This window comes from Melospiza georgiana, chromosome 5 (assembly GCF_028018845.1).
Source record: "Melospiza georgiana isolate bMelGeo1 chromosome 5, bMelGeo1.pri, whole genome shotgun sequence".
In the NCBI taxonomy this organism is placed as follows: domain Eukaryota; kingdom Metazoa; phylum Chordata; class Aves; order Passeriformes; family Passerellidae; genus Melospiza; species Melospiza georgiana.
This window is the reverse complement of record NC_080434.1, coordinates 28,666,629-28,738,717: the sequence shown is the minus strand read 5'-3', so window position 1 is coordinate 28,738,717 and position 72,089 is coordinate 28,666,629. Positions and strand designations below refer to the sequence as shown.

Below are 72,089 nucleotides of genomic sequence, written 5' to 3'. Positions count from 1 at the left end.
AAGATGATGCTACACAGAGACCTGAACACTTCAGGGCTAAGAAAATATACAGTTTTGTGTGCCTATCATCATGGGATGAAACCACAGCAGAAAGAGACAAGAAATTCCATTTTGAAATAGCCTCATGAGGTCTTTCTGTTTAACCAGGTCTTTATTCACCAGAGTTAGCCTGGATCACTATAATCTCTTCATTAGCAAGTTTTCCAAGGCTCTCTGTTTCAAGTGCTGTACTTACACCTAGGTAGCACATCCCCACTACTATTTTAATAGCAGCAGAAACAACAAAAAAACCATTCTGCTTCTGCTTAATTCATCCTTCGGTTTATGTCCCTTTGTGTTCTCTGAAATGGAATACTTTTGTCAGTGACCTTGGTGAACAGGCATGGAAAAGTGCACATTTCATCAATGCTGAAGAGAAGAGGGGATTGTTCAGTTCTCTATGATAACCTTGTGGACCGGAATAATAGGAGTGAGATTAAAGTGTGCACTCAGCAGTTCAGAACAAAACTGCTGCCCTTTTATACAGCCCACCAGCTGTACTGCCAATCTGATATGGCCACAAACAGGCATGAATGTGCTCTAGAGTCATCTCCCTGCAAGAACTGTTTTCAAGACTTTGCACACTGGTGAGGTCTGGAACTCCAAATTGCTCAAGTCATCCTCTTTTTTTGTTCCTCTTTCCCCCTAGCTCTGTTATTCAACAAGTTTGCTTTTCACCAGTCAGAGGCTACAGTCTCCAAATGCCAGATATGAGAGGAAGACTTCCTATTGCCTGGTCAATTATATACACTCTTTTTTTCCATAGTCTTTCATACATCAGAGATTATATAGGTCTGCTAGAACTATGTGCTCTTCTACCACCTCTGATTTCTTTTTACTATAACCTCATCCAAAATAGGCAAAATACTCCCTTAGAGGCTGGGTCATATCTAGAATCTTCTTAATCTACATCCTGCCATGCTACACAGTGTTCTTGTGTTTCTCCTATGGTCTTGTAATGTATGCAACGAAAGGGGGGGGGTTTGGTTGTTATTACACACAGCCCAATAAATTTTGGGCAGACTCACTATATTTGTGCTTTCTAATCTCCAACACAGAGATTTCTCTTGGCTTCTGTATTCTTTATCCATTCATCATTAATTTACTTAACATTGTTGCTGAGCTATTCAGGAGGGTAGTTCAGTAGCTTTCTGCATCAGGCTCTGTTTCTCCTTTTTCTTAAAAATTATCTTTCAAATTTGGGCTGGGGGGAGTGTGTTTGTGGATTTGGGTTTTTTAAATTTCAAATTTAACTCATATTCTGTGTTCTCTTTTCTTCTTTTCCCCAAGGGTGTCAGAATAATAAAAATGCACCCCCATAGTTATTCCATCACAATCTGCAAACTTCTCCAACATTTAAGAAAATTGTCTGGTTCAACCTCCTTGCTGCAAATTTATCCCAGTGTTAAAGAAAAGGGTACTGCTGGTAACTCATGAAATAGAAGTCTTCCTTCTGAGCCAGTACTAAATCAAACAACCTGTAAAGTGTTATAAATATTGTGCCATGAGCTAAAGGTGCAGGGAGGCACAGACATTCAGGCAAAATATGCAACTGAATCCAGATCATTACAAAAGAATAGAAAAAGATCCTTCTGTAACTTCTCACAGCAGGAATAGTATTAACACCAGAATCTGCCAAATTCAACCATGCAAATTTACATTCTGTCTAACTGGCTTCCCGTTGCAGTTTTAGTTGGATTAGCTCATTCTTTCTTCCTCTGGCCACGCAGATTTCCTTGCTCTGTTCACCTCCTCTTTAAGAAAACCCAAAGTAATCTTTGTGCACATAATTAACACAATGATACTTAATATCATCACAGACATTTCTCTACATCAATGTGCTGTAAAGGCCAATACAAAACCACAGTCCTTGCCATGGTACAAACTGAAAATACAGTGGGACCAAATGAGACCATTTGCCCTTTATTTCAGAAGGCAGCCCTCAATTCATTTCAGTTTTCACAGAAGCAGAAAAGTTTGATCCAACCACCTCTTTACAGCAAAACAGGAAGCAAGGTAACTGTTGATTACAGCCTTCCTTTCAAGAAAAAAGGCTAAGCTTTTCAAGGACAGTCTTAGCACTCTAGACAAAATATACCTTCTACCTTATCTTAGAAGATATTTGGACACCTGAAATGAGATCACTAGAAAGCATGTTCACAGCTGAAAGTTTGCCCGTTGAAATGCACCTTGAGCCCAGGCCTCAGATCTGCAGTTACAAAACTTGCTCGGGCAAGGAAACACCAGAAAAAAGGCCAAAAGCCCTGCAACTGTTACACCAATAGCTGTTTGCTGACTGTGAGCGTCCCAAGGTTTTTCTACGAAGACCAGGACAGAGCAGCAGGACAGCTGCCTGGCTAGGTGTGGAGAAAATAGCCTTTCCACAGCTTCCCAGGGCCAGCCACCTACACAGGAGGACAACCCCATGGCTGAGCAGATTCTCTGTACCTGTGCTGGTGAGGAGCCATAAGGTTGTCAGGAAAATTTCCTGAAAGCCTGGAAAAGGAAATTTGCTCTTTGAGCTTTGCCTGAAACCTACAAGAAAGCATCTGAAGAAAGCAGAAGGAAAAATTATCTTAAATAATTATGGCATTTGTGTAACATTTTTATAAACAAGGGAGCTGAAGTGTCTTCACAAAACATTAGAGCAGTGACTTCAGTGTTTCCTTGTTGGTATGAACTGAGCAGTGATTGCACATTAGTGAGAAATGACATCAGCTATTACAGGAAAGTTTTCTACTGCTTATGCACAAGTTTTTTAATTGTTAATGATGCACTGCCTGATGTGAAGTGATTTTTAAAGGGGACAGATAAAACCATCTTTTCTGTAAAAAAAGGAAAGACATTTACTATATAGGCAAAACCCCCAGACATTATTCCTATACTACTACTGGTTGTAAAAGCCATTTAAATAATGTTCTCCAAGACCAGTTCATTGTTAAAATTATAAACCCGGAAGAGCAAGTCACTTGCCAGTAAAATAATATTTCTTTTTCTTTCAATTAAAAAAGTATTTAAAAGCTTGGCTTAAAGAGTATGTTTTTCTCCATGGCCACCAATGACTCATGATATCAAAATATTTCTCATGTAGCTCATTATTACACAGCTGAAAAGGAAATAATGAATTGCCTCTTCCTGGTTTTTTTAATACAGCAATGAAACCATACTAATCATATTTGTAAACATAAAAAATATAATACAATCTGACATCTGGCTTGGCTGAGGCACCCTCATTCCCAGATACTTTTTGCTTAAGGAAAGGCCTAATTGGTTGCAGTTTTTAAGTTCTGTAGTTGCCAGAAACTCATGCTGGAAGTCTCAGTTGTGCGGGCACTTGCTTGCTTACTCTCCAACATGCCCACAAAAGCAAGACTTACAATCCAAAATTGTGTGCAAGCTAAATGTCCCATTTTTCCAGGCAGCTGTAGCAGATGGGTGTGAAAAGGATAAAAAGGGAAGATTCTGCTAAGATTCAATGCTGTATGATCAACCCATCCAGAAACAGAGCACAGCAGCATTCTGAAAGGCTGACTGACTCAGGAAGGGCTTGCTAAAAAGCCTGTTGGATCATACCCTGTGTCATTGCTTTACACCACAAAATACACAAACACCTTCATGTAAGTGCACCCTGCATTTACAAAGCTTAGCCTAATGGTACAAAATATTGTACCACAGAATTAAGATGAAAGAAGAATCCTTCATTAAGACTAAAAGGGAAGCAAAAACTCCAATGCTCAAACAACAAACACCACTGCAGTCATAACTGATGCAGTTGCATGGGGAAAATTAGCATAGAGCATATGGAAAAAAGTCAAATATTTGTTTTGAGGATGATCAGCTTATGGAGGTCCAGAAGGGAAATTTAGAATCATTTTGTTCAGAAGTTGGTATTTTCATCTAATTGCTTTCCCAACTAGGTCCATGTTTAGAAAAGAATTCTACATTCAAGCAGCATCATCTCAGTATATATTATATTATGTTGCAAGAATCAAAGATGAACACCTGCACTTTCCCCTCACTGGAAGTTAGCTATTCATTTGTTGTCTGAAAATTTGTGCTTATCTTTAGTGCAGAGGAATAAAATTGAGAAATAATTCCCGAGACTCTCGCCAGGAGGCTTCCCTTACCTCTTCTGGCCAGAAGGGGAAGCTAGCGCTATGCGGCTGAGTCACACAGCCCGGATGGACTGAACACACGGGAATTCAGGTCACCATCACCATCGAAAATCTGCCCTGTTTGGCCACGGCAGAGTTTAACCACCTGGGAAACTTAAACATACTGAAAATTTACTGAGAGTGCATCCAGGAGGCTTCAGAGTGTAAAATCCAAAAGCCTCTCTGCAAGCATGTGTCCCATCTCGGTTTGGAAAATGACTCACAGAACACCAGCAGCAAGTGGCTGTAACCCGGTTGAGGAGCCCCTTACAGCGAGTTTCTGACTTCCCAGCAGGATTTTGCTGCTGCCCTGTCTCTGGTCACTGCAGCAAGTCAGGGATCTCTGGGTAACATAAGACTTACATAGAAATGTAATCTTATTTCCCCACCTAAACCAGAAACAAAATACAAGGCATACATTTTAACTAAAATTCTGCTACTGTGTTAAGACACCTGCTCACAGTATCAGTGTAGGAAACAAACAGAAAACTTTATCGCACACATATGAATAGTTGCCTTGTTGTATTAATATTAAAGGTTTTTTATTGTTTAGAATGAAGACAAGAAATCTGCAGTACTCACAGCTCAGATGGTTTGTGATTATCAGCATCCTTCATCCTTTTCAGAGAAGATTCAACTGAATTTTAGTATGGAAGGGGATAGACTGAGAGTTTTGGGTTTTTTCTGATCAGCTATTCCATTTCAGTTTCTCAGCATTGAAAACTCAGTTTCTTTATTTGACTTAAGCTAATCTATCAGACATGTTAGATGTCTCTTTCCACAGGGCTGTAGAAACAGCAGCAGACAGATGCCAAAAACTGTAAGTAGGTCTGTCCAAAATTTCTAGTTTTGTATCTATCTGCATGTCTCTAGTCTGGCCTAGACTCAGGCTTTCTGCCATTTCTGGAAAGAAACTTCCAGGAATACTTCATTTCTAGGAACTTCCAGGAATGCTCTCTCTTGCTCAGCCAGAGGCAGACTATTCAAATTGTCAGTGGATGAAACATTTAAAAAATGGATGTAGGAAGTCTTGAAGACAAGTCTGGGTTATACACACACACACACACAAACACCATCCCTTGTCCCTGTTTGCCATTTATTCCAAGAGAACATATCCCTGGTGCTACCTTCTTCTCATGAAGCAAGACAGATACTAAAACAGATGCTGAGTATGTCAATGAGTGTGCAGTCACCAACAGTGGAGGTCTGACAGAAGGCCTAACAAGCCCATTAGTTTTTTAAAATAATCTAAAAGGATGGATTAAGCAAAAAATTGATAGTGTTGCATTAAAAGTATTCTAGGAGGCCTCCCATGTTGCAGTCTCTCCCCATCACCATCCCTTTCTGCTGCTAACTTCTTGTATGGACTTATTCTAAAAAAGACAGAATGAGTGGAGACTGAAAGGATTAAAACAGCAGTTACTTGCAAAATTAGATGTTTCTTGAAGGGAAGAGATATGGATTTTGTCTTCTTGTATTTTATACCGAACTCTGAAGAAGCTATAAAGAATTTTCTGCTAGCATCAAAAAAATGCAAGAAAATTACAGCTCAAGTCAGAGCTCTCAGCTCTTACTCCATGTTTCAGAATCACATGTCAATGACATTTCACCTTCCCAGTGCTCCTGTTCCAGTGAAGGAAAAGTATGCAGTCATTGAAATCCATACTTCCTTTAGGTGGTGTTCTGGAAAAACAACATTTCGTATTTTAAAGCCTCATGATCTACCCATCTAGTTGTGGGAAGCATAAAAATTCTGATATCATTTCCTTAGAGTGCATCCATTCTTGTAACTAAGTCTATGAAAAGAATAAAGGTGGCATCAACAGTCTGTTTTAATGACAGTGTTTGTATCATTTCCAATTACACAAGTAACACTTCTCCAAAGTCATTAGTGCCCTGCCATTATAGCTGTCACTGCTTCTTCAGTCTTGCTGCTCTGAGAGCAAAGACTCTGTGGGTTCCTGTTAGGAATACTGATAAGCTTCAGGAAAAGCTCTTTTCCAGATGGTCTTGTATGAGGCATTCATACTCCAGCACTCTCAATGATGGTTAAATGCTCGTACAGAACACAATCCTGAGCAGAAGTGAGGTTTGTTACTAGGATAGCTGTGCAAATCAATGCATTTTTTAGCTGCAACTCATCCTTAACTACACAGGCATGTGGAACAAGGAGAAGAGAGGAAAATAGTTTTGCCAGCTTTATATTAAACCACTATGTCTCAGTAGGCAGGAAAATATGTTTGGGTGACAAAGGCATCCTCAACATCTCTGACAGAATTCAGCTCTTCAAAGTTCAGACCAAGCCCTAAACACAGCGCACAGCAGGAAAGCATCAAGAAGACCTTTGCTATGTCTAGTATGCATTTTTCTAACCTGACATGGACCATCTCCAATGACCAACTCTCCAAAACCTATCCAGATAACTTGTTAGTGTTTAATATCTTAACTGACACAAATCTCTTCTCCCTGCCCCTAGTATTAGACTCAATTCTCTGCAAAGCAGAGAAAAGGAATTTAACTCTTCTTCCCCAGAGTGGCTACCTACACATGCTTCAAAACTCCAGGTTTGACCTTTTCACAGTTAATTTTAAAGCACATTTTATTTACCATGATGTTTTAGAACAAAACTTAGTGAGCAGGCAGTTTCCTTGCTTGATTCTGCCACCATGCCTACAAACACTCCTGCATTAGTTACTGATGACTGCAGTGCCTCAGAGGCTCAGACAGCAGGGCAGCAAGTAATTCAGCAAAGGTTACTTCTGCAAACCCTTTGTATTCTTCTTCCAGAAAAGCTGACCAAATACCTAATGCCAGTTATCTAACCACATACTTTCTTAATGAATGCATTCTAAATAACGAAGACCACATTTTAAAGTCTGACCTGTGAAAGAAAACTCTTTTTGTTCCTTGTGATCTAAGAAAAAGATGACAGCACATCCATTTTTTTCCATTGAAATAAAACAAAATTTAAAAAAAACCCACCCAACTTTTGCCTCCTCACTTTCAGGCAATTTTTAAAACAGTAACTCTTGGATAAATGTTTTAACTCTTATTTAAAAAAGAACAGTGAATACTTAGCAAACAAGCAAATAACAGTTTTAAGAGTTTTAGTGTTAAAAGGTATAAGAGTAACAGTCAAATAAAGAAGGGGCAAGAACAAAAATAATAGCTTAATCTAAGGGGGTAATTTTTGTTAATTAGTTTAACTAATCTCTTCTGAGCACTAATCTGGACATTCCACATGACCAATTTCCAGAAGACATAAAATTTAAAATTTTTAGCTCAATTATGTAAGAGTCCTGAGATTAGGCCAACTTTTTCATAGAATCATTGCTCATTCTCACAACAGCCTTATGAAAGCATCATGAAATGAAGAATGCCTCGGGATTCCCAGGAAAACAGGATGGAAATCCACTGTATTTCTGGTGGAGTGACAATCACTAAAGGCAAGTGCAAAAGACAATAAAAAACACACAGACATAATACCTAACTATAAAGCAAACCCATTTTATAGAAAAGCAAATTTTAACCAAATAGTAGAAGAAACATTCTAACTACAAAAGTGATTAATATGTGGAACAGGGTATGTAGGGAAACTGCAAAATGCCTTCTAAATTAAACTTTAGTCCTAGACAAAGCCCATACACCACTGAAAGGATGCACTATGCAGCCAGCCCCTCATCTGACCAGCATTTACTGCACTTCTGCATGTGCAGAACATGTACAAGGCTCAAATACGCTTCTAATGCAGCATTCCTGAAAGAATTTCTCACATATCTTTATGCACCCAAAGTGATGTTTTAGTTTTTCAAAGTTATTTTCCCTCCCCTCATAGCCCTCCAGCTTTTAGATTGATCCTTTCAGAGGCTGAAATTCATAATTCATCTGAAGAACACAGCATCTGTTCCATTGTGAGATCTCTCCCTGTGGCTGGGTCAGCTTTAGCCAGAGGGAAACCACATGGAGCAAGTCCCTCCAGATTTTTCCCTTTCCTCCCATAAAACTACAGAAGAATAATTCATTTCAGGGAGGTGGAAGGGAAGAAAGTGAAGCAGATCCCTGTACTCCTCCTCTGCAGGTATGAGGACTTAAATTTCTCACCTGTTTTCATCCAGCTTTCCAGAAAAACAAAACACAAAAACCCAACCAAAACTATTCCTTAAAAGTAGGAATATTATCTTACAGGATGTGCCTTCTCTAAAAAAGGGATATTCAAATTATTTACAATTCTATAATTTGTACTTGAGTAACAAACCTGCAATACCAGGTTAACCATCTCAGACTTGTACTGTGGAAGTTATATTTCTAAAAAATCCACAAAAAATAAACAGGATACTTGAAAAATGCCCAACAACAGAAATTAAAATACCCCCACACAACTGCTTGTTTTTCCAGGTGTACACTAAGTATCTTCTCATGGTATCACATGAAGTTATACTCTACTTTTTTCAGTAACCAGCCCTTTTACTGTGCTCTCCAAACTTCTGTAAGCATGGAGGAAGAAAGGTTGTGGAGGGAGGGAGCAGGCACAAGTACTGAGAGGTAGAAACTTCACAAGGAGCTTCTGCATTTGGAAAACTAAAACCAGACACGGGCCCATAAATTTGAAAAGATGGAAATTAAGAGTGCCTAATTATTACATATGCCCTAGGAGGATATCATCAGTCTATTGTTACATTCCATGGTGTCCTTTTGGAGGAAATGAGGCCAGCTTTCACAGACATACTAGCCGTCCCTTAGAAGTACACTGCATTCCATCTCTGACAATTGCATATTTAATTTGCTACCACTCAGGTTTTTACTGCTTACTGTCATCAGAAACTTCTGATGACCAGAGAAACCTTGACCCTGCTTCCAGTGGTGCAGGTCCAGCCTCGTTCCTGTGCAAACACCAAAACCTTCACATGTGCAGGCTTTCACCCACAAGTGCTGCAGATAGAACATTTGTGTCTCAGATGGAATTTAGAGAAAAAGAGTTGGATGTGTAAGGCAACATCTGGTACCAGCCATTCATCCCACATGTGGAAGCCAGTCACAACCACGTTTTCCAAACTTGTGTGGCACTGAAAGGTTCCCAGATGGAGATGTTACTTGGCTTAGGCTTTCAGCTACACTCAGTCCCTTACAAGGGCTGTTTCCTGTCTATGTGCTGGGCAACGTCACATTTTTCAGGCATTTCAGATACAGTTGTAGAGAATGAATTTTGACTGGGCTTCTTGTATATCCCACCTGTGTCAGGCCATGGTAATTCTCAACACAAGGAGACACAGTAATGTTTTACAAAACACAAGGGGTGACCAGAATATGGACAAAAAAGAGGAAAGCCCACATATTCTTTGTATTATTTTATCCACCTTACTATCAAAGGAACAACAGTGCAAGAGCACCCAGACAATTCTGAAACAACAGTGAAATAAACACCAAATACAACAAGAACACTCATAAGTGTGGTCAGGATCCTTTCCCCCATTTTATCCAACAAAATGCTCACATTCAAGACCAACCTCCATATTCACTCAGCTGCAAAGTTCCAGGTCTGACCATGCTTGGGATTGTTCCCTGTAGTGGCACTGCCACACCCCTGTCACCCACCCACTGCTGCTGGCACAGAAATGGGCAGTTCCTGTACTTCCTCAGGTGATGGTTAGAAAACCTGGCTGTGAACCTTCCCTTACCACTGTACACACATGGATCTTTTTCCAGTGCTTCTGGGGATTGCGCACAGTATGGATTCATCTGGGGCTCGATGGTGCCAACAGATCCTGTGAGGGAATGGATGGCCCCTCACTCAAAGTACACACTGCCAAATCAGGGTCCCCAAACTTGAGGCTCCCACCTTGAGGTGACAGATCAGACTGCTGTACGTGCCGTTGCCAACATTAAGACATCCCAGTGCTTTCCTTTTTGAAAATGGTAAATTCCTAGAGAGTTCAGTGGTTTAATATTTTGATTGTAAGCTGCTTTCTATCAGTGTAAGATCAAATTCAACCAAAGATCTACCACTTTATCTGTTCAAACTTGCTTCTGTGACCTGGAGAAATCACAGGGACACCTGAGGCAATGATGTGATTCCTGAAAGACCAAGAGCAACACAGTGGGTCAGAAAATGGAATGGCCCCAGTGCCCAGAGTGTATTCTGAATTAGAGCCATATCAAACATTAGCAGTAGGGGTACAAAGAAACCCCACACTGCAATTAAAAGCTACCCCATGAAAGGCTGTTTACAGAACTGCTCTCTTAGCACAAGATAAAAACCCAGTTCTTGAAGTTTTGAGTCTCCAGTGCATGCAGATCAAGGTAGCTTCTTTCTGTGCTGCTTGAGAAAACAGCATGGCCCAAATCCAGCATACAGAGGGATCAAGCTGTGTTTGAGAGGTTTGAAAAGCGTTTGTAGTCAAACCATTGGCTGAATCATGTTCAAAATGAAGCCATGCTTGGATCCAGTTTCTAAATAGTGCTGTTGCCAACACTATGGCCTATGGTGATTTTGACTTGAGGAGACTGGTCCACAAACTTGGAGAAATATCTGATGGGACAGCAGCCATCTTTCAGTCTCCACATGTATATCTGAAAACACTCAGGATTACCAATCCCTAAAGTATCAACAGAAGGCAGAAGTGAAGGGCTCAGAGATGAGACAGACCCTGCTCTCCTGCCAAGAACCAAGTGCACCAAAAAAACAGTGAAGTGTTACTGCAGCACTGCACACATCCAGTCTCATTCTCCTGCTTTTTCTAATCTCTGCTCAGTAATCTAAAGGAACAGCAGACCGAGAAGTTCAAAGTTATATTAGGAGAAAGGGGAAGGCAAAGTTATACACACCATTTTTCTTTATAGAAAAGAATGTTTTTACATGTTACAGGGACATTGGGGAAAGCTGCAACAGGAAAATCAGAATCTGTTTTACAAAAGCAAACTGTGCTCTCCCAGCACATCTCAGCAAGTGACCACTCCACATAAAGCAAACTCTGAGCAAAGCAAGCCTCTAATATAACTATTGCTCATATTTACTGTAGTACACAACTGTAAGTCACAGGTCTTTATCACTGCTATGAGATATCTTAACTCCTGTCTACAATCTGGAGCAAGTGACAGTGTTTACTTCTTCAAAATTAAACTACAGCAGCCTCCTCTGAGCTTTAAAGATTTAGAGTCTCAGATGATCTGGCAGGATCATGAAGAGAACATACAGAACATTCAATTTATGCCTTAGCGGCAGGATAAAAAGGGGAAATTACAAGCCAAGTCTTAAAAAAAATGATAAATCTGCACACATTAGAATAAAAAAATCTTAACATTCCTTAAAGATGATTGAATCAAATTCCAGACTTTTGGACTGTTTGTAAAATTTGGGGGTTTGTTTGACATTACTTTTGACTACTTCAGTTGCACAAGATCAATTAACAGCATACACTGAGGATCATTTTTAACTGCAAGGCATTCATCAGACCTGCACAAAAGCTGTACCCATCTTGTCCATTCCCTGCAGCAGACCCACTCAGCTCTGTAACCACATCAAGCCCAGTGGATGTAAGCATTGTCAATTTTACTGGAGCCACTTCTGTGTTTGCAGCAGGCTTTGATCAGGAGGCTGCCTCTCCATCACACCTGCCTCATGAAAACAGTTCACCACACAGCCCAGGGGACACAGCCCTCCCAACTGAAGGGACTGCAGGTGGGGTGAATGAAAGAGGAGCCACCTGTCAGACACCTCAATTAAACTGAACAAAAGTGGGGAACCAGAGCCCTCTGCCTCAGCAGCTCCCAGCACATGAAGACATACAGACACATGACCCACAGGGGCAGCACCTCCTGGAGATGACAAAAAGCAATTTGCAGAGTTCAAAAAAACAAGGAAAGTTATCAAGAATATCGAAGTCAGTGAGGGGTGCTTAAGGAGCAGAGAGGAGAGAACATCCCCTGAAGGACAACATGGCACGGGTTTCTCTCTTCACTGAGTTAAGCCAAGGACAGAGAGGGCCAGAGGAAAATACAAGCCATTTTCCCTTCCCTCCTGCACAGAATCACAAATGTATTGAAGAAAATGAACTGTGAGATGATGCATGTAAAAATGTACTGCTCCACCACTGCTGGTGATGGTGGAGTTATGTTGTATATCTAGGCAAGCATCCAGAAAAAGGTGACTGCCAGTTCATGGCCATGAATCACAAATCTCAGGAGCACACTAAGAGGCTACAGTGTGCTTCACAGAACAAAACATCAGCATTTACTAAAGAGAGCACCAAAACACAGCTAACTTCCAAAGTGTCCATCAAAGACACCTTGTTCCACCTTAGAGTGGGACAAGGCAAAGGAAAAGTCAGGGAGATAGGCACAGCAAGAAAGGTCCATATCAATTTCAGACACTTCTACACTGATTTGTTCTCTTCAAATAATGATACTCACACCTGTATTGCTTAGAGGCTAAAAAAGACAAGTGTAGTTGTCTTAAGACAATAAAGGACAATAGGTACAGTAGCAAGAGCAGTGACTTAGCAGCAAATGGCTTTAGCAAAGTAGACAGCAATACCAGGTGTCTGGTATTAGCAAGCATTAAAAGATCAGGCCCATGATTACGATACAGGATATGATAAAACATTAATTATTTTTTCCATACCTTCCTAAACCCATACAGGTAAGCATGACTACCTCTCTTAGCCTTCAACAAATCTTTTAAGAGTTCACCAGATCCTCCTAAATGATTAAAAAGTCATCTCCATTCTGGGAGAATTATTTGATTTCCAGCACTCAAAAGCCGAAGCAGAGATTTTGAAACACATTCAGCTCCATGGAATTATTTGCTTTTCCTCAATACAAATATCACTGTCTTTTCAGTTTCTCCTAACAGAGACTTGTCTTGGCTTTTAAGTAGTGTCTTCTGTGTTTAACTCTTGTTCAGGAGATTAAATGGAGGAAACTATGAGGAAATAAAACCAAATAAGCAACAGGAACTTACCTGGTTACAGAGCTGACACTGTAGGCTCTGTCCGTGTTTTTAGTTCTCAATGTTCTCTGTTTTGTGAGAGGTCACCAAGAAACTCTTTTTCCTTTCATTCTTGTCATTTGCCTTTAAAAGCTTTCTGACTCCAACTATCCAAAGCAGGGCAAATCAGAAGGAAGACTTCTTCAAAATGATCCAAAAGTTTTCACAGCAGCCTGAAGCCAGCAGTTGCTTCTTCCCAGGTGAGTTCTGTCCTACCTCCTGTGTTTCTGGCTGTTAATCTGTTGTGGTTTAGCCCCAGCTGGTAACTAATCACCACTCACTGGCTGCTCCTTCACTCACCCCAGGTGGGATGGAGGAGAAAATTGAAAGGGTGAAAGTAAGAAACACTTGTGGGTTGAGATAAAGACAATTTAATAAGCAAAGCAAAAGTTGCACACACAAGCAAAGCAAAACAAGGAATTCATTCACCACTTCCCATGAGCAGGCAGGTTGTTCAGCCATCTCCAGGAAATCCAGGCACCATCACACATAACTGTAATGTGGGAAGACAACTCCATCACTCCAAACACCCTCCTTTCTTCCTTCCTTCCTTCTTCCCATTTTACATGCTGAGCATGACTCCATATGTCACAGGATGTATGCTGGGTCAGCTGGGGTTGGCTGCCCCTGCTGGGTTCCCTCCCAACTCCTTGTGCACCCCCAGTCTCTTCACAGGTGGGGTGGGAGGCAGAAAAAGCCTTGGATCTGTGCAAACCCTGCTCAGCAGTAAGGAAAACATCCCTGTGTTATCAACACTGTCTCCAGCACAAATCCAAACCAGCCCCATTCCAGTACTGTGAAAAGAAATTAACCCAGACAAAAGCACCTGAGAGTCTCAGGTGCTACTCCAATCCAATCATCTCATTTAATGAAGTGCAGCTGAGACATTCTGTGCCCTCATACGAAGGTACACTTTTTCCTTGCACCTAATATCCCCACACCACAAGCAAAAAGCTGGAGAACAGATAATGAAAGTATTATGTACCCAGCACTTCAACAGTGTTATAGAAAAACTAACAACAGAAAGGACTCAGAAAAACTGGGATCCTGCATGTCCCACTTAATTCAGATTAGTGCTGAAAGTTTCTGAAGCACTGCAGAGCTACTATTTTCTAATTTCAATCCCTATTTAGGGAAAACAGAGAGGCATTACAGCCCAAAACATAAAAGACAGCAACATTCAAAGCAGTCACAACATAAAACTGTCTTTTCTTACTCCAACGCTTTTTCAAAGTTTATCAAAACTTGCACAGGATCATCCAAATAGGAAAACATCCAAGTAGAAACACTCCTTAAGACCGGCATGATGGATGGTTACAGCACTAATTAAAAAAGAAGTCACTACCTCACAGCTGCATTCCATAAAAAGCAATGAAACTGTTGGGAACAGCTGGGAGTTTATGTAGCAGGGGCTGAAGATATCAAAAACAAAGGCAGTGCCTGAGCAGCAAACAGCATTCTTCCACTTTTTGGTCATCTCTAAATTTTATATATTTTTAAGACTTACATTTGTGCTATGACCACTTCTTTATGAAAAAGATATGTCAAACTGAATCTGAAAAGAAACCAAAAAACCTGTTATTTTCTTGGTATGTAAAAGCAGCAGGTTCCTCTCAATAGGGAACTTGTACATTATGGATTTTTCCCCTGAGCAAGCAGAGAACTTTTAATTTTTTAATTTAAAAAAAATGTATATACTGAGCCAAGCTGTGGAATTAACTTTAAGAAAACCACCAAAAAAAGAAAAAAGGAAAAAAGAAGAGAAAAAGGTGGCATTGACTCATACTCCAAAAAGGGCTACCACTCAGTTAGTCATTACAGAGACAGACAGATGCATTCTGTGTCTGGCTGAACACACACTGAGCTCTGCTGCTCAGCCTCCCCTTGCTCCTGAGTTTAGCAGGGCTACTAACCTGTACTAATCATTACATCTAAGCTCAGCACATCTTCATTTCTAGTTGTTCCTCCTCCAAGACCACACCTTTATCTGGCTTGTTAAGAGTCTGCTAAGAAGTGGACAAGACAAGGTTTTAATCAAATGTAAGCAGTAACAACAGGTTTTATTCAAAATTTCCAGTAAAGAGGACCCACTAGTTTTGGAATAAAAGTACTTGAAAGTACTACAGCTTACATGAATATAAAAGAGCAAAGAGAAGAAAATAAACCAAGCAGAAAAAAAATTAAAAATATATATATATTTTTTAAAGTTTGAAATAGACCCCCACAGGGATACTGAACTTCTCCAGACAATTGACAGTTACTAGGTTTGGCAAAACAAGATTCTCTCACAAAATTAAAAGCCTACTTTTGTTACATAAACTGTATAAAACTGCTCAATAGTTAAAGAGCACTCTGTACAAATTTGTCTTGAAATACATAGAGCTACAGCCTTCAAAGGCAGTAATTAATAATTTTGTCCTCTTCATGGGTAAAAGAAGCTGCACAATTGCTTTGGGGGAAAAAGAAGAGGCAAAAATAGTCAGAACTAACAAGATGAAGCCACTATGAAAACAAAATGCACAACAAAATTCAGACCTCAGTTTAAACTAACACGCTATGTTTACAATATATTCTACATTTCAGCTGTCATTTTCCCCTCCCACTCCCACCTCCCCCCATTCAAATATTCCTAATTCCTTTATGGTCTAAATCTAATTAATTTCTAAACTTTCAAATACACCGTACATACATTTAGCAAAAGAACATACCTAACATTCTTACAGCAGTATGGTCAGGACACAATTTCAGAGATAGCACACAGTTATTGAGATTAAACCTTATGCTTTCTTTTACTTTGAAAGAGAACAGCAGCCATCAGTGTAGTGTTTCCAAGAAGTACTGAAGAGAGGCTGCAAGAAGCAGACTTGGCCAACATCCACTCTCAGCTCCAGAGGACGTGGGGGGAACCAGTGAGTGCTGAATGTAAGGAAGGAGAACCTTAAGAGTGACGGCTGCAGGAAAATCCTTCGGGAACTCTGTCCAGCACACTGAGTTTGGCTTTGGCTCTGTTGTCTCTCTTGTACTAAGCCCTGTAAATCAACTCCACAACAGTACATTACAATGTAAACTAAAATTCTTTATACCAACAGTATGTCAAAGGGGTTTATTTATCTTTGTTTTCTGAACCCAGCAGTTGGTCACAGAAGTCAAGTGTTTTCATGGCTCTTTTTCAGCTGTTGCCAGCTGAGGGGGGAAAAAAAATAAAAACGTGTGTCTGACTCATACATCTTTCAAGTACATGCAAGGCTCAACTGTTTCCAAAATGCAGGAGCTTGGGACCTTTTAAGACACTGAAGAAATAGGATTATGAGGAGAGCCCATCTGAGTAAGTACTTTATCCAGCCACTGAAGGGGACCATGGAGATGTATCTCTATCCAGCATGGAGTGCTCGTTACATCCTGGCGATGATATTCAGCTCCCCAGCCCTGGAAATAGAATCATAAGTGGGGAAAGAAAAAACAAATCACTTTATAATATAATACTAAATATATGAAAAGTGTACTTCCTACCAAAATAGCTTTCAACAGTCATTATCAGCAGGGTGGCACAGCACCCGTAGCACCCACCAACTATTATCACTTTTCAACAAACAAATCAGAAGCTAAAAAAATTATAGATGTGGAAAAGTATCATTTCAGATCTCTTGGAATGGAAATCTTTTAAGACAAAATCTGTAGCAGTGCAGAATTTCCCCATACATCACTGCCAGCTGCCTGAGGTCCCTATAAAGCCTCTGAAGAGGGGGATATTCAAATCTTCTCTGCCAAGACTGAAAATAGAACAAATTGGGTGGAAATGCTGCCAAACAGATCAAAAAATTAAAAGATGAGGTGATAAGACTGATGTGGAAATGGGGGTGAGGCATATGTCTGACAAGAACCAAAGTATCATTCTCAGGATGGGGATGATAAACTGAGCAGTAAGTCAGAAGCATTCCTCCTTGGAGAAAGAGGCCATAGTCATCCCCCATCAAGCTGTTTCTCTACTTAAGACAGGTTTTGTTTCAGCTCATACCTGATTCTGTTACAGTAATTACCAAAGATATGAAGAGATATTTAAAAGCATTCAAAATTTGTATTTTGTAAGTGAACCATTTTTGGGGCAGGTCTGAAGAGAAGACGACATCTGCAGGTACAGTTTGCTCTGCTCTGTATTAGTTTAATCACTAATGAAGGGATCTCCCAGCTCCCAGCACAGCTGGCCGCAGCTCTGAACACTGTGCAGTGCAACTTCCAATACACAAGAGGTCCTGTTTGACTGTTTAGGCTGTAGGATGCAGAGCTGTAAACAGCCTGTTTCATTTTAGGAACCCCTGTCTTAACATATCTGAAAGCTCTCATCCTCCCATCATGGAGAAGACTGCAGCATATCACTATCTTCATTTGATTACTTTCATTTAAAGACAAGCCCTTTCATATCAGTACCTATGCTGACACTCATACAACAGCCACATCACAAATCCTGACCTTGCATGCATTTCTAGAATAGAAGGGTATGCATATTATTCTAAATAATGACTGCAGCTCCTAATTTGGGAGTTGCTGGTCAAGATATAGAGGACTTATGTGAAGAAACATCTTCTGTAAGTCACCTCAAGCTTTCTAAGTATGTGGGTCAGATGGTTTTCTGTCCACAAATACTTAATTTCACTAAGATCTATCAGACTTAATGAGCAATTCCATCCTTAAAATTAACAGCCATTAGTAGGCTGATGAAGGGACTTACTGGACCATTCAAAATTACTGCATTAAAAAAAAATTACTTTGCTTACAAAATAATCTCAAGCAAATTGCTCACATACCTTTACAAAACTCATCCGGAGAGTGCACATCTTAGTAAGCTCGTACACTGTCTCAAAGCCATGGTTCACAGACTGAGCCAGGAGCTGAGCAAACTCTTGATTATTGAAAATCTTCAGACTGCAGCCACTGGGGATTTTGCAGACCGTGGTGGGATGGAAGCCGTGGTGGTAGTTGCAGTTCCGACTTTGCACGAAGATGCTGCTGTCGCTCAAACACTCAGCGTACACCTCCCCTCCAACGTAGTACAGATGGACACCTGCGAGGAGAAGGTGGCAAATTCACACTCTGTGTCTGCTTTCATGCTCTGTCTCCACAGAGATAGGCTTCTGTTCAACGAGATAAACCTTAATTACATATCAGAGTATCATCTGTCTTCATTTCTACTTTTCTCTTTCATCAGCAGGCAATCTGAAAGAAGAGTATGTATGCATGTATGTATGTATGTATGTATGTATGTATGGGGAATCAACGCTGTATATTCAACAACACCAAACTAGCAAGCACAGTAGTTTTGATGCCTTCCATTGGACAACCTGACCACTTGAACTTTTTCTCATTATATTTAAGTGAAGCAGTAATTGGGAATGCAAGCAGAGCAGAAACCTGCTGCATCATTTGTAGATACTGAAGAAGCCCCAAGCTTGATTCTCTGGAAAAGTCTTGGGTAATTTGGGTAGCCTCAGTTTTGTCAGCTAGCTTTAATTCCAGAAAGCTAGGTGGGGAAAAAAAGGCCTTTGCATTCCTCAGACCTATCTGCCAAATGAGGCTACACACCAATTTTACAGTCCTCTCCCCATCCCATGCCTGCTCCTTCACCTGTCATCCACAGCAGCAAAGCCCCAAAAAAGTAACATACAGAGAACCTTTGTGTCAGTAGGAGTCAATTCTAAAGGTTTTGAGAAAGCAAGAAAATTTACCTTCTGTGTTTAAAAATGGTTTATTTGCTACTTAAACCTCCCACAATGTCACAAATCACAGAAGTGAACATGGAGAATAGAAAACTCGACTGCAGTCCGGTAAAAAAGCCTTGACTGTGCTCTGTCATGTAAGATTTTGCCACTGACTGTGTGGGTAGATACATACTCCCACCTGATCTGCAAAAACATTTATGGCTATGTCTTCAAGTTTGGGATTTACTCCTCCTTTCTCAAAGACTAACAGTTCTACATCACCATTACTTGTACACCTTTACTTATTGAACTGCATCCTTGTCTCTCCCACGCTCTGCTTTGGTACACATGCAGTTAAGTGCTTCAGCAGAACTCTGCCTGCAGCTGGGTTGCTCCTAACAGGAAAAATGAATGAGGTGTTAAATAAATATCCTGATACTTGGGAAGATGGATGGGGAGGAAAAGAAGGAAGAAGTATTAACACTTGAGTGGCACAACACAGGTGTGGTGCACTACTGAGAGCTGCACAAGTTCCCATGAAGAGAAAAGCTCTCCAGACTGGGGGCTCAGACTTTAGGATCTGATAGTTCTTTTCAGCTTCAGTTTTTTTCTCCTTTTCAAGAACTGGCACATCTACCGCACTGCTTAGGCATGCTGAACCCTCAACTGTCTCAGAAAATTTACAGTTTACCAAAAATGTAAATACCTAAAAAATGTGCCTTTTAGGAATGGCCCACTGCAGGCCCACTCAGCTTTGCCTGCCATTTGCATTACAGGTGAGTTCTCAGAAAGAGGACTATATTAAATAGTCAGGCATAAAGGTGAAGATTTTCTCTTTTGCTGAGACACAGACACAGAGTGGAAGCACAAAATTTCCACTGAAAGAATCACCAACCTGTGAAAAATGCATTTGGAATAAACTGTTTTAGCAGGTTATCTCCCAAAATACATGTTAGGATAGCTCATTTATGTTAGAACTAAGGCTAGCTAAAACATTTGGTGCCAAGAACCACAATTTGGATTTCCATATACAGCAATAATCAAGATAAATCAACACATTTCATTAGACAAACTGCCTTAACCTCTAATTTAGATTTCAATAGCCTTCAGGCAAATAAAAATTGATTAAGGGTAAAAGCTTCCTGTAATTACAAACCAGGTAGGAACAATACTTTGTTTATAAGACTAGGCCAGAAAATTATATGTTTACCAACACAAGCACCTCTCCCACATGCTCGGGAAGAGCAGTTTACACTCTTGGAAGTGGCCCAAGTTGTCATGTCTCGGGAAACAGCACCCCCACCCAGAATGGATGGCCAGATCCCAAACTCACCTTTGCCAATGGATGGCCAGATTCCAAACTCACAAGTACCTCTCCCACATGCTAGGGAAGAGCAGTTTACTCTTGAGGGAAGTAGCCCTGGTTGTCATGTCTTGGGAAACACCACCCCCACCCAGAATGGGTGCCCAGATCCCAAACTCACCTTTGCCAATGGATGGCCAGATCCCAAACTCACCTTTGCCGATGTGCCGCCTGGTGTTCTCAATGGTGGAGTTGCGGTTGACGTTGGAGAGCAGCCCCAGGCAGAACCTGTTCTTGTTGTTGGAGGGGTCAGTGAAGCCATCCACCAGGATGCTGGTGGAGGACGCGTGGAACGCCTCCCCGACGCGGTTGTTCAGCTCGTAGTAGACGATGGAGCACCAGTGCTTGGGCTCTTCGTAAGCGACGGCCTGGACATCTGCAAAGCCCAATGGAAACCTTACAGCCCAACAGTGCTGGAACACAGGCTTGAGGAGAAAAGACTCCTAACCTGGCAGATTCGGGCTACACAGAGTAAAATAATTTCAACTTAAGACTCAGAAGAGACAAAGGCTGGCACTAGGTATGAACAGAAAAGTATAGGAAGCTCCTGGGCACATCCCAAGCAGTGCCCCAATATCCTTGTCCCATTTGCTGCAACTCTACAACTCAGCTTTCTTTCCTACTCAGTAGATGTATTTCTACTTCAGTTCATTTTACTAACTTCAAGTCACCTGTTTGCTTACTGCAAAGTTGTATAGCAACCGGAAGAAACAGCATCACACAACTTCATCAAAGACCATTTTTCACTTTACAAAGAAGTACAGCAAGGCAGCTTAAATATACAGTCAGCAGATGAATCTTTCAGCATTCAGAGTGTGACCAAGTCTTTCTCCTGGGTTTTTTTGGGAGAATGGTAGGAGACTTCAAGAAACCCAAGAGAGATTGATATTTCTCTGCAGAACATGCATGAAGCACAGCCCCACATAAAAAGAGGCTACTGAGGGGTTGTGGTTGCTTTATGTGTGCCTTTTTTTAAATGAAGGACACTATTTCACTACTAAGATTAGAAAAGTTGGACTTGCTGCTGAAACACCAATTGTGCAGATCCTACTACAGGGCAAAGTGCTAAAATGAAAATCAGACTGGTAATATGGGAAAACTTGTTTTTTCTGGCCAGAGGTTTCCTTCTCCCAGCTCCAAGATTTTACTGATATCAATCAACTAAGATTAGTGTTCATATTTTCCTCTGTTCACAGATCACACCACTATGAGTTTCTGTTACAGAAACAAAAAACCAAAAGTCCCCCTCAAACCAGCAGTACACAGTAGATACAAAAGGTGGCAAATAATCAAGAGCAGGATAACACATCCTATATCACTGTGGCAAAACTTCTGAACATAGCGTTGATTGCTAATAACTTGCTTAAAAACACTGGTAAAAAGCTGATCTTTCCTGATAATCTGGCACTTTCTATCCCTTCACATCACTGTTGAAAAGGGGAAAAAAAAGGAAGAAAAAACAGTCTATAATTATTAGTAAGAGGTTGCTACATTTTTAATTCCCATAAAGATGCCAGCAATTATCAAAGCTGCAGCTTTGCCCCAGTTCTCAAAGTCAGGAAGAAATCTTGCCAGCTGGCCATTCTTACAGAATTAATCATATCTCTCTCACACAGATTTCATACTGACTTCCTCACATTTGCTTTAAGTCATGCAGAGCAGGTGCGTTTAGTCTCTCTATTCCCAGCATGGGCCAACAATGGAAATTACCCAACTCCATTGACAGGATGCAGCTTGTTCAATCAAATCTCTTAAGACTAACAAATCACCATGAAGAACACGCTTCTACAAAGTTTGCAACAAAAAATGATGCAGTAAGTTCACAGTAAAAACTTTTCTTCTACAACCTGCAGCAGATTTTTTTAGAAGTCCTGCTATCACAGCATACATATGTTAATAATAAACATGTGAAGGCATCTGAAAGTTTTTGTTTTTAATGAAGGGACAGAGAGGAAAATCCATTGTACTAAACTACTAGAAAGGAAAAATATCAATAGACAATTTTTATTTTGAAATGGCTGAATGATAAACAGCAAGAAGAAAAATGTAAACTCTTTTTTATCATGTCTCATGTATTAGAAGAATTCTGTAATACGCATTTTGGAAGAGGGACACAACTGCAGAGGTCAGCAGTTAGGCATGAAGTTTGATAAATATATTTTGGGGCAGTAAATTTCTGGCCCAAAATTCCTGCAAACTAGTCATACCCTCAAAGTGTAGTCTGTGTGAGCAGCAAAAAGTGGAAGTGCTACAGACTGAGTTTATCACACGTAAAACTCATTCCAAGCAGAGAGTAAATAGGCTAACACAAAAGCCATCTAAATTGTGCTAAAAGGGCAGATATACTTCCTGAAACCAGACATTGAGCTTAGCAACAAAACAAGTACCAAAAAAAAAAACCAAAAAAAACCAACCTCAAAACCCAAAAAGCCCCACCAACACCAAAAAATCCAAAACACACAACAGTTCAATTGTTCATAGCTTGTGATCTTGATAATCATTCTGGCACAGCATCCAGCCGGCTGCTTTTTCTTGGCATGGGCCACAAGTGTGCAAGCTGAAGTGCTCTCTGAAGGGCTCATTTCTCACAAGGTGATGATGAATGCACAGAACCCTTTGCTCAGCAGCCACAGCCACTGCTGTGGCTTTAACAAGCAATGTGTAAAAAGATGTCTGTGTCACAGCACATAAAGCAATAGGCCTTTATTTCATACAGACTTTTAAAGTCTCTAGCAATGCCACACCTCAGGCAGATTACTCAGTATTCTGCAGCCTCAGAGGAGTTCTTTCCATTCAGAGATTAGTGGAAGTTCCCAATAGAAAACATAAAATTACTTTGGTCTTTGAGTTGGCTGGGAGAAAGAAAGTAATAAACCCCATATATTTTACATTTTTAAAGAGTCATGGGATAGATTCCTCTCTTAAATAAATATTTACATTTATAAATAATCTCCAGCTTTACTATTTCATCCCTTACAACAACAGAAGAAAAATTACACGGCCGGTTTTTTGCTTTTCCACAGACAAAAATTTTCATGAACAACATCCATCCAAAATTAAAGCTCAGTTATTACTCCTAAGTTCTGGAGGTTCTTTACTCTTAAGAAGCGAAGCAGAAAACATGAAGGAGGTGTTCTTACCTCCTCTGTGCACGTCAGGGGGAATTGCAGGTGCCATCATGTTGGTATCCATGGGCTGCGAGGTATCGTGTGTCATCGGATCTTCTGGAGGCAGGTAAGTGGGTGGGGGAGTATCAGCTAAATATAGAAAAGGCAGATACATGAGTGCTTTCCTCTCTTTAAAGCACATCTACACATCCACATAAACACTCTGAGCCTGGAAATGCTTCCAGCCTGACTCAGCTATAAACTTCCACCCACCAGAAATCTGAAAAAGCAATCATGGACCTCGAATAAGGAAAGCAAAGAATTGCTGTGTATATTAAGCACAACTGCAATAAAAACAAGTCACTTCACCCCCACATAAAGCCACAAAAGAAAGCTCAGCTGTGTTTCCAACCCACGGTTCTGCAGGCTGAAAGTGCCATACAAACATCAGGGCACAAAGAGAGCCCAGCCAGCAGTAGATACTGAATATGTTAAAAGTGAACAGAAGCTTTTCTGTCTCCAACACAATTCTGCCAGGAAATTATTTAAACATCCCAGCTATATCCAGGGCCTTATCACTGTCAGTGCAAAGTATTAGCTCTGTTTCCCTAGACTGGGAATAGCAGAAAGCGCTCAGGAACCCAAATCCTACAGAAGTGGCCTTATGGGTCTGGAATTTCTCTGTCAGTGTTTCTGTCCTGTCCCATTCAGGGCCGCATCACCATATGTTATTATGTTAATGAGTGTCAGCTCTGTTTGAAGTGTCCCAGCCAGCACTGTCCTTCAGCTGCCTATTCCACTCCTGGGAAAGCTTCCCAAAAGATTTCCTACAAGCTGCAGGAGGCTGCCAATGTCACCATTTCCCAATGGACCAGAGGACACTCTCCTCCAGATCAATGGCACAGAGGTACATCCAAGAGCTAGAAACCCTTGCCTGATCCCTGCAAGCTTTTGCTGCAAGAACTGGGATTAGATTACCACTGTGATGTCTCTGCTGCTGCTCATCCCACATTTATTTCCATTACTGAGAGTATGGATTGCAAACTACCACAGCAAATAATCACAGGGGATTCCAAAACTCTGAAAACCAAACTAGCATCAACAAAAGGCAGGAGAATGCTCTTTAACTTTGGGGGTTTTTCTGTGGAGTGGTGACTTTGTTCAGATTTTTTTACATGTATTTTCTAAGAAAATATGTGTTCATTAAATTTATCAACTAATTTATTGTTTAGCAGGTATTTTGTATTTTAGATCTAATGCTGGCAGGTGCCTGGCTAATTCTGTTTCTTGAATACATCCAGGTGGATGAGAAAGCAGCAGAGAAAGACACAGATGGCAAACAGGGTTGCACTAAAAGCTTAACAAACTGCACTGGATTTTGAGTCTCATGTTTTACTAAGCCTTAAATGCTTGTGTGTGTGCAAACATGATGTTGGTCATGCACAAGATTCCAAGGCCAAGGGCAACAAATTAGGCAGTATCTAGAAAGTTTTCAAGGCTAACTGCTTTGCCCCTTTGTTTCTGTATTTTCCAGATGTCAGCCTCTTTCCCCATTAGTGCAAGATGGACAACTGTCCAGAGCTAAGCATCAAGGACATCACTATCCTGACCTCCCCTCTAACTCAATTTCTTCACTGAAGCTGCAGACATTAAGGTCATGTGGACAGAACAGACCTTCAAAGATCAAGTGAACTTCCAGAAGCCAGCATTCAGGAAGACCTTGTTAGGTCTTTATCTCTGTTGGAAGAGCCCCAACCACAGCAATCATGTTTAAATAAAAAGAAAAAAAAAGACAGCTGGTTTCACAGCAAATTCTCACATTTTTTAGAAAAGCCAATACAAACTCATTCCTTCCTTCCAGCAAATTCAGTAGTTTTCACTCACAAGAGAAAAATTTGCAACAATTAGCAAGAGAAGAAATCTATGGATATTCATTTCATGTAATAGGAAACAGATTTTCACAAATCTGCTGCTTTGTTTACACATACCCTCCCCTCAGCCCCTGAAGGAAACAGGCAAACAACATCAGTAAGGATTTGTACTGCATCTTTCTCTCAGCATTTAGATCAAGAAATCCACCACAGATTGCTTCTGCAGTATTTTTATCCAGCTGCATGAAAAGAGCAAAAAAAGGCAGCTTCAAGGAATTTTCTACAGACACCAGTCAACAAAGGAAGGCTCTTCTCTGTAGGTAGTAAAACAGCCTGAAAATTATTTTTAGAGCCTGTTTTTCAGTTGAAGCTTCTTGGAATTACACCACTATGAGAAGAAATTGTTTATCAAGTAGCAATAATGTGATCACCTTGAGAAATATCCCTTTTCTGTAGAACTAAGGCCTTGCGCTGGACTTATGATCACAAGCAAGGATGATCTCTAGGAACCACACTTCTGGTGCACTGAACACTACACTTTGTGGGCTAAACTGCTGAACTGGTCCCCAAAACATTTTAGATCCCTCCTCACACCTCACAAGAGTTCTGCTGTAATGTTTTAAGTGTGTTTGAAAGAGGCACAATACTAAAGCCTTCAATATTACCAGACAAAGAGATTCTGTACTCTATTACCTTACATCTGTTAGTTTGCTATTAAACACAAGTGTTGGCTGATCATTGGGTGTCATTGAGCAAAAAAGTCCATGATAGCAGTGATATCCAAGCACCTTGACCCTTCTCAAGGGCAACAAAACTGTACCTGGCATCTGGAACACCCTGTACACATGACAGCGCCTGGCATCTAGAACATCTGTACGCCCTTCTCAAGGGGAGCTGACCATACCTGGCATCTGGAACATCCTGTACACCCTTCTCAAGGGAAGCTGACCGAGCTGACCATCTCTGGCATCTGGAACACCCTGCACACCTGACCGTACCTGGCATCTGGAACATCTGTACACCCTTCTCAAGGGAAGCTGACCGTACCTGACATCTGGAACACCCTGTACACATCCATGACTGTGCCTGGCATCTGGAACATCTGTACACCCTTCTCAAGGGAAGCTGACCGTACCTGGCATCTGGAACATCCTGTACACCCTTCTCAAGGGAAGCTGACCATACCTGGCATCTGGAACATCTGTACAGCCTTCTCAAGGGAAGCTGACCGTACCTGACATCTGGAACATCTGTACACCCTTCTCAAGGGAAGCTGACTGTACCTGGCATCTGGAAAGGGCTTCCCGGGTCTGAGCTGGCTGGAGAATGGGGGTAGGTGCTGCTGCTGCTCCCAGGTGAGTTGGGGTAGCTGCTGCTGGGCGAGTGGGGGAAGGGGTGGCTGCTGGGCTGCTGGAAGGAGTCCGGGAAGGTGGCGTTGTGCGGCATGTGGGGCTCGTTCTGCCCCAGGTTGCGGAACTGCGCCAGGAGGCTGTGCTGGGGGTTGTACTCGCTGTGCCTCGGCACCAGCACCGGAGGGAGAACTGCAAAGGGACAAAGGGAGAAAAGCCACAGTGTTAGAGACTCAGGTGTACAAGGGAGAAAACCCCACATTGTTCCCCTGCCCCAGCAAATCCACAGGTGCCCCAGAAACAAGGCGGCCAAAGCCAGGAGCACATGTCCAAGCAAGAGCTCCTTCCTTCCCTCACATCTGGATACTGCACAGCTCCAGCCCGCAGCTCCCCGGATTGCCAGATGGGAGCCTGCTTTCACAGAGGGCCAGGGAAGAGGAGCCAAGAACAAACCACAGTTCTGTGTTTCAGTCTCACTCGCACGAAGAGGTGCTGGGAAGAGCCTGACAATGCTGACGTGCAGTTCCTCCTGCAGCACTTGTCATCTGACTAATCACCTAATGGCCTGTAACCCAAACCCTTGCTAATAAGAACACTTTTTTTTTTTTTCTGAAGACAATACTAATAAGCCTTGAACTCAGTCTGGTCCCAACAGCTGTAATTTTATTTTTAACCTAGACTATGTTCTTACAAGTTTCTATTAAAACAGTTATTAACTCTTCAAGTCACTTTACAAACTGTGCAATTTAAACAGAATTATGTAGTTCAAAAAAACCAACTGAGCAGCAATTGAGCTGCAACTATGTGCCACTATGGGATCAGAGAAACATCAGAAACTACGAGTCTCACCACGCTTCTGAAGCCTTCTCAGCTGTGAAACAAAGGTCTCTTTCAAACTGGGAATATGAACATGATACCAGATACACTAAGATAAAAGAATCAATTCTTTTTCCAGTTCCTCAGCTTCTATCTTTGAATGCCTCACAGCAAAGTCCAAGTTAACCGAAGGATTAAAAGCTCTTCTTTCCACAGAAATGTCTGGGTGATGGATAGGAGAGGAGAGACAAGGTCAGGGAGAGGGAGGTCCATGCACAATGTAGTGGAAGAGAAATAAAGAAGCAAATCCTCTTCACGTCATCCCCCTTTAGAACCTGCATTTCCCAACTCCATGTCTGAGCAGGACTGGAAAAAAACCCCTCTCAGATAGTCTGCCTTCAAGAGAGGGTGCCAAAAAACCAACAAAACCCAGGAAAAACAAGCCAAGGCTACCACCCCCCTTTCCTTGAGACTCCTGCTCTGGCCTCAACACCTGGGCACACAGAAGAGGAACAGGAGCATGTGTAGTCAACAAGCCTACAAAGACATAGCTATCATTCAGATTAAGAAAGGTGTTTTGGAGACAGCTGCTTTATTAAAAACCTGAATTACAAACTAATTGCCAAAAAAAAAAAAATAACCCAACATTTTCTTCACATGACAAACAGGTTCTTCCAGGACACTGAGGCATCTTTACTCTTCCAGCACTTTGCTATTACAGAAGCAGCACTAAGGTATTTACTTTACTGTCCTGGAGTCCAAGAGAACCGGGATAAGCACTCAACACATAGCCCAGGTCTGAGGTCTAGGTTCATGCTTAAAAGGGATATAAATGAATGTTAAAAAAAAACCCCTTACTCTCACTAAAAATTCCTAAAGTCACAGATTAACTAAAAAGAAAAGAAGTAGGTTTCCCTTGCTCAGATTTTTTTTTTTTTTTTTTTTGCACATGCCTAAGAGAGTAATTAAGCTCCCATTTTGGCCTGCTAGTGGCATTAATGCAGGAGCAGTCTGATCCCAGAAATCTTCACTAAGCATACACTGAAAAAACCCCAAGCCCTCACTACTGAAATTTAGGCTGCCCAAGCAGAAGCAGGTTTCAAGTATTTAATCTGATCTCTCAGTTTCCTAGAGCAACTTTGCTGAGATTCCAAGAGATCTCAAATATTTGAGGCAGATGTCACCCTTAACTAGATTTGTTTGGATGTCAAAAAACCCTACTCCACTTTACAAGGCCTAGGTGAAGTTCCTAATTATGGTGTTTTCTGAAACAAAACGCATCCATCTGTCATTCTGTGGAAGTTCTCAATTGCAAAACAGCCCAGGAGAAGCTGCATCTCCTCCAGCTGTGCAGACTGTTTCTTGCTCCAACACAACCATTCTGACATGCCACTGGAAAAGGCTGTCAAAAAAAAGTTACTCAGCATGCAGGTGGACATCAGAAATCCCTCATCTTCAACATGTCAGAGACAACCTCTCTGAGTATTAGGGTTTCTCAGAATTAAGCTTGCTCTGTTAAATCAAACAGTCCTTTTGCAGCTAGGTCAAGTACTACTTAATTGTCACAGTCAACATTTGCTGGGATAATAAATCACCAGTGAAAAAATTAACAATGAGATCATGTGTTAAAATGTATTTTCCCTTTCCTGTCTTTATGATTCTTCCTTACTTTTCTAAGCATTAAAACAACACAGCTTTCCTATCTCTTCCTTTCCTGTGGATGAAGGTCAAACCATTAACTTTTATGGAGTTAATTTGTGCAGAAAGTACATCACCTACCTTTCCCATCCCCTACCTCACATTAAACAATGACACACATGACATCAGAGGAAGCCAAATGATTTACAGCATTTTAAAATAGCAGGAGAACAGGATATTTTCTTTATGTTTTCTGTAATTAAATTAATGCAGTGCCAGATTTTCCCAAGGTATATATACATGTTTTCTCCTGTTGGGTAGAACCACTGGCAAAATTTAGAAGGACTTGAGATAAAAACAAGTCTCCTTTTCCCAGGTGTCCTTCATGCAAACCAATGCTTTTTGTCCAACTCCGCCAACCTCAAGTGATTAAATGCCAACTTCTTCAAAGGGGGAAAAAGAATACAACTGGTATTGATACAACACAAATAGTCTCAAGAACATCACTGCAGAATTTATATTAAGTGCTGCCCCTAATTTACATCCTCCCTGCATACACAAAACCTTCAATGAGGAGGAAAAGCCCTGAAAGGCCACATCAGGTAGGACAGAGTGCTCCAATCAGTCCAACTCCAAGTCACTGCCAGAACCTGATCTCTCTGCAGCTCCCAGCTTTTTTGCAGGGAAGCAGCTCCTAGTGGAGCACAGAGGAGTTAATTTGAGTGCTGCTCACTCAGGAGTAAAGACATGAGCAGGGACTGGGCCCTTTGGAGCATGGAAGGCTGCCAGGAGCTCAAACCATACAGGGGGACACACACCCTTCTCCCTCCCCTCGGCCCTGTGTGAGGCGCTGAGCTTCTGGTCAGGCTGCAGCCCTCAGCCACATGGAATAACAAATGACTGAGGCTCAGTGCAGCAGGGGAGGAGGCTGATCTCTGCTGCAGCTGCCAGCTCCAGGAAGAGGAATAATTGAAGGGGAGAGAGCATGAGAGAGTTATTCAGTGCTAAGCCAGCACACCTGTTGCTATGAACTAATGAAGCAGTGCACATCTTTGCTGTGCAGATCTCCGCAGGATGTGCCTCTGACCATTTGCAAACACAATTCCTCCCTTCCTCTCCAGCGGAAGGGAACGCTGATACAATAAAAAAATCATTTTCTTTCTTTTTTTTAAATTTAACATCAGTATCATCAGCATATATTTAAAGGAAACATAATATTGAATACAGTGTTGTCTTAAAAAGCTGCTGCAACAGATTTGCCAAGTCAAGCTCATTAAAGTTAACGGAGTAGAACCACAAGTCATCCAACAGCTTGATTTCTGTAATTCTTCAAACACCAGATTAAAAGGTTTTATGTGCTGTATTGGGCTGAATTTTGCTCCCAAGTTTTTCTAACGATGTAGACCTGCAGCTGAGAGTTAATCCAGGACTACTACCAGGAAGGTTACGAGTAAGGAAGAGGGGGACAAACCCCCATGAAGCGGGCTGGGTATGTTTGTGGAACTGTAGCTCAGATCCCGTGTCTGTTGAGCCAGCCTGGGAACTGGGGAGCTTGTTTTTACCATGCAAATCAGACCAAGTATGCCTGCACCAAACAAGAGGAGATATATTAAAGAAATTAGTGCTACAGGGCAACTTAACCCACAGGGCTATTTCATCTAGGAGCCAAGAATGCCAAAAATACAGAAGATAGACCAAAGGCAACCTGGCTTTCAGATAAATGTTCTGACTAACCACACCAAGGAAGAAATGCTTTTATGAAAATGTAATAGTTGCCTTTGAAGAAACTAACTGATCTCTACTCTTTTTATCTCCAGCGTGTCACCCTGTTCTTCTTCAGAAAACTAACAGCTGTGCTATCCTAAATAAAGATCTTCTTACTTTTCTTTTTTGTTCTATTTTCACATTCCAGAGATAATGATTTTAGCAAACACAGAAAGTATCCAATTTATGAACATGACTTCTTTTTTTTAAGTTTCTCTATGAAAAACCTCAAACTAATCCAATCCAAAGGACCTGCTGTACTTTCAAAGAAGCATATTTTCTATCCAGATGGGTTTTGATTACTTTACACAAGACCCAGATGACAGCTAGTTTCCCTCAAGGGCTCATTTTTTCCACACCCTTTGCATGTTATGTGAAAATTTGGGTAGGTATCTCTGTTTCCACGTATGGAAATTGAAAGACCATGTAAGGAAATACAAGGGGCCACATATAAGAAAGCAGACTTTAATCTACTTGCCTTGCCAAAGTAGATTCTACTTCTTCTGAAAAAAAAAAATTATAAAATAAATAAAAAAAGAAAAACATAAGCAATTAAAAACCGCGACTTGGTTGACATATGTTCTGTAAAAGGGTTTATACCACAACAGGGCCCTCAGTGCTAATGAAGACCTGACAACACTATCATTAGGCAGAGTGCTTTAATTTCCAAGCATTACATAGCTGCATTTTCATCTGAATTTATGCAAAGCCACGTATGTTTTGCCAGAAAAACAGAACTGCAGGTTGGGAAGAAGGAAAATCCTAAAACAAAAGTTCATGCTATCTGGAAATAAGAAAATCCTGCGAAGACTAAATTGTAACAAAAAGGAAGAGTTAGGAGAAGAAAAAAAAAAAAAAAAACAAAACAAAAGCAACGAAAGACAGCAGCAGTGTTAAACTAATAAATCTGAACCCTCCTGAAGACTCTCAGCTTCATTTCCTGCCTTTGAGGTCACAGCAGCTGAAGCTGGCTGTGGCATCCTGATGAGCACTCCAGTCCCACGGTGGGAGGTGGGAACAGAGCAGGTACCAACACATGCTCAGCTGGACCTGCTGCTCTCTGCAGCACCAGGGAGTCATTCTGACTGCCAGGCCTTGCCAAGATCTTGCTTGTAAACAGTAAAACACTGGGTAGAGAGAAAACTTTTCATGTCACTAGGTTCTCATGTTGCGTGAGTTATTCTTGGTTAAAAATATAAAATTAATAAGCATTGTGTCAAAAGGAATCTCGGAGGATTGAACTCCTTAAAGCTCTTCCAAAACCCTTGGCTGTGGTATCATAGCTGTGCTTTGCTGGTTTCTCAAAAGGAGAAATTCCAGTCTTTGAGACTTGCCCTCCAAACCTCTGTTCTAGTAATGATATCTATTCAGCAATCTGTTTTGGGTGACAAAAAGACCAACTTTCTACTCCAGGAGAAAGCTGACAGCTCTCTTGTTTTCTCAACTCTTAATTTTATTTTGCAGTTTTGGGAGACCCCAAAGCTTGATTTGTCATTTTGCACAGTTACAAATGAAGACTGTATGTCTTGGAAAAAAAAAAAAGGCAAAACAGTTGTTACTTTACTGACTTTGCTTTTACATCAGACATCTGGTCCAAATGCATTTGACAAGTAATATTAGGACATTTCCTGCATTACAATATTCAGCTAACATTAGATTTTATTTGCGGATGCTCTGATAAGCTGACATTCTGATTAAACTGACATTGGCCAAGGTCACTCTCAGAATTCAGCACTAATTGTATGCACATTAGTGAGGCAGACCTTGCAAGCAGATTTGGTGGAGGAGCAGTCACAGTGATAGTGTGTATTAACTCAGACATTTACACAGACCAGAGTTCAAATTACCTGTACCAAAGCCACAGTCAACATCCTACTGAGCAGGTTAAAACTTGGAAATCTGGTCTTTCAAATCAGAAGAAACATCTGTGTCTGGTTAATTTTGAAGAAAGAAAACACACACAGAATATGACAGAAACATATCTTTCTTGACAACTTTTATCCCTCTGTTGCAGTTTCTTTTTCTGACACGTGCTGAGGCTGGACAAGGAAAGCCCTGCTGTTACCCCATTCCCTCCTTCCACCTCCTCATTTCAATTCCTCTCCCCCAGCTCAGCTCTGGTGGGGAATTTCAGAAAGCCAAAATGAAGGAAGTTTTATTCTGCTTGCCAAGCAAACTGACAGTTGCTTTTGCTATTTTGGGGAACCATCCTATAATTGTGCCCACCTGTTGTAGCAATGCTATTTTTAAAGTCACACCCAAGTGCACACATGGCTGCACAGCAAAATTTCTCAGGGATGACACTGCTTCCTCACCCCCAGCCTGCAGAGGTGCAGAAATCCTGCTCTGGGAATCAGACAGGAACAAGGATTTTTGTAACTTGGTTCTACATATTAACTCTGAAGGGATGCAGCAATTTTGCCCTCCCTTACACCTCAGAAGCAGCTTTCCATTTACCTTTCCCACTCCCCCCCTCCTGTCCCCTTCTCCCAGATGCCAGGCACTGCTGGCATTCTCCCCCACCAGGCCTGCATCTGTGGGAGCCTGCAGTAGGTGTGTTGCCTTTCAGAGCCTGAGAGCAAAAGCAGAGGAGATCAAAGACAAGTATGAAAATAATCATGTTAAAGTCATGGGCAGAGAGTCACACCAAGAGCAAACCATCATGACACACCTAGCACTCTACTCAGAGCCCGGGGACCTGGCCTGCTCTTGGGGCAAAAAGCAGCTGCACATACAGGTAAAATGTTTCTGGCCAGCAACAAGCTTGCTGAAGCAGAAACACACTTTGAATTCATGGTTATAACTGAAAGGAACACCACAGTTTTCAGCTGTGAAAATTCAACTGTTATGAGACTCCATTTGTCTGCATCACCAAAAAGCCACCACTGCTTGCCCCCAGTTTGGCTGGAACATTGGCACCATCAGCTTTGTAAAGCCAGCTCTCTGAAGAAGAGAAACTTAACAAAGGAAAACCATTCAGCCCTTTTTATTTATGTTTTATTGGTAATTGCAAAAAAATGGGGGATAGCCATCTACAGAAACACTGGACCTTCAACCACTTCCACACATTAAACCCGAAAACAAAGTTAATTTCTCTTTTGCCTCCTTTGTAACATATTATAAAGTCAGAACTTAGCACGATGATGGGGCAAACACAGCAGAGGCAAACACAAATCTGCATCAGAATGGAGGAGAGCTAGTGTTCACCAGCACTTTAAGAAAATTAAATATTCAGTTTCTTCATCTTCCTTCCTTCCCCTTTAGCTAAGGCAAAAGAACTCAACCTCCTCCCCTAAAGCCACATTAGAGGTGTGACTTATTATTATTATTTTTAATAGCAGTGGCAATTTAGGCACCTCTTCATCCTCCCTGTTCTCTATTCCACTCCTTTTGTTTTGCTGTTAGAGCAAACAGGATCCAGGCCCTTTTTTTCCCCTAAAATCCTGGATGAGAGCTTTCATCTGGTCCCATTGCCATAACTGAGGACAGAGGCAGCAGAGGCTGTATCACCACAGAAACCTGAGGAATAAGAGACTGGAAGGAAGTGTCTCAGGAGGGACACATTCTCCATCAAATCCTGAGAGGTCATTTGTGGCATTTTCAGAGGGATGAGAAACATTGTGTCAGGTTTTTCCTCCCAGCCTCTGTGTATGCAGTACACCTAATTATTCAGCAAGTCTTGATCATAGTTAAGGATAATCCCAACAGGTATCTCTAAACCAAAAAATAAACCTGAGGAGAAGCAGCAGATTCAGCCAAACAAGCACACCAGTTCAGCTCAATGTGCCAATTTTTAAGAGGCATCAAATTCAGACCTTGCCCTCCTTAATTAAAAGCTTTGCCTTGCCAAAGGAGAAATCTGACAGCCATTAACTACCCTGCTCCAGAAATAATTCTGCACACAACAGACTAGGGAACAGCAGCACTGAGCCACTTTAACCCATCTCGAGGAGATATTTCCCCCTGGCACTCAAAGTGCAAGGCTGCATTCTTACCCCGAGCAACAAGTCTCTACTTTCTCCTCTCACATCCCTCCACCTGCACTCCTTCCCAGATGTCCTCCACAGGGCTGTGTTGGGACAGATGTTCCTGAAGCCAGAACAAAGCCCCTGTGCTGCTGATCAGCCTGGAAGATAACACAGCAGGGAGAGGACAAGTGCCTGTGATCTGTTCAGCACAAGGGAACTGTGGGCTGGCACAACACAAGGAGCTGGAGCAGCCCATGCACCCTACCATGGAGCACAGCTCCATCAGCTCCCTGCTTCCAAGCTGGAAGAGTCACAGTGTCACAGGAGGGCCACCCTTCCTCACCTCCACCCTGGGTCCCCACGCTGCTGTGCCCCCATGTGGCTCTATGTGAGTGAGCTGAGAGCACTGAGCTTGCCAAGTTAACTGTGCCAAAAAGCAGCTTTCTGTGAGTTTAGTTTTCTTGTTTGACACACCACAGGAACAGACAGGCCCCTGTGCCGTCCAGAGCCTCCTGGTCAGGTCAGACATGAGCAGGGTGCTATCATGTCACACCCATGTGCCTGCCAGGTGCCACACTCCCCTCCTGTGCAGGGGCACTGGAGATTCCCTCTTTGAGGCTGCTGACAGATTTCTGCCTCCTCCCACTGTTTACAACCTGCTCCTATCAAGGCTGGCTAACAGAAAAATCTCACTTGGGTTCAGGTGTAGCTTTGTAGCTGGCAGACACACCACAGAATGACAGTTCTCATGCTTTCCAAGCTTATCTTCTATTCAGGATGGAATAAGGTGTCAAGGTAGAAAATCAATTCATGCCTCGAGCACTGTGGAAACTGAGATTTATCCACAGCACTGACTTCCCAACAAAGAGCACTACCTTACTTTACATATTTGAGGATTTACCACTAATCCATTCCTCAAACCTTGCACAACACAGAAACAAATCACACAACAATGAAGGGATAGATGCCATCCCGAGTATGGATAATACCCTTCAGATCTCCAGTAACTGGTTCTGCACAAAACAGTTAAACACAGAGACCACACTGTCAAGCAGAGCTTCAAGATGTACCTTGCACACAAAATATGTATCATACACAATGTGAGTTTCCAATTCTGCTTTGTCAAGGGAAAACACATGTCTAAGCCTTCTGGGAAACACAAACCTCGATATCTGCTTGAGTCCATAGATTGCTGTAAGTGGTGACTCATGCATGAATTCACACTACCCATTAATCTCAAAGTGACAATAATGGTGTTTTAATATCCTGGCAAAAATGGGAAAAAATGGTTAGCAGAATTTGGGAGTGACAGTCACGAAATGAAGATAAAGATCATGTTTGGAGGACAGCAAGAACAAGAAAGGGACAGGAAAAAAGAAGTCAGAAGTTATGGAGCACAGCTCTTCAAGCCAAATGGGAGTTCAGCTACCCCCTGTTTCCAAAAGCTGTTTTCCCACTCAGCTCCATGCAGCACCGCTCAAAACAATCTGTGTCTGACCAAACACAAACCCCTCCTACATTACATACCCAGCCAGAAATGTACATTTTAGTTAGACATCTTTTGAAAGTTTTATTCTCTCTTGCATAACTCATTGAAGTGAACACAGAATATGGACAGAGTCCCCAGCTGCACCAGAGGAGGTTTAGGTCGGATGTTAGGAAGAATTCCTTCACATAAAGGATGACCAGATGTAGGAATGAGCTGCTTAGGGAGCTGAAGGTGTTTAAGAAAAGACTGGATGTGCACTCAGTGCCATGGTCTGGTTGACATGGTCGTGTCTGGTCAAAGATTGGACTCAACGATCTCAGATGTCTTTTCCAAACTAAGTGATTCTGTGAAGTGACAGGATATTTACAAACACCTGGTTTTAAATGTGACATGAATGGTCCATATGAGAATGTTCTCAAACTCAGTAGTTGCTTTCAGTACTAAAGCAAAATTAGTTAGAACATGAAATCTGGCATTACAGTAAGAGCCCCACTGTTGCTCAGTCTGACAGAAAGAGAGGTGTTTCAGGAATCTTCATTTTCAGTATTTTGGAACACTGAATGCAAGCAACCAAGCCAGACGTGCACACAACTAGCAGTAGAAGTACATGACTATTTTATTATCCCTCTTGTACTTAACATGAAATTGCTGAGATTTTTTTTTAATTTTTTCAGAACTGTTTTTCCAGAGCTGAGTTTCTTTGTTCAAGCTGCTGCTGTGTAAATACATACATTATGGGTATTGCATCTGCCATTCACATTATTTCCAAGTTAATACTAACACAGCAAAGGGAAATATTTAACATCAAGATATGCACTGTGCATTGCAGATCTAAGACAAATGCAATTTCCATCCACAGCAAAACAATCTTGCAACAACCTCATTTCCATCATGGTTCTGTGTATCCTTGGCACTCTACAGACAGCTGCAGAGTTTGTGAAATGGCCAACACTGATGGACTTCCCACGCTTAAACCAGGGAAGTCCACCCATGCCTGCAGTGCATTTCTGCAGCTGTACACCCTCACAAACAGCTGGAGACTAGTGATGACACATCCAAGCACAGCTCATCTTGGTCCCTGCAAGTATTCCCTGATAATAAACTTGCACGGAGTTATCAAAAAGAGCTTGGTCCTTGAAGAGGAGACTGGACAGATAATGGAACGCACTTAAAGAAAAAAAGTGAGGCAGTGGGTAACAGGTAAGAAACCTGTGCTTGCAGAACAGCTGGCAGTAGAATTTCACATATAATCAAACAGTGCTATCAAAGTTCAAAATGAGGGGATTATAACCTGCTGTCTAAACTCAGAATCTTTTTAAAAGGCAACAGCTGTTAGAGACACTATAAACAATATTATTTTCTGAAGAAACTGAAGTGATAAAGTGAAATAATAATTTGAAAATACTACTACAACTACTAATACTAGCAGTATTACTATTGCTGTGTGTCAGAATGGTTTTCAAGCACAGATAATGCAAATAAATCCTTTATGTTAGCCTGCAATGCCTCATACAAAATCACAGATCTGCACAGTTGAGTAAACAACAAGTTAACTGAGGGACAGTGGATACCAACATTCCCAGATGATACCAGGCCCAGCAGCCTGAGACATACACTAAGACTACCTCTGTGTAGTGCTAAAACATTTGCACAAGTGCAGCATTCGCCCCTGTGAAAGGAAGAACTGCTAATTAATGCTTACATCCAGATAAACTGCAGAGGAAGAATCTGACATGTGCAAACAGCCACTTTTGCTTATTTAAGCCGATGAGTCACATAATTAATTGCCACACTTTGCATTGCTCAGATAAGGTGTAAAGGTACAAACAAGGAAGAACCTACCAGGACTTTCCACCCGCTTGTAGTGGTAGGGATTGATGCAAACCTCCTTCTGCTTTGACCCAAAGGGGAACTCACAGCATTCCAGAGGTTTCAGTTCGTGGTGGCTCTGCAGGTCGGGCCAGCGCCACACTCGGCAGTAGATGACGTGCGGGAGCCCCTTCCGGTGCGACACCTGGAGCCGGCCATCCAGGGAACGAGGGATTGTCACACAGTTGCTGGGCTGGCCAGGACAGCTCAGGGCTTTCTCCAGCTCCTCCATAGCACCTTTCTTCTTCTTCAGTTTTTTCACTAATGCGTCAACAGCTTTCTCTGCCCACTTCTCTTCTTCGTCCCCTTGCTTCCACCCCAACAGCCTCTTCACTGCGGGGCTGGTGAAGGAGAATAAGCTTGTTACATTCATGGTGACCCTGCTGTGGTGACACCACAGAACCAGGCAGGAACCACTGCCCTGTTCTTCCACCACCACCAGGGTACAGCAGATTGAGGCAGTAGTCAAAAGCAGCCTGGATCAAACAGTTCTGGTCCTTTCTCCTTTTTGATCCTCCAATCCCAGGAAGGCAGCGCTGACATCCCCCCTTGATGGTCACAACCTTCCCATTATTCTAAATCCTTCTGGTTGACAACCTAAAGGAGAGTATCAGAAAGAGGAAAAAAAAAGGATTTTACCTTTAGCAGTTAAAAATATCCCCCACCTCAACCCAGAAGAGTGGTGTGATCAAAAAACAACCAACAACAAAACAACAACAAATGCTGACAACCTCCAGGACTGGACACAAGGAACATCTGATGAAAATTTAAGCAGCAGGACCTCCAGCTGAACCCAGTACATCCCTATATTAGAAATGTAAAATCTAGCCTAAAACAGTCCCTCAGTTTAAATTTTTCACTATTAAGTGTGGGGGGTGCTACAATCTGCCTGTCAGCTATTGCAACCTTAACCAGCAAAACATCCCAAGGAAACAGTGCAGGATCACTAGTGCTCTTTTTATTATTTATTTCAGAGAGCAGCTGGAAGCAATATGCCTCAACAGCAATGTGCTGCCCAGCTCTCTCCAAAACTGCCAGGCATGAAGTTCAAAAATCACTGCACTAGGCCTGAGCATAACTCAATCTGAAAAAAAAAAAAAAAGACAAACCAGTTCAGTTTTACCTACTTTGAGGAACAAAGAAAAAACAAAAGAAAAAAAAATAAAGAAATATCTTATCCCTCATTCACTCACATTAAAAGAAAACTGCATCTGCCCACCCCACCCAAGAGCCCTGAGAGCTCCTGAGCAGCCCATAAGGGAAAGCTATCATGAACTTCACTGATTATCCACTGACCCTTCGTGCTGCAATGTCTGCCTGATATACTCAAGGACTCATGAAGGGGTGGGAAGGACAGGGAAGTCCAGATAAGAGCATTTTAGACAGCAGAGTAGTTCTCAAGCTGGGAGACAAGGAATGGGACTGAAGAGATGGGTCAAGAGGGGGAGGAATGCCACATCTGCAGGAGTCCCAACAGTGTTTTGTCCTTGTCCAGGATGGGAGCAGGCAAAAGGCTCTGGCAAGGGAAACAGAAGAGACCCAGGACTGGCAGGGGGTGGAAAATGAGACAAAGAGCACCATACCATTGATTTTCAAATAGACAGACAAGACAGGAAACATATCCTGGACTGGATACCAACAGGTTGCAGAGGAAGGGGGAAGGGGAAAAGGATATGAATGTTTTTGTTGCCATCAGAACAACACAAAAAACACCCAACCAACCAGCAATCTATACACACAGAGAATAGAAGGTGTCAGCACACCCATGTCAGAAAGGATTTCACAGCTATACCAAGAAAAGATTGTAGACCTGAAAACTGCAAATGCTATGGCACACTTACACTCTTGACTGTCATACACTGCAATGGTTTCATAGTATACCACTATATTTGAAAAATTTTAAGCTGAAAACCATCTACTTTATTCAAATTAACTTGTCACTAGAACAGTTACCTAACTGCAGAGGTTCAGTTTTACTAGGCTGACTGCAGAAACTACATTTATGGGAATAATGATTATGGACTAAGACACAGGCCACATCTACCTACACTTCAAACTGGTACATTCCTTTTATGCTAAGAAGTGAATTTGAAATAATAATGTCCATGCAAGGGAAGATTTGCATGAGCCTGGGGCAAATTTAAGAATTTGTTTTGTTACATGGGCATGTGCTATACTGTTAAATGAACTGAAACTCCATTACTGTCACTGACTGTACTCCAGGTATACTTTATCCTTACATGCACTGTAAAGTGCTCTATTAAAATGCTGTGCTAATTTAGGAACTGAATTACCAGAACCCCAGTGCATGTGCTTTAAATGTTTGTAACTGAGTTATTCCCAATTCATATATAGTCTGTATCTCAATCAATATTCTATGTCTCTTTTTTCCTGTGCTTTTCAAACAAAATATACAAGTTCCACACACAAAAGTTACAAGTTCCAGTAGTTTATCAAGTAAAGCTTTCTCCTTCACTTCCATCTGAATTAAACAGAAGAGATTTAAAAGGCTTGAGTTGAAGCTCTAATAAAGGAGGAAGTACAAAGTCTACATTTCGACCCGAGCTTCATTCAACATTGATAATGTTTGCAGATGTGGTTCTACCCAGGCCTGACCCATTTTTCACCCAGCTACTTGCTGTGAAAAAGGAAAAGTCCTGTCTGTTAAGCCTGTGTGTTGATATCAGTGCCTGAAAATCCAGCCCTAACACGGGCTAGCACACGGGCTCTGCACAGACTAAGACGACTCTCGGATGCAGCCCCAAGCAGTTGGACCAAAGGAACAGATTCTCTGAAGTCTTTGGATCAAATCCTGAAGCACACACATATTCCACTCCCACAATCATGCACCCCAAAACAAGTTTCACCCTCACCATCAAAGCTATGGTGGCACCTCTGTGGCAACAGCTGCTGGGAGCAGGAGGAACAGCATTAGGCAGAGTGCTCGGAGGTGAGCTTGGGAATAATGCAGCTCAGCAGGACCCAGCTGGGCACCAGCCTCCAGCCAGGGATTCCTGCCCAAATCCTGCCTCCAGAACAGAGCCTAAGCACACCCCAAGCCCTGAACAAGCAGCAAGATAAGGGAAGGGGGACAAAACCCACAGCTGCTGTACACTAGTTTCTCTAAGCTCCAAAACCAATATTAAGCTAAAAAAACCAGAAAACAAACAAACAGACAAAGAAAAAAAAAAAAACAACAACAAAACCAAACAAATAAAACCCAAACCACAATGTATGTGGAGATTTTTGTTTCCAAGAAGCAGAGAGCTTGTCTGCAGGGCTGAGCCCTTGCCAGTACATTCCATTTCCCTTTCTGCCACTCTTGGTTTCTGCACTGCATCATTTCCTGTATTACTTCTGCACAAAGTGGTCTTATCAGCTGGAAGTGCAAAATAAAGATTAAACCACGAATCAGCAGATGACATAGTCTGTGTGTTTGTTCCCCAAATCCACGTGCCCTTCTGGGAAAGTGGGAGTTAGTATTTCCAGCAGCTAAGTGACCACCAGCCCTGGAAGGGTCTGTTTATTCACAAGGTAGGGATGAAACAGAAACCTGGGCCAAACAACAGAGCACTCTCCAAAAGGCATCTGGCATCGGTTTAAAGGAAATTGAGTTGTTACCCACTTGTCAGACACTCTCTACACTTCCAAACCCATGCACTTTTTACTATGTGTTCTGTCTGCTGATGGATGTGTTGGAATCAACAAACTCCTTTCAAATCCTGATGTTGTTTTATTTGTCTTCCTTCACTGCTGTTGTCTTTTTTTGTAATTTTTGGAGTAACGCACAAATCTGTATGCAGCCTATAAAAAAATAAGTGAGCATTTTATTTCTATATATATCTGTCCAGCCAGCCTTGTATTTAAACAAACATATTTAGGCAAAATGCCTAAGAGTGAAGTCCTATTTTTCTGGCCCTCAAAGAAAAGATAGTTACTCCATCAGCAATATGAAGCAGACATTAAAATATTCAATGAGAGTGCTTTCAAATTCCCACAGGAGATCCCATAGGAAACTGTCCCACTTTGCATAAATGACTGTTTTTGCTGGGTGGAGAAAGGGTTTGGACAATTAGATGATCCTCTCCCAGAGGGGTGGATGGGGGAGGAAAACAACTTCTAGCCCAAGTTTCAGGCAAACAAGAAATGACTCTAACTCTTCTACTAATTTCATTATTTGTATTACAGGCTCAGTGATGCAGGCAAAAAGGATCCTATTAAATATTTTTAATATATGCTTAGCACAGTTAGACATAAAAATGGGCAGGAACCACGGTGAGGATAATTGCTAATAGTGAAAACTGTCTAGTCTATGACTACATTTTAAAAATCCAATTTATCTTAGTCAACATACCTCTTCCCAGCATCCATTACTTAGTAACACTATACAGAAATAATAAGCAGAGAGATTTTAATTTGCTTCTTTAAAAATATTTAGTCATTCACCCTCTCTGAGAGACACACATTTCCAGCAACTCATGTAATCAGTACAATATTTAGACCTTTTTTAAAAAAGAAACAAACCCAAACAGATTTTGGCATAGAAGGCAGGGAGCTGCCTCTTTATGCCAGCAGGAATAAATACAGTTTCCATGTATTACTAAAAGGCATGAAGTCTAAGCAGCTGCAATGCTAGAATGTGTAACAACATATTGTGCACTAACTTAATCTAGCTCCCTATTCTTGGAGCAAGTAGCAAAAAGTTTCAATTTATTTTTTCAAGTAATGTGATTTGTGAAACAGGAAAGTCCAGAGTCTTCTGCTGAATTACCCTTCTTTTAGTGAACAAATTCTTTCTTTGCACCTTCTTAAGGCAGAAGATCAGATCTTGCTCAGCTTGCAAAAATGCACTAAACCTGGTAGAGACCTCAGTAACATTACAACACACATGCAAAAAGAAAGCACGTTTCACATCAGAGTGCTGTAGAACTCATTAGAGAGCTGACAACCTGAATTAGCTTCCTTTGTAGCTTTGGAAAACGACAAGAAGGAAAAGGAAAAAAATTAACTGTTTTATGTTCTCTTGGCATGGCACAAAGAATTCAAAAAAACACTGAAATATGCGATCCTGTGTTCTGATATACAACATATCATTCAAGGAAAGAGGAAGACACTGGTGTTGAAAACACCTCATCGTACCTAACAGAGTAGGCAGGGTTTTTCCTGACCTGGACCCAGCAAGGGCCAGGAGGATGGGTGTCTGCAGCCTGTTCTGTGAAGTAATCTCTGCTCCAGCCCAAAATACCCACTCTGTCAGAACTCCTCTTGAGCCATCCCTCGAGCTATTTGGCTGAGGCACTGCCCTTCCAAGAAAATCTCCCATGTATCACTGTACAGCCCTCAGGGAAAACCCTGTCAGATACCCACAAACACCCTTTAGTTCAGCAGGCATGGGGAGAGCAAAATGAAACCGCAGGGACAATGTAGGATTTACCAGTGGAGGGGAGGAGGGCAACAAAAACCCAAAAAGCCCATTGCCCTGTTAGTCCAGAGCATGAAGGGATAACCTTTCACTACTAGGGATCTGCCAGTTCCTCCCCAGTGCTCCTGAAAGTTCAAACCAAGAACACAGTGTTGGGCCAGTTTCTACAGTGAACTGCAGCTTTTCTTCCACCCACCTCCCCACTTGGCTGCTGGCAAACAAGGCACTGCTCCTTGTCCTTGAAGTCTCAACTATCATGATTGCAGGAGCAAGACAACAGCAAATTCTTACGGGTTTTCTGGATTTGAAGGTACTAGATTTGCCAGATTTGCCAGACTTATGGTAACTTTGCTGCTGCTTCTCCAGAAAAAATACCTGCTTCTATACACTTGAGACACCGAATCCTGTGTTACAATGTAACTAAAATGGCACAGCAGTCTTTCTAAGCAAGTATATCATTGTGAGAAAAGAACATGGCAAAGATTCTTTCCCAGTTCTAACAGACATCCATCAACAATTTGATCTGGCCTTGTCCTGGTTTAGAACAGTTTTTCCCAACACCTTTGCAACTGTTTTGACCTACTGAAAACCATACTCCTGAAAAACAAATTTAAACACCATACCCTTCATATGTTTTATCTCCACCATGTTTACAAAAAACACTAACACTATACAGCCCCTTAAGTGATCACCAGATGCTCAAATCTTGCCTCTTTCACCAGAGATGAGAAACACACTGCTGAATTTTACTCATTCTTGCATTCAGATGCATGTGAGATTGCACCAAGTCACAAAACACCACCTCTTCCTTTACCGCCTGCTGGTCTCCTTGCCCTGCTTATTTTCTATATATTTTATATTGCCAAGACTACAGGAAAGAACTAAAACCAAGTTTGCCAAGATAGCTGTTCAGGAAGCTGGGTAAGCCTGGTGCACAGCAGGGCTAGCACAAGTAGGATAGATCAAAACATCCACCCAGGTGTGCACAAATCCCCTCTGGTGTCGGCGAGCAGCCGGACTGAATCGGATGTGCTTTCAAAGATTATCTCTAAAACCGCAGCCTAGTACTTCAACCAAGGTCAGGAAGGAACTGCAACTTGATGATTCAGTCAAAACTCTGGCACAGATGGGATTGCAAAATATGAACTTCACTAAAATAACCTATATGATGAATACAAGGCTGTGAATCACAAAACTTGCCAGAAGAGTGTTCATAAGGTGTGGGGTTTTTTTTCCCTAAATGCTATGCAGGAAGAGACCTAAAGATCTCTTAAAGAAATCCTCAAAATATGACAAGACCTTACAAAGAAAAACATAAGTTGTCAAGAGACATTATGAATTAGCAGCCATCACAGTGGGTATTTCACTGGGCATCTTTGGGGCAGGTTTATCCATTTCATTTGTGCTGTGTTTTACTTAAACTCCACACATTGTCCCACCAGGACACTAAGAGCACTCAGAAGTACAGGAGCAGCCAAGGATCTCAGTCAGAATTGTTAGATGGCACAGATCAAGTCCTGAAAAATGCAGGAGAACCTCTAAGACCAGTCTGCAGCACTGGCTATGACTTTGTGAACACCCACCTATCAAAGTAAGTTAGAAGACCTTTTCTAAAAGGTGAAAAATCTGGGGAAAACAGATTTTTTTTCCCCTTTCATCACAAAACTCCTGTGTAACTCCCTTTTTCCACAAAGGCCATTCCCTTTCCTGACTTTTTGAACTGTCTTTAGAAAACAGGTGTTGTTTACAACAATAACAAACACACATCTGTGTGGGTGTGTTAATACACACAAAGGCAGGATAACTGAAACCTCTTCCTATATTTAGATCTGTCTGGTCAGCTCTAATTGCATAATTTAATCAAAACCCTCTCCAAGGGAAACACATCCATATTCATCACAGGCATCAAAGGAAACATCTTTACAAACTATATCCTTTTACAAACCAACACATGGTCCCACATCACTTGTCCAATTGTTGAATTCCTCCTTTGGGAAGGGCACGGAATTTTATTTCTTTTTATCAGCTGAAAAAAGCATTTCCCTCCAATTCATCAGCACAGGGAGGGAGGAACTTCCTTCACAGGTGAGATGCGGAAAATTTACTGACATGTCACTTTCAGGGGTTTTTTTAGGCAGTTAAAACATACATCTGCAGCATAAAGGAAAACCTTTAAAACAGAAAAGAAAGAAAAATGTCCATCACCACTCAGGCATCAAAATTTTTGAGTGAAGCTCATAAAATACAAGATGTGTTTTGTCTTCAGAGAACAGGACAGTCTAGCACAGACTGCATGAATTTAAAAAGGGGTTTGTGAGCCCCAGCCAGAGCAGTGCTCCAACAGGGTATATTTTAAGGTATATTTTAAGGAGGAGAACCCCACCAAATGCACTCCAGTTATGCTCAGCTGAGGCAAGCCACTACTCCTACAAATGATTCATTTCACCAAGAGCCTGCACCAATACAGTTACATCAGCTGCATTAAACCACTTCTAAAGACTGTGACCCAGACCTCATTTATCAGAGATTAAGTAAAGATGCTAAATTACAGCTCGAGATCCCCAGCTTTAAAGCAGAATCCTTCACCAAATCAAAAGATAACAAAAACTGAGAAGAAAAATTACTTATTCACCAATAACAGAGTTAGTTATTGGGTCAAGCCTCAGGAAAGCAGAACAAACTGGTGAAAATTAAACCAAAAAAGCAATGCTGTTAAATTAAATAAATCTTTCCACAAATTAGTCCTCCACCCACCATCTATGCACCTTAAATAAGAATAGTCAGTTTGCCAATGCTGAAGACATTTCAGTGCATTTCATGAGATGCATGGTTTTTTTACTTTTTTAAAGGATTCTTCCAGCTTTCCTCAGTTTTGCCTTATCTGTAAAAATTAAAGAGCAGTTTTTTGGCCTTTAAACAACTTTTAAAACACTGTACGTTCTTCATGTCTTTAAAATGTCCATGCTGAATTTCACCAAGTGCCCTGCAATTCACAACTACCATTCTGGACAGAGAAAGTGTTTAAAGATGACAAAGCTTTCCAAGCCAAGTTTATACAACTCAGACACAAACACCAATATTTGCCAGACTTCCACTGTCCAATGAAACATTATTTAATTACTGCATGCCACGAGTGGCCCACTGAAAACCAGGACTGGACTTCAGATGACACAAAGGCCAGTGTGCTCCAGGTCCTCAGGACACTGAGGAGCAGCTGCACAACCCCATCACAGCAAACACTCCCTGGCAGTTCCAAGGTATTTAACAAGCCATCCTAAGTCACAGACCCCTTATAAATGGAAAATCATAGTGTTTATAGATGCCCCTTCAACTTCCACACAAGACAATTAAACTCTTTAAAGTTTATGACTTACAGGCAAGTACAAATCAGGGATCCTCTTGAGACCAGGTCAAGGACATCTGGGTTAACAAAGTTCAAAATTCACCCACAAACACACATAAAGGGTTGATTGCAGCCTTCACCAGCAGCTGAGGTACAACTCTGAGTGTGTCTACACCAAAAACAGACCCAGAAGTCACAGACACACCTTTCCCCTCCCAAAAGGGCAAAACAAGGGTGCAGACATTCATGAGGAGTAAGAAAGATCCAAAAAACTGTGGGATGAGGCAAAAGCAGCTGTCACAGCCCCGTGCCAGAACATCTGCAGAATCTCACGTCAAACTGTTTTCTCATATTCCTGAGATCAAGGCTTTGGAGTGTTCTGTACAAAGGCTTCAGCCCACAGATAGGAGCTGATAGTTAATGCAGCAGTTGGGAACAGCATAGCCTGAAAGGAAGTGGGAGATATCCTCCTACACTGCTTACTGGGAATACTGAGGTTTTATAACAGGAGAAAAGGGCTGTAATCTGTCTGACTCCCTGGTTATCTGTAAGCTTTTCATGACTTTTGGAAGAGGAACCAAGCCACATAAAGAATTACTCAGTACCCCTCCCTTATCTGCAAGCTTTTCTTCTTAACAGAGCCTTATGATTCTGCATTTGGCAATAAGACAACCTATTAATCACTCCAGCATAATTTTTTGAGACCCGTTTGAAGTTTCAAAAGTCAGGTTTTGCAAAGCTGCAAGTCTCTTACAGCTGAGACACCAAAACACAGCATTTTCCAAACACCCTGTCTCTGCAAGGTCAGCAGCAGGCTAGCTTAAAACAGCCATAACACTTCCAAATTTTCCACTGCTGCCTGCTACTGAACAAATAGTCACAGCTGGCCTGGTACTGAGGATGGACAGAAGAACTCCAAGTTCCAAAGTTGCTTGCCAAGACTACTTACTTCTAGGCTACAAGCAAAGAACACACAAAGATTTCAGACTCCTTGTCTTTTAGCTATTCCATAGATGTCTTTAATTCTGGGGCTGAAACCAGCACTCCCCAGCTCCCACAATAAGAAGCCTTTAGGCTCAAACAACCCTGACTTCTGGCTGGCCTGGCAGATTGAGAGTCCTCATGTACAAGATCAGTGAAAGCAAGAAAGTAGGCAAAGGTGTGACAGAAAAAATCAGGAATATCAGACTTGAGCCAAAGCAGCCTGCCACCAGCACTGCCACTTCTCCCTGTTCACACACCACAGGAGATGTATTGGATCTGACCATGAGCAAGAGTCATTCCTGATAAACTGGTGGGGAGAATGGCAAAGGGAGCAGCTATCCAGTCAACTTCAGTAAATAGCCCTGGAGCATCTATGCCAGTTATGCTGATGCTTTCTGCAAAGAAGCCTCTAGCCAAACCAGAGATAAAAATGAGAAAGATGTTACAGTCAGATTCCCATGTTCTGGAGAGTTCCCCAGCACAGCAGAAGGCTACAAGGGAATTCGTTGAGTACCTTGTTCCAGCACTAGGAAAAGTAGTAGCTCCTGCTACTAGGGAAATACAGTTTGTATTTTAAATCTGTAGATAGTCTAATTCCCTAAAGTTAAGAAATTACTACAAAGATGCAAGTAACAAAAATGAGTAAGGGCTTTTAAACACATTTATCATATAGCACCAAAACAAATGCTTTCTAAATTTCTTTTGAGAAAAGTGGATCGAAAGCCAAAAATTTTAAAGTGATTTATGCAGTGGGGCAGAACCCAGGAAAGCTACAAACACTGCACTGGCTCACAGCACAGATCAGCTTCAGGTGTTCCAGCTGTCGTCACTGGCAGTGATTTCTTGTAACACCAATCTGCCTTTACACAAGGGTTTTTAGTGGATTTAGTATTTGCCTTTTCTCTGATTTCTTGATAATGCTGCTACCTGTACCCGGTTCACCAATTGTTTCAAGTTATTTCATCCTCTAAAGAGGAAAATAAAGTTTCTACTACCAAGAAGTTAAACTTGGACATTCTTTTCCTCCTGAGGGAAAACACTTGTCCTGTCTCACACAGGACATGCACTGGATGTGTTCTGCTCATGCAGTTGCATTAAACTAGAAAAACACCTCTACGACAGCTTGCAGTTTACACTAGCAAAACAACACTTGACCAGGAAAGCTTGCTGAAGTGTTGCTCTCCATCAGTCCTCCCTCACCCCCCATAAAAGATACTGCACCATTAATCACTGTCCTTTTTCTGCCAATACAGCTGCACTGGGGCTTTGTGGCTGACGTCACTGCTGGCAGCCAAGTCTCTCTAACCACCAACATAAGTATCTGGGAAAAAAAACCCGTAAATTAGACCTTTCCTTGGCAAGCACTTTAAGGAAGCCTTCATCTGGGAGTGCTACAGCACTGCCTGGCTACCTCCAGCAGCTGCCTTGGGCCAGCAAGGTGACAGGCCCACAGGCCAATGAGAGGCCCCAAGGGCTCGCTCCCACCCACAGAGAAAAGGTTTCCCTCGACTCCCCTGTGCCAGCCTTGGTACTGCAGCACAACTTCCCCTCTACCTGCCAGTCAGTTCACCCTCCTAACTTGGCAGAACCAACCAAAAAACACCTTCTGCAGCATCAGCTCAGAGCACCAAAGTCACCCAGGCAGCTTACACAAAGAAATTCATGCCTGGGACTGAGAGAAACCCGGCTCTTAAGAGTTCTCTCCATCTCAGGGAGCTGCCACCCTCAAATTTTAAGTGACATCCAGGTCAAAGATGAGCTCACACTCAGACACGAGTACTTCAGCTGATTTGCAAAACCTGCTCTCATCCCCAGAGCAAGGAGCCCTGCCTTGGCTGGTTCTGAATAACCAAACACCTCAGCAAGCAATTCAGTCCTTCTCTACTGCCACTGCCTTCTGCTCTGTAACTACAGCAAAGTTGGGGAAAAAAGAGCAATTTCATATCCATCTATCCAAGAACACCACACACACTAGAGCCCTCTGCTCTAGTAACTACACAGCAAACTCAGGAAAAAAAAGAGCAACTTCATATCCATCTATCCAAAAATACCACACACTGCAGAGCTTTAACCCAAGAGCATTTATAAAATATTTTCCACATGAAATATAATATGACACATTACAGAAACTATAATTGCATTAGGCTAAGTTTTAAGCTAATAAAGACAAAGACTTTTCCTTTGGCTACTACATCCAAGAGAAAGCACTTAACACTGACACTAGCTAGCATGGATAATAAAGGGCCTGTTATTAAATATGCCAGACTGTAAAACCAGCAGCAGGCAAAAATGCAGAACAGGAAACTGCAACAGTCAAGATGGCAACCTATATGTAAGTCAGCTTTTCCAAGACATTCAGCAAGCTCAAAATTCACATTTTTCAGATTAGTATACTTCATCACTGCATTCACCAGGTAATTAGCAGAACTAAGATGATGACATAGCCCAGGTCTGTTCTATCTATCGTTCTTTCTTTCTATCTATCTATCTATCTATCTATCTATCTATCTATCTATCTATCTATCTATCTATCTATCTATCATCTTCTTGGTGATAAAAAGAAAGAAGTGTCTGACAAGAGCAAAAAGCAAGAGACTGTGTGAAGGGAGATGAAATTCTGGTCTTGAATGTTGGAGACTCACAGTAAGACCTCAGTAAAGCCACTCAAGTTGGGTTTCTGTCCTCCCCATCTCCCTCTTCCCTCCCTGTACAGGGAAGCAAGCACATGCTTTAGATGTGTTTGGGATTCCTGGAATACTACCACACATTTGAAATTAAGCAGCGTAATGGCATTATGCATGTAGCAATCCCTGAAGCCATCATGTACATGTTGCCAGGTCTTTTGAGGTTGAAACAAATTTCAAATACTACATTCTCTGTTGGGACAAAACAATAGAGCAGTTGTCACACAACTGGAAAAACAGAAGTCATCCAGATTTGGTCCTAGGCAACCTATATGGCCACGATGGAGCAGGGGGCTGGACCAGATCAGCTCCAGAGGTGCTCCAGAGGTGCTCCAATCTCAAACACACTGTGATTCTGTGAAACTCCCAAAACAACAACCTGCCAATTAATTTGGTCACACTTCAGAAAAGCAACTGGTCCAAGAAAATTGACAGAACTCCACTTGCCTGGGCACAACTACAACATTGCATCAAGGGCTACTACACTGAGGTAGGAACTGAGCTCTGCTGGCTGTGCACAGGCAGACACACAAGAAAGCTGCTTTCTCCCTAATTTTGAACACTTCAGAGAATCCAGAAGCCTTCTGAATTGCCTCACTCTTCCTCCTTTCATCCTTGTACCCCTGAAGTTTAGCTTCATGTATGGCTCTGTTCAATTACAACACAAATCCTCATCACTGTCACCTTGCATCACATATAGCCCTGGTAAGAAGCCACTTTTCCACCCCATTTTTCACTGCTTGTGAGCTACTGGAAGATTCTGATCTACATAGGTTCCCATCCCATGCTCATCACTGAGGGACCAGATACCTTAAGCAACCGTGACTAAGCCCTGCCATGCTCACATCCTGTTTGTGTCCCAGCCCATCTGCAAAGGCAGGATGGATTATTTTATTACACCTGGAATTAAGTCAACAGAAAAAAAAAATCATCTTGTAGTTTGTAGTTTTACTAACCTAAGTAAAGCCCTTCCTAGATTAAAATAAATCCAAACCCCCCTTCCCCAAAGTATATTTCAGCCCAGAAACCATAACAGTGGTAAAAATATGTCAAATTTCACACTAGAGCATTTAGGTACCAAAAGAAAGATCCTTCATCAAACAGGACTGTGTTTTATTCATGAGCCAGTTTTAGTAACTTCTCAGGACCTGCAAGCAGAATCTCCACTCCTAAGCAGGTGCTGGTGTGTGGCCTAACTTGAAAGTAAATTTCTTGCTTCATGTAAGACAGCTTGGAAATCCCTGAAAAAAAGACAACTGGCCAACAGTGAGCAAGGGTGTTCTGCCAACTATTTTGTCCTACCAAACCACTAGCAGAGTTTGTTTTACAACATCTTGGGAGGGCTAGAAAGAAAAGGACAAGGAGTTAAAAAACAAAAGAGAACGAAAAACCCAACCCATGCATTTTTTGCTATTCTTCAGATACAATTCTGGATAAATCACAGGGACACCCCAGAGAATTAAACCATCAACTGAAAGACCAGAAGATGTCAGTTCCACACCACCTTCCACGCTCACTCTTACACACATTACCATGTTTATTTTGGCAAAATTTTGGGAGCCCTCTCTCCCCTGCCACAGAAAATAAGTCCAGTTACAAGCTCCATATTTTTCCCTCAACAGATCAGTTGAATCAAAGTCTTTACAAAGTAAGATGCATGTAAGACAACAAGGGCACTTGATTAATTCCTCCCACATCAATATTCAAACGAAACCAAACAGATACAAAGGTGAAATATACTGGCAGAATGAAGTCAAGTATGCAGCTCATTAACAGCATCTGACCAAACAGCAGATGTTTCCTCCTCCTATCACCCTCAGGAACACATTTAAGGGGAAGCCACAATTTGTTGCAACATGATTCTCCAGTTATTTACTTCATCTTTAATCAAAACTGATTTCAAGCATTTAAACAGCATTTAAGTATTTATATATAAATAGTTATTACATACACAGACCTCGATAAATTTACAGTCTCTTCTCAACTATATATAGGTGTAGCCTACCTTCATCAGATCCAAACAATTTAACTTTCAGCAGCAGTGATATTGTTTTAGGTATTCATTTGTGCACACACACATACAGCATGCCTATCCACAAGAAGGATCCTATAGACACATCATTATAAGACTAAAACATCTTTAAGAGTCTTATGCCCTGGTTTCAACATGCTGCAGCAGACAGAATGCTGATATTACTTTCAATGCCTTAAAATGCCTGAAATCACAAGTCTGAAATTATTTACAAGAAAAACATCTCAGTAATTTAATCTTTCATGTCAACACAGAAGAATGAGATACCAGTTTGCAGTGTTGAACAAAGTGAGAAAGAAAATCAAGCAGAGGTATCATAACTGTGGTCACTGCATGCACCAATCAATCTGAACATACAAGATTCTCTGAACTTATGGGAAACTTCTCAGCCTGCTACAGAAGTGTCAAGTGTGTGCACACATGCTTTATTTGCTTTCATCTACTTAGATATGCCCTTAAACATGTACATCAGTCTTGACACCTCTGTAATGCTGCAAACCCTGAAATCCAAGTTCTTCTCAAGGATGAAATCTGTACTGAGCTGAAATCTATATTTTCAGCCTCCCCTCAAACAAGATCTAAGTACTGAAGGAAGCAAGTCCGTCAGTCAAAACTGGAGGGCAGATGAGATTCTTACACTCCTGCTGGGGAAAGACACAAGGAGACAGTGAAAACTCTCATGATTCTGTCTATAATCACTACAGCACTACAAAAAATTTTAATGGGTATCTTATTTTCAAGTTACCCAATACTGGATTGATAGCCCATAGATCACTTTGATGTGGATTGGCATTTTAGTAGTTTTAATGACAAAAACATGCAACAAGTGATATACTTCTGAATACCATTAAGTGCTATAATTCAGACTGTCTACACTGGCTTAGACAGTCTCATCTGCTGCCATGTTGGGAAGAGTGTTCCCTTTATAAGTACAGAAATATGAAATAATGCTTCAGAAATCACTGGTGAACCACATTAATCATTTGCTTACATGCCAACTCAACATAATAGTTGGGTTTGGATGATACTGCTTTGAACAGTGCCTAAATATAATGACTTATATAAAGACATGTTTAAAAATAATTTGTTTTTCTCCTTCTACTCTAGACTTTGCCTGTGCATGCTGGAGAAAGGATGAGGGAAGAACCAAATGGGAGAGACTGGTGACATCTGTTCTAATATCACTCTCCCAAGCGGATAACACACATTAGAATAAAAGTGACGTAGTCCAGAACAATTACAGAATTATGTTAGAACAACCAAATTGTGCCAGTGTCCAGAACAGCTCTACTGGTCAGCCTCCCTACACTGGAAAGTCTAGAGACAGGAAGAAAAAAGCTTCAACTCTTGATCTAAACTCAGCTTCCACACAGTCTCCTAAGAGAGCAGTCACCAGAAGAGTACAATCCCTGCTTGCAGAAAACCCTTTGGGATCTACTGATGGCTCAACCCAGCTGCTGTGAGGCACTACAGCCCCACAACCCTTCCAGCAGAGAAATCCCACTGCCACAGTTCCCCACACATCCTTCCACCTTTCCCAAAATAAAAAACAACACAAATGGACCCATCCCCACAGCTCAGCGGAGTTTGGAGTTTCATTCATGGAACACTTGACTTCACACAGTTAATCAGGAGGACTGTGCTCAACCTTTGTTCCCATTAAACTGGGAGGAACTTCCAGGGCCAGCCCATGCAGGTGACAAATGGATGCAAGGAGAGAAACCTGTATGATCTGGGGTCGTTCTAGAAAATGGTTTCATTCCTTGAAATCAGCATACTTTATGAAACATCTGCCTTCTCCATCTCATGGGGCATCCCCCACTCAAATACACAGCAACCTGAAAAGCTTCTGTAGTGCAAATTACCATTTGGCTGAGGAGAAGGATAGGGATCTTTGTGGCAGCCATTAGCCAAGGGTGCCCTCACCCCTGAATCCATCTCTGTAAAGCCCTCCACAGAAGGCCCAATTGAACACTTTCTCTAGTTATTTCAAATCTTGAAGAGTAGCAACATTCTAATGGAAATAGTTATACTCCAGATGTCGAGGATGCAACATTAAAACTTTAAAAATATCAATTTACAATAACTTCCTTCCCACCCCAACAAAACCTTCCATTCTAATATAAAATTTCTCTGTGTTGTTCTACAGCTTGAGAATTGCAAGATGCCTGTGTAGATGACCCTGTAAGTCACCAGCATTTCAAACCTTACTTGCCAAGCTGGGGTTTGTATTTTAAACTCGAATTTTCCACTCAGTACATTTCAAAGGAAAACTTCTAGGAACTGCATATCATCTTTTAATTATTAAGACTGGTATGCATTCAGTTTTTTACTATGCACAGAAGAAAGGCTAGTGGAAGAACATTAGTCTGCCCTTACTACAGGAAAAAACAGTGAAGTTTTTATGGACAGAACAGATCTTTCCCCACTCTGAAAGCAAAACTGAGTGAGTTTGTCATGAAAACCTAAACCAGAAATTAAAAAAATAACCAGAAACAAAACCAACAAAAACCAAAACCCCCACATCGGTAAGATCAATTCATAGACCATAAAGCAATTTGTGCAACCTGACTTTCATTTGCACAGATTTTATGGCTCACTCCCCAATATTGTAGTTTCTTCATCTGCACTGACACAGCAGAAGACAGCTCCACATCCATGTTTTAAAAGCCGCTGCACTCCAAAGTGAGCTTTAATTCTTTTATCTGCCACTCAAAGTGCACCTTAGCTAAAGCACATACTCTTGAGGTGCAACTGAACCTGGAGACTAATAAATCTCTTACCACTAGTGACCATTTATTTTGTCTGCTCCACTTGCATGCCTCAAAATTATTTTTTTACTTATATTTATGACTAAAAATAAGGTATGTTTCTTTCTGGGCTGGGAGAACCTCAGGAGAATAAAAACTCACACCACTTCAGGTATGAGGAACAGGTTTAAACACTAACAAATGCAAAACTCTCAAAGCCCCAAGCAGCACAGACTAACAGAAAGAAGAAAAAAATTGTTTTCACAGGACTTTTCCCCAAACATATCAGAGTCATTTTAGCAGCAGAAACAGCAAGACCTAAGATGCTGAGTACTTAGCAAACATTTTACTACCTGAAGCATGCTGTTTTCTAGGGCTGTTAGAGGAAAACACAAATCTGAAGCCTCAGTTGTCTTCACTAAGAAAAGTGACCTATGCCATCTCATATTCAAAATTACAATCTCTGTTCTAGAACTTTGGCCATATAGTTCAAGAAATGACTAAAATGCTCTGTCTTATACAAGAACTCAGATCTGCAGGAATGTTTCAAATCTGCAGGAATGTTTCAACAGGCAGGTACAAACTTCAGTAGGATAGAAATACTAGGAGGAAAAAATCCAAACAATTGGCCTGTTTGCCTGTTTGTTCCTTTGCTATCTGATAGCACAGTCTGCAGGTAAAGTCTAACTGATTCTTTAAAAAAGGATGTATAAATTTCAGAGATTCACTCACAACCACTTCCCCACTCATACACCCCGTAGCTGCACATGCCTTCATCTATTTCAGCTCCTAAACACTGCAAGGAAGAGGTTGAGATTTAACCTAGATTGGTTCAGTTTTTACTCTTCACAGGGCCACAAACTTTAATTCCAACTTCTCTTTGCATAACTTCAATAATACACAGGGTGCTCTCTTCATCAGATTCTTAAAGCAGCCGTATCTGAGCACAATGGGACATGTCACAGACACTTGCTTCCCTGCCCTCATAATATGCTTTAATTATGATGACTGAACTAACAGGCTCACATCATAGACTTTTACAGGTTGACCCTGTGTCATCCTGATGTATCATTTTGCACCAGTTCAGTGCTGTAAATCAATTTAAGATCTCCAGCAGGTTGAAAAGGCTGGTAATGATGCTTTCTCTGCAGTCTCTGGGGACTCCACATTATACACAACTTACATTATTTATAAAGCTGAGATGATGCCTCCATTAGGCCTGTAAGACTACTCAAATGATATTTTACACACACAGCTTGGGCTGCACAGAGCAGAATACTAGCAATATATAATAACCAGTGCATTCATGCTTTAATATAAAAAAACAAACCAAAACAGTCATAACCTCTTCATTTTTAAAATTTAAATCTTTATAGCAAGCAAAAAAAATCATGGTATCATATGAATAATTTCCCAGTACTCAGAAACACATGTAGCACTTTTATTAACCTTTGTATTGTTTTTCCTCACGTTCAACTCTTTACTTCTGTTTTCAAACTACAGAGGAAAAGCAAACACCAAACTCACCAGTTTTCAAATATTTGATTTGATAGTTACTATTTATATGAAAACAGAAAGATCTCCATCTGTTTACTCAGTCACTTCTCTCAAATGTATCAGATGGTCACATCTTCAAGGGTACACAAAAAAGCAAGTTGAACAGAACAGAGGAGGAAAAAAATGTATTTGATTACAAACCCAATGGTAATGGGGTCAAAACAGATGCAAGAACAAATCCCTACCCTTAGGGTAACCTGATCATGCCTTGAACTGATCATTTCTCATAGCTGTGGAAGCCTTCTGGATCACCCATATCAAGGGAAATTTCTCTCAAGTGCCTACTTACAGTCTGAAGTAAATTGCAAGACTTCAGCCCTAAGACCACAGCAAGGACTCCAAAAAGGGCCAGATCGCTCTCATTTTCACACTGATGTTCTTCCAGGCACAACAGACAAGTGAGCACTCAAAACCTGCACTACAATCCAACGAGAACCTTGAAAAAGCTTCACAGCACTGCTCTCTGGTTGAAGGGGGAAATTAAGTATTAATCAGCTGCAACTAAAAAACTCAGATGCCATAATTCAGCCAAGTCATTACTCACAAGTAAAAGAAAAAAATAAGCCAAACTTAGGTTCCCTCAGATGATTTGTTCCTATTGTTTGACATGACAAGGTGCATGCAGTCAGCTACATGAAGAATTACAGACACACACCTGCACAGAAAAGTGTTCTCCATGGGCTGGGTAAGCTACAGTTTTAATTCTTAATCCTCAATGCTGCTTAAAAATACATATAACTATCAGAAGAAAAAACTTTAAACAATTTTTCTTTTTCTGACTTCCCCTCTGTGTGCAAAACAGATTCAAACTATCAGCTATGACAGCTCTTTCCTAAGAAGCCTGTTAGTTTTAAGGTGCAGTATCTTTGGACACTGACATCCATTAAACACTGACATGTTTCAGGCAATGAGCTTTTCCATTTGCCTGTATCTGAAATACACATCTACTTTTACTCCTCCCCATCTGGCTCTAACAATACTGTTTTTATTAACCTCTGTTGAAAATATTTCCCCAAATAAAACTGCAGACATGCAGTGAGCATCATGTTATCCTAAAAGACACCAAAATAACGATTAATTTTCAGAATAAGCTGTTGTTATCCACATACTGTAAAAGCAAACTGTAAGGTCGGACCACGTACCTTCTTCAGAATGATCTACTAACAAAAGAGCAATCACAGCAACCCTGCCTCGGTCAGAACTCGCTCTGGCTTCAGTTTATATTAAAAAAAAAAAAAAAGTCAGCATTTGGCCCAGATCGTTTCGAACGCATGACTGAATATTTCCACACCAGTAAATTTTAATAAGCTTTAAAGATCTATATTCAGGATAAGATTATTTGGCTGTACGAGTATATGAAGCAACTATACCGAAGAGGGGGAAAATCTCAAGCATTCAAACCCTCTAACAGGGAAAAGAAAAAAAAAAGTGAACTTTCCTTGACCTCTAAGAACAGATTTGTCATTAAAGAAGAAAGAAGGGGAGGGGAGGGGAAAAAAAAAAAAAAAAAACAGGAGGGGAAGGGGCTGCGGAAAGAAAGGAAGGGGGGAAAAAAGAAGCAAGCAGATAAATTAGAGGGAGAGGGACGCGGCCGGGCCGAGGCGGGAGGCGAAGGGCTGTTCCCGCACACACAAAGGCGGCCCCTGCCCGGCCGCCGGGGCTCCGCCGCGTCCCCGCGGGCCACGCTGGGGCCGGGGCCGGGGAGGAGCCGCAGGACGGCGGATCGCGGCAGGGAAGGGCTCTCCGCCCGCCGGGCCCGCACGGCACCTACCCACCAAGTTGAAGCGGGAGCGGTGCCCGCCGGGCCGCCGCAGGGACGCCATCATGCCGGGAGGAGAGCGGGAGCGCAGCGCTGCCCGGAGCCGCTCCCGCCGCCGGGACCGCCGGGCAGCGCCGGGCGAGGAGCGGGAGGAGGAGGAGGAACAGCAGCAGGAGGAGGAGGATGCGCGGGCACAGCCGCCCGGCCCCGGGGGCAGCGAGCGGGGAGAGGCGCGGGGGACGCGAAGTTGTTACCGGCTGGCGGGCGGTGACGGGCGGCCACTGGCAGCTCCTCCGCGCCGGGATCGGGATCGGGATGGATGTGGCCCGGCTGGCGTCAGGCGGCCGGAGCCGCCCCGCGCCGCTCACCGGCACTCTCGCACACACACTCACACACACACACGCGCACACACACTCACATACACACGCACCGGCCCGGCCAGGGATCCTCCCCAAATTCCCGCCCCCGCCGCCGCTCCGCCGGGTCCCGCTGGGAGCGCTGCGCCCGCCGCCGGAGAGCGGCCCCGGCACGGCTCGGCACGGCTCGGCACGGCTCGGCACGGCCACTGTGTGCCCTAAGCCACAGCCCGACCCCCGGCCCGGGGGTGAGCCCCCTCCGACACCCTCAGTGCGGCTCAAAAGGCGTTCCTGCCCCGCCGGAGCGGCTGGGGAGCTCCGGCAGCGGAGCTTCGGGGACAGCGGCAGATGCTGTCGGACTTGGAGTTAAAGTAAATTCCTGATGGAACAGGATTATGTCCTGCCGCTTGCCACAGGTGATTCAGCCTTGTAATTGCCGTAATAGCTGCCAATGACAGAGCACTCTCTAGCCCCGGGTGTTTTACACGTGGACATCCTCCTGCCCATGGGTGTTGCTGCACTTAGTCCTCACTCACGCGAGTAAAGCCATTGCAGTGCGTGAGGCTGCTTGTGCAGCCAGAGCCGCAGTGATGAAGCCTCACGCCGCTGTCCCTCTGACCAGAACTCCATTTGGAGCTGCAAGTGTCAGCTCCAGAGTGGAACTGGCTGAAAGTTTGGAGCCCGCGTGTGGAACGGCGAGCCTGTCCTGCCTGCTCGCAGGATCTGTGCAGTAGGCAGGTAAGTGTTGCACAAGCAAGACTGAACTCAAACTGATTCTTTAACAAACACTTTGGCTTTTACCCAGTCATCGTTCCTGGAAGGAGATTTGAAGCAACAAGTGCAAGATGTTCCTACATGCCAAAATATTCTGATACACCTATATGCATAATTATATCCCTATTCTTAGGCCAATAAATTTTCACATATATAGGCAGTTCTGGTGTGACTTTAAACTCATTTTAAAATCCAGCAACACTGAGGCCTGGAGGACTTAAGGCTCTGAGAGTTTTACCAGATGAACAGTTGTCCTGCCCACCCAGGTGCATTATGAGTCTGAAGACACAGAACTGGAATGGCTTGACCAAGGTCACAGAAGGAGCAGCAGTAAAAAATACCCAGGTCTATGCCTGTGAGGGTATCAGCACTTCTTTCTAACTTCATAACTTAAAATTCATCAATTTCTTTGCCACATAAATACCACATAAATTGCAAACAGGTGAACTGTACTATATTGTTAGGTAGAATGCTACAGTAATAGTAGAGTAACTCCCACACAGGATGATGCCATAATAATGATGGGGAAAGCCTGGAATAAAATTGCTCTTTTACTGCTTAAATTTTGAACCTTGGATGATTCAAGATGAGTGAACTTCGGTAATCAGCTTCAATGTGTATTTTGTACTTGCACTGTACACAACTACACTTAGCAAGTAAACTTTTCTTTTCATGTGTAATCACAGATACAGTGCAGCACTGGACTGCAGATACAACTGGTAAAGTTTATCTCAAGACAAACTGAAAGGTCTTTAAATTTTGGCAGTGTAATGAAGACATTTGCAAGCAAGGTACAGAAGAAACATGAAACTGATACTGGCTTTTGTACTGTGGTAGTGCTTAGTCTGGATCCAGGTGTTCTGGATCAAGAGTAGTGGATGCAGCAGTAGTATCTGCCCCAAGAGCTTGGCAGTCTAGGTTTCACACAGAGAAATAGATAGAGAAGGCCTTTTGTGTGCCTGAGCTCTGCTCTGCACCCTGACTTGGCAGGCACAAGCTCCATCCACTGGATCCTGGTTGCTGAAGTATCAATTCATGATTCACACTAAACAGATATGACAAGGAGATAATTAGGAAAGCACTGCAGTTTGTCAGGTGTCTTGTTAGAACTGCATTTTTACTGCTTTTGTTGTTGTTGTTAGGGTTGACTGGTTGGTTGGCTTTGGCATGAGAGAATTAAATTATTTTCTACTTATGTTGAGGCTTGGGGAAGATCACATTAATATGCTGCTTTCCCTAAAAAAGGCTATAAAACAGTCTAGGAGAGTCATTCTCTGATGTTTAATAACCAGAGTGGTTGTCCTGGAGAGGGCTGGGTAGCCTGGCTTCAGACAGAGCAGTGGTGTGAGAAGGCCAGGGGACAAGGCAGAACAGTGTGCCCTGGTCAGATCTGCCTCCAGGCTTCTCTGGCTGGGCTGTTCTGGCACACTGGCCAGAACAACACTTCAAGTGTGCCCCTGCTTTAGGATGTGCAGGCAGAGCTGACTGCCCAAACCCATTGCTCTGTGGGTGAACAGTATCAGCAGTGTCCTACTGCACACTCACCACTTCTAACTCCATTGGCTACTTCAGTACCCTGAATCATTAACTTCTTCCTGCCCTTTCTGAACAACATAAGAAAACTGAAAAAAGGAGATCAGAGAGGTGTGTACATCTGGATATCAACCCTGATGCTCCTCTGCACTGGGCTGTGCTATCTCAAGAGACAACAGAGAAGGGGGTTTTTCTCTTTTTGCTCTGCAACTACGTGATCATTCAGACTAGTGCAAGGAATACAGGCTGTGAGGCTGGGGCAATGAAGAAAGAGAAGAACCTTCTGTAAACTGCCCGGCTTTTCATCAGATTAGGTGCACAATCTGATGGCACCATCAGTCATAAGGCCTGTGAACCTGAATTTTAATGGAGTTGGGGCACTTAGGCAGATAAATGTCTAATATGATTCTCAAAGGAAACTTTAATCTCACAGACACTTTCTAACACCTCACCAAGCACCTGCCCAATCGCCTTTAAAATCTGTCTCAGAAACTGATTATCAGAAGGCTGAGTGCTAAAAGACATTCATTATGTTGCATGTTTTATACTCTTCTATTATGTAACAAGTGTTTAAGAAATACTACTACTGCTAATGCTGTGGCTACAACCACTATTGGCTTTCGATCTTCCTGCAAAATCCAAGTTTGTATGTAGATTATCATTTGGTATTTCTTGTTAACTTCAGCCAGGCTTCATCTGCTTTACTCGAGATTCCAGGGATGGAGAGTGTCTTCTGGAGACAGTTTAGCTCCAAAGTCAGTAACTTTGCTTTACGTTCATGTACACCAGGTTTCTGCCAGAAATTAGGAGTTTCATGGATAATTAAATAATTAATTATATCAAACAGACAACTTATTGTTTACATTAAAATCACTGGAGTAATTTTCTTTTCAGCCATGTGTGTTGCCCTAGCATGGGAAAATACCAACAATATTTTCAGAGAGAAGAGGCAGTTCTTTAAAGAAGAATAATAGCTTCCCAAGGATACTGGATTTCATTATTTCCTTCTTTCTTGGGCTGGCTGATTAAATTTATCACTCTCTATCCTCCATGGCTTGTCTGCTTCATCTTTGAGTAGGTGAGGTATTAAACAAGCCTCCCACCTCAGCATTATTAACATAGGATATGCAGACTGCTTAGCAACTACATAGATCTGTTTGGGAAAGGTGCCTCAGGCAGAAGACAGCATGTGGGAGAAAGTGAGGAGCATTTTAAGGAGGCCATCATAACTGTGAAACACTGCATATGGGTTTTCCAAGCCCATCTGGATACAAGGTCCTGTATAGGCACAGTACAAGCCCAGGAGAAAAGGAACTAAGCTGTGAAAGGCCTTGAAGGCAGCACTTGTGACATGAGGGCTCTCTGTAGTCCTGCTCTGGGGAGTCTGGCCATTTTCTAGAATAAGCCCTGAGTGAGTTTGACTCTATATAGAGTCAAATATCTGCTTGGGACGTGCCTTAGTGTTCTGACTCACTGTCATAGGCAAAAGAACACAGAATCCATTTCACTCTCAGAAGTTCTTCCTAAACTGGCCCACCATGATTAAGTGGGATTCATATAGAATAAATGTGGAATTTGATAATTTTACAAGGTTATTATCTGTATACCTCTGTTATATTAAATAAGGCTTCTGCCATAAATCTATCTGCAGATACCAGAAAGGTCTTTGATCAGATTGAGTAGTCATTCATCTTTTCCACCATTGGGATGATGGGAATCAGACCTAAATTCATTACTTTCCTAAGATTAATGTGCCCAGCTAAAGCTGCCACGATCCTTATTAAACGTTACTATTCCAAAAGGTTTGGGCTGAAACAAAGTATTAAGCAGGGCACTCCTCTATCTCCTTTATTGGTTGTTTCCTCATCAGACTGGGATGCAAGGACTTTGTTCCAGGAATGTTACATTTCTGGTAAAGAAGGGAGGTGGCCCTCTGTTCTGGCAGCTCATCACATGCTTCCATGAAGCACACTATTCCTGCCCACTGCACTGCACCAGTATTGTACTTTATAGGGAATGGAATTCTGCCTTTGGATCTTGCCTGAATGCACGTAGAAGCTTTTGAAGGTAGTTTCACTTTCTCCTGGCTATCACCTCAGCAAGGGATAATGGACTCAGTGCAATCAAACATTATTGGTTCTTTGAAAATTAAATTTCTCTTCAGTCATTCAGCCTAAAAAGATTTACATAACTGGAATAACCTAGCTCTATTGCTGGTTTCTTGGAAGACACCGCTAAGATTAATCTTATCTCCCACTTTAATTACTGTTTTCAAGTTCTTACAGTCCTTGTCCCAGTTACATCTTGTTGCGAAAACCACCAGAGAATGATATATTAAAATTTATTCAGACAGGTGGCAGAGACAAAATTAAAGCTAATAACTCTATGAGAAAAGAAATCAAAGGTGGTTTGGCAATCCTGAGGTGTTATTTCTTGGTCCCTCAGTTGCTGTGGCTGCTCAAGCAGGGTCCAAATGCCTGGGCTGTGCGAGTGGCTGTGTGCCACAGCTTGCTGTGCAGGACTCAGGACTGCCACGGTCACCCAGCTGCACTAGCATCCATGGGATAAGGAGCCTGGGAGCAGACTGCTTGTGGCAATGTGTGAAGGCTGGAAAAACCATGGTAATTGTCTCAACAGAGGGTTCTGTCTCATTTCTACCCAAAGAGGAGACCACTATATCACACCACTGGAAGACTAAAGAAATGACACATCTAAATGCATCCCTTCACTTCCATGTTTTTGTTGATGTTTTGTGACAAACGACTCAGCCCATTTTATACAATTATTAAAAACATGAAAGGAAAAGGCTCTGGATTCCAAGTCAGGTTGCCTGGGCTCAGTGTCACTCTTGGCTGAGTCAGTAGTGAGGCAGTCCCACCCTCCCTCCTCCACGAGGCTGCTCAGCCCTAACCCCGTGTCACCCACCCGCGCCGTGCTGGCACAGTTGTTGTGCAGCTGTGAGCTGAGCAGGCCTGGGGAACTCACATGGCTGGGGAGAGCAAATGTTTCAGGGGCCAAGCTCATTTTTAATTTGGATCAGTTTCCTGATCTGGCTCGTTGTGTGGTTGTCCAAATCCTTGTGCTGATCTTGTGCAGAGGCAGGACTGAGGTAGGAGGAAGGGTGAAACTTATCTTTTTGATTGTGCTGTTGACTTCAGCCAGTTTAGGTGGTTATGAAACTTAGTGATAGACCAAGCAAGCTTTTTTTTTTTTTTAACCAAGGAAAAATACTTTCATTTTGAGCATAACTGCAAAGATGTTTTTAGAACTGCACTAACCATATGCACAGGGCTCACTGGTGAATAGCAAAAGACAAGGAGAATGTGTGACTGGACTGAGAAATTCAGTGAGCTGATGTGATCACTGCATATTAGAAAAGGCAGCTGTTGGACATTGCACTACATGGTAAAAAGAAAAAAACCTGTTGCTCTTCTGCTGTTCATGAACCAACCAGAGGCCAAAGAATTGCAAGGATTCCACCAAAAATTATTAATTGACTCTTCAAAAGGCAGTTATTCTCAGCTGGCTTAAAAGAAGCCGATAGCTCAGCACTGGGTATGCCTGCATTCCCATGGGTTTTTTCCTTTCCCATGTTCTCCAGAGTCTTCCTTTGCTCTTTGCTTAAGGTGTGGAAGAAACTGAACTTTAAGTAAATCAGATTTAATTAGTCATCACAAGGCAATGGGCTCTTAGTGAGTTCTCAATAGCAGACAGCCCTTACAATGAATGTATGTGTGTTACATTATTTTCCTTTTGCACTTTGAGGAGGAAATTACCTTGCAGGTTTCAGACAACCTGGCAGTCCCACAAAGTGTTGGAAAAGGTTGCCCACATGACAAAAGCTTTTAGACCAATTTTAAATGCCACTGTTTGCTTGCTTCACCCAAAATTGTCAAATTTTTGACAAACAGGTTTGAACAGCTTTTAAATAAAAACCCTCCACATTTCATAAAATTTTACACAAATCACATTGATAAATCCTCTGTATAAGTAAATTAAAAAAAAAAAAAGTTAAACACTTGAAAGTTGCAACCAATACAAATTAACATTGCTAGTATAATCTTAGTTAAGAACTCAGTTTGAGTGCATCCTGGTACCTGTCTTTAACTGAGTGCTCATTTATGTTCCTTCCTAAAGACTCTGTCTTATTCAGTGAACAGAACAAAGAGTGGTCAGATAATGGGAAATTATTTTGTTTTCTCCCCAGGTTCATGCTGGAGCTAGTCATTATGAATGCTGGTTTTGCAATATTTAGTTGCAAAACTAAGACTGCCTTGCAACTCACAGCTCATCCTCAACACAGCTCATCCCTCTCCTTCCCTGCCAAATTTAAGCTCTCTTCTTGAGTGAACAAGAGCTTTAGAGCTTCTCAAAAAAAATTCTCTAGTATTTTCACTCCTGATAAATAAATGCATTATTTTTATCCTCTTTTCAGATACACTTAAGCTGTTCCACTGACATTTTCTACATACAGTCTGCCCAAAGCACACACCAAGTACAATTAATGTTTGATGATGTTCTAAACACATAAAATCAATATAGTCTCAATGGGGGATGTACTAGGCAACTTGAATTACAAGTGATGATCTCAGTCCACTAATAATACAGTTCAAAGGACCAAAGCATCCAGTCCACATCCAGAGATCCTGCTGTTGTTGAAGGTGTCAGAGAGAAGGGAAAGGTCTACATGGTTTTAATTACCACAGTCAGTGGCTCTTTAGAAAGGTTCTTTAGAAAAGTGAAAATGAAAAAAAAAAGGCACATTTAAAAAAAATTAAAAATAAGGCCCACTCTTCAGACAAAGAGTAGCTTTTAGTATGAAGCATTTTATCTGGATGTCTAAAAGTACCATATTTACAGACAAGAATCAAAATTCAGTATGGACATTACCACAGAAGGCCCCAGAAGAAAATTCCAGGTAGCAAGGGATAGCAGTGGTGCCTTACTCTGTTTGACAACCTGGAGTCAAAGAGGCCTCACAGTCCAGCTGCTACCATGTCCATTTGCACAGAGCTTGACAGGATCTTGGGGTCCCTACAGCTACTGCACCCTGCTGTGTGCCCAGGGCTGCAGCACCTGGCAGGCAGCGCTGATGGACCACGCTCACTCGTCAGAGCGCAACCAGATGGAGGATTGCAATTTATGGCCTGCAGCCTTGCACTGTGATCTAATCAAATCTTGCACAAAATAGGTCAAGGTTGGTCAGTGTTCACATGAGATACACTCTAGGGAAAACATGGATACTGTAAGAAACAGTTTAGGATTCAGATTTAGGATTCATCTGACAGAGCTGCCAAGGCACAGTCCCAATTTCAGGCTGGATTCCCAGACATCTGAGGCACCCAAACAGGTCCCTGGTCTGTTATGCAGAAGGGACACTGTACTGCTGGAACCACATTTCTCATTTTTCAGACCAGAAATAAAATTACAGTCATGCCTTGTGATTAATTAAATAAATCATGCTTGTCTTTGCTTGTGGACATGACATTTTCAGAGGCAACATAAATGGAGAAAAGGATCTTGTTTGGTTTCTATGATCCCAGTACAACCTGCTAGCCTTCTCTCTGCAAAATCCCATTTTAAAGCTTTTCAATACTGGGGCACCAGACTCAAGAAATTTAAATTCCTCTAAGACTGCAAACACCATGAGAACTTTTGAGCAAGACATGCAAAATAAAGCAAATTATATAATCTGTTGCTTTACAGATACATTCCTTTTCCTTTACATTCACATTTCCCATCCATTCACTCTCCCACCTAACAGTCTTTACCTCTACTCATTTCCCCAGACGCTGGTCTAATGTGGTTTCATTTTTATAATGATTTTCAGCTCCTTGGTTTCAATTCTCTCTTTTTCTTTGCCTGAAAAATATAGTATTATAGCAGAATTTTATGGATAACTATTATTCTCAAAAAAACCATGCAAGTTCTTATCTCCAAATAATCAAATATGATGACAAGTATGTTAGTTGGAAAACTAAGTAGTCAGAATGTAACAAATCAAACTGAAATTTAGACAGGACACTGAAATTACATGATGGGCTAAACAGAAATATGATTCTCAAGGATTTAGGTAATTTCAAGTGGTCAGGACTCACTCTGCTCTCCAGCTGCCCTCTCAGCAGAACACCTCCTGCATGCTGTTTGGTGCCGGATGCTGCAAAGTGAATGCTAAGGACAAAATTAATTTATAAAGCTTGCATTCTCTCTATGATTTTATCAGTCTACAAAAGAATTAATTTCTGGATTTTTTTTTTTTAGTCTGCAAAGCATCCCCATATTGTGTACTTTGTTTTGACTTTTGTTTTTCTTTGCCTTATGGTCATTCATCTTTGCTGAAAGTGAATCAGAGGAGCACTGCCTGCCTTATCGTTGGTTTGTGGTGTATAATCATGTTAAGGACAGATCACTGGTCTCCTCCTTACTCTGGTGCCATTTATAACAGACAATTACCCCAGCATGGTGCAGTTGTCAGGATCTCAGGACTGTAAATGCTCATTATCAGCACAGAGACAGCTGAATGCAGTGTTTCTCTTTAAAGCCGACTGGATTTCCCAGAGCTTCCCTGGAAGTTTTTCCTAGTGCAGCTCAGTTTTCCATCTACAGCCCAGTAAGGTCCTTTTGGTGTGAAGCGTGGGAGGCAGAATCTGGGTGCTGCTCCTGCCTATTCCAGGGCATGACTATGGTCCAGAGGAAAGAACAGCAGTGTGTCTGCACTGGGAGATCTCCAGCCTGTGTGTTGTGTGTTTAAAGTGTGTTTAAAGAAGCCCTGCTAATGGCAGTGACCATGTGCAAATGTCCAAATGCCAAAATCGGGGGGGACAGTTTGAATGCAGTGGCATTGCCCACAAAAAGAAAACATACCAAAGCACTCGGGTTGGTTTTAAAATTAGGTGGGGAAGATGCAAGGAGTTCTAAGTCTTAATGACCTCAGTTCTGCAATTTGCCACTAATTAGTTCTACAATGAGTAACTGGGAACAAAACAAGGAGTGACAGACTAGGTCAGCCAGTGGTTTGCCAACCCCTTGTCTTGTGTTTCCTACTGGGGCTTTTATGTGATAATTCTTGATTGTGTATACACTGTCTTTACTAGTAATCAGGAGTGAAATTGCATGTGTTATACACTGTACAAACACACACTGAAACACTGCACTTGCTCTTTGCTCCTGGAGAGCACAGCTAATATTTGTGCAGCTCTTTCTGGTGGGCATGCACTTGACTCGGGTTTTTTCCCTGCCAACCATCTCCCTGACTCCTGTTTTCCTAACTCAGTAAGCCCCACATTTGTTTCTTCTGTGTCTCTTTCTGCAGCTTACATTTTGTTTATGCTCTGAAGCTACTTTTCCATGTGTATTTACCTCCCTGATCTAATCCCTAACAATTTGTTCTTTCTCTCCCTCCTTCCCACACAATGAAGATGTCATTAATTCTGTCAAAAGAGTATCTTATTTACTCCATTTACATTTTTCTGCAAGTTAGCTATTTCTTCTCAGAGTGATGCACATACAGCATGCTGAAGAAAGATTTCTGGAAGCCTCAAATATTCTATCACTCCCAAATGCCTCATTCCTCCTTAAAATCCATCAGGCTTCCTCAGACCACATAGGATCTGTACTTTGAGGATTCCTGGACATGTTATGCATTTCTGTATCCAGAGCAATTGCACATACCCCAGTTCAGCTTAACATGTCACAAGCAGTCAGTCAGCACTGAGAAACTGGAACACTATTGGTTTGATGAGAAAACTGTGGTGCACAGCTCCCACATCTCATCTGGAATTGTTTTGTATTCTGCTCGCTAAGATTTGCCATTTGAGTTTATCTTGGAGGGAGGTGCCTTCGTGTGCCTTTTTTTCCCTTTTAAAACTCACCATCTCAGTGGCTACCATGAACACAAATGCTGTAGAAAGGATATTAGGAGACCTGTGTGTTATTACATCACCGGGGATCTGGCAGATGCTCCCTCAGCGTCCTCACATTAATAGGCTGGATAGAGAAACATCCCAAACCTAGACCACTCCACCACCAGGTATTATTAAGGTGTACAAGCTATCAAGAAGACAGTACCCTGCAGGTATGCAGGTGTTGCTTATGCAGGGGTGGGGCACAGCTCAGCAACAGCGTTTGGAAAAGGAGGCCGAGGCTCTTAAAGGGATCATGCTCCTCTCACCAGTGAAACAGTAAAACCCATTAGTCAGCCAGTCTTTTTTCTGTCCATTAAAGGGATTTCCTCAGGTAGGAATGCTGTAGTTCTCTTCACACCATTCGTCTTTATTTCGTGTTTGATAAGTGCTTTAATCAGCAGCTACCTGTTTACCAAGCTGTGGGGAGCTGGGAGGACTTCAGCCCTTTCATCCGGCTGGGCATTGCACAGCTCTCCTCCCATCCCTGTGGGGATTAGTCCCGTGTTCCCCCCCACCACACACACATTTTAGCAAGGTTAGAAAAATGCCAGCTTCATTCTCACCTCCTGGCCGTGCCTACCGAGGCACACAGGCAGCACACACCCTGCTGACAGAACTTTTCCCCCTTTTTGTGAGGAAAGCAGTGGCAACCTTCGAGCATCAACCTGCAGGAAAGAAGACTCGGTTACACACTCTAGCCAGCAATCTTGTGAACCCAGAGCCTTGCTTTCAGCGAGACAGGCACGATAAAATCTTCCCTCTTTCTTCAATAACATGACTAATAAGTGTAGAAATTCCTTTCTCCTCTCTCCCTTTGCCAATATCTGTCTTATCTCTGGCTCTTCCTTAGACATAATTTCAAACATGAAAGACATGTCTATGCTACGAGCAGGCAGCCTTGATTCTGGCATGAGATCCGTGGCACGCTGCAGCTCAGTGCTGGAGAGCTGCAGCTCAGGATCTGGCATCTGCAAAACCTGGGCACTGGAATTTCTGCTGCCAGTGTGATCCTGCGCCTGGGGTCAGCCTGCTCTGTCTTGTGAGGGCAGCACCAGGCTCCACTGCAAATTTCTTTCCAAAGCAGGTGCACAGCTGAACAAACATGGCAAGCATTTATGAAATGAGCTCGCCATTAAACACTCTATCCAGCAAGTAAAGGGAGTAATCGTGAAGCCTTCCTGGAATTTTGGCAGCATTTCCAAGTGATCATCTGCAAATTGCTCGAGATGGGTATTACATGTGTGCTGTAGGCAATAAATAAGAGTGATTTTAAGGGGCAGTGTATATTGACAAAGTAACACCTCTCAGAATAGAACACAACCACTGGCATAAGCAGTAGAGACACACTAACAAAACCAGGATCTAGGGAGTGTCTTAAATGTGTATCTGATAGCACAAATACCAGATAAACACCAAAGTCCAAAGAATGCAAAAGGTTACAACCACACTAAACCCACTCAGTTAACATGCTGGTTTATTGTTACTAAAGATCACAGTAACTACACCTTAACTTAAGCACCCAAAATGCTCCCAAACTCCTGGGTGTTACAGCCTTATCTGAGTGAGACAGATGCATTCATTCATCAGGCTCCCACTTTCTCCCACAGGGGCAGAAACACAGGCACACTAGCTGAGGGGGAACCATGGCATGCTTTGGCCAGATCCCTGGTCACTGAATTACAAACAATAACAGCCTACTCACATTTTTTCCCCAGATATGAATTTTACAAAAACAACTTTTTATTTTTGTTGTTGTTGTTGCTGTTGTTGTTTTCCCTTGAGACCATACATTTTTCCTCTGACTTTGTCTCTTAGTTTCTAGTGCAAGTGGCTACAAGGAAGGAAAAAAAAAAATCCTCTGGCACTGCCTTAAATGCAAACACTGAACCTTTGTTGCATGTGGAGGAAAACCTGCAGGCAAAATTGGTAAGGAGCAGAAACAAAATAGCTGTTTCCATCACCAGGCATGAACACCACAATTCTGTGTGCTGTGACACAAGTCATAGAGTCACAGAATGGACTGGGTTGGAAGGAGCCTTTAAAGATCATCTGTTTCAACCCCCAGCAACGACATCTTCAACCAGATCAGATTGTACAGAGCCCCATCCAACCTGACCTTGGATGTTTCCAGGGATGGGGCACCCACGACCTCTTTGAGCAACCCTGTCCTACTGCCTTCATATACCTGGTCTGAACCTACCCTCTTTTAGTTCAAGACCTTTGTCCCTGTCCTGCTGCTACAGGTCCAATTAGAAGTCTGTTCCCAGTTGTGATCATGAACGAAGACTGAGATTGTCCTGTGAGGAACCTGGTGTTTATGTGCCAGGTGAGGAAAATTTTAGGACATATATTTCACAGACAGGTATTCATCTCAAGGCATAATTAATTTCTGTGTAATAATACCAAGGAAACTATAGCACTGGCTCCAGCAGGCTATGACATTTCTTTTGGTACTCTTTTCCAAATCTGAATAAATTCCTTCCCAAATGAATTCCTCTTGCTCTATTCCCAGAGGCAGTAGATTATTTGCTGGCACACTGGCCTAATCTGATGGATCCATTCAGCACTGGACAATGTGTATGTGGGTTGATATTTTGTAGGTACAGCTACACAACCTGTTATGTGCAGATGAAAATTGCTCCTGCTCCATGCTCCAAGCTGAGCTGATGTCCTTCAGCTTCATGACTGTGCTACTGAGCTGGAACTAGTAAGAACTGCTAAAAGGGCCAGGTTAGGACAGCTCTGTAACTTTGCTGGCTGGTGGACAGCAAAAAGGCAGATACCTGCAACATTCCAGGTCGTGTTTCAAGCCTTCCCACTGAAGGTGGGATGCTCGTGCTTTTTGAACACCCAGTGATGTTTGACAAGGGTGAGAAGACTCCTACTAA

The 72,089-nt window shown here is 42.1% G+C and overlaps 1 protein-coding gene across 2 annotated transcripts; it reads right to left on the bottom strand.

The window, feature by feature from the left end:
• Positions 1–15,204: 15,204 nt before the first annotated feature.
• SMAD1 (SMAD family member 1) lies at positions 15,205–59,066 on the bottom strand. 2 transcript variants are annotated; one of them, XM_058024138.1, is made up of 7 exons: positions 58,889–59,066; positions 38,077–38,700; positions 26,494–26,751; positions 23,373–23,489; positions 20,387–20,608; positions 17,979–18,235; positions 15,205–16,602 (listed from the first exon to the last, which is right to left on the bottom strand). In XM_058024138.1, the coding sequence occupies exons 2-7, from the start codon at positions 38,474–38,476 to the stop codon at positions 16,459–16,461; spliced, it is 1,398 nt and encodes a 465-aa protein (XP_057880121.1). In that variant the 5' UTR covers positions 38,477–38,700; positions 58,889–59,066; the 3' UTR covers positions 15,205–16,458. The 2 variants fall into 2 exon arrangements, with proteins under 2 accessions (XP_057880121.1, XP_057880122.1); XM_058024139.1 differs by lacking the exon at positions 58,889–59,066 and adding an exon at positions 58,647–58,757.
• Positions 59,067–72,089: the final 13,023 nt, after the last annotated feature.

Bases quoted from the DNA above. Each gene is read 5' to 3' on its own strand.
- SMAD1 (XM_058024138.1), bottom strand. From the start codon at position 38,476: ATGAATGTAACAAGCTTATTCTCCTTCACCAGCCCCGCAGTGAAGAGG. The intron at 26,752-38,076 runs GTAGGTTCTTCC...GTCCCTTTGCAG, and splicing joins CAAGCGGGTGGAAAGTCCTG to TTCTCCCTCCGGTGCTGGTG. The intron at 16,603-17,978 runs GTATGTGAGCAA...TTCTATTTCCAG, and splicing joins TCCGGATGAGTTTTGTAAAG to GGCTGGGGAGCTGAATATCA.